General features: G+C 44.2%; 1 protein-coding gene across 1 annotated transcript; it reads left to right on the plus strand.

Moving 5' to 3' along the window:
• Window positions 1–19,756: 19,756 nt before the first annotated feature.
• LOC147959175 (uncharacterized) lies at window positions 19,757–20,389 on the plus strand. Its single transcript, XM_087532532.1, has one exon. The coding sequence runs from the start codon at window positions 19,757–19,759 to the stop codon at window positions 20,387–20,389; it is 633 nt and encodes a 210-aa protein (XP_087388658.1).
• Window positions 20,390–72,089: the final 51,700 nt, after the last annotated feature.

Genomic DNA, 72,089 nt, shown 5'->3' on the forward strand with positions numbered 1-72,089 from the left:
CTATTTTTTGGAGAATTATAGTCAGTGACGCATATGGAAGGCTTGTGGGCCTACTAAGGCGTACAGAAGGCTTTGTAAACTTATAGTCAAGACACGATTCAAGAAGAAGTGGTCGTTGGATGTCCATCCAATGGCTGTAGTGCTTCTTCAATCTCTGATATTCTTGCTTCAGCCGCCCAAACCACCGCCGGCGGTACCGCCTGCTACAGCCTCCCATGGCCGGCTGTGCTGCCGCGCAGGCTTCACCGGCCCACTCTACTCCCAAACACCGTCCAGGCCATTCCTCTACTCACCAACACCTCATGTTGTTCACCGGCGACGGAAGCCGCACACCGCAGCCGAACCAGTAAACCCACATACACCCCTCAGCGTGGGCATTCACTATTGTGTCTTCGTCGGCTCCGGGTCATTCCCTTCGTAATACTCGCCATCGTTCATTGTGTTGGTTCTCTCGGCATGGCGTGGTCAACTTTGTCAACAAACAACAGCCATCGGATGAGGCATGTACGTGGATTGGCTGACAGTAGGGACCCACATGGCACATGGCCGCACGCAGCAAGTTCCCCCGTATTATGCGAAAACAAATAATTTCTCCCCCTGGCAGGTTTGACCCACCAGCTACATCTTCGCACGCAAGGAAGTGCTTCCTTTATTACACGGAAATAAAAAGGTTCCTCTCCCTAACAGCTGGAACCCACCAGCTTTATTATGATCCTTTTCGTAAAAATATAGATTGTACCAAAGATGCTAAATTGTTTTCTTTTTATTCTAACTTGAAAAAGAAGAAATAAAAAAACGAGAAAACATCTTCGCACACAAAGGAAGTGCCACCTTATCTATTATATATAATAAGTACTCTACGGGCTAACCAGGAAATAGAGAATAGAGAATTAGTTAGAAATTACCACAAAAATTAGAAATATCTAACCATTTATTTTATTGACTCATAATCTATAGCCGTTCGATATATGTAAAGGAGAATTACCCACCTTTGCCATTACATAGTTTATTTTCCTTTGCATGTACGTGTTCGTGCAACACAAGTTCAGTTTCAAGTTAAAAAAATACACATCCACGACACACCCTCATAATCTAGCAGGTCACACACTCTTGTGATTCCTGGGATATAGCTCTGGCCCAGTGGCTTTAAGCTACCCTTTCTGGGGATCCAATTATCATGATGCACCCTGATCTTCGACCCATCACCAATTCTCCATATGAGCCCATCTAGCAGCAGGTTTCTTCCATGCAGAATGCTTCTGTACGTGTACGAGCAGCCCCTCGGGCACGTTGCATTTAGGATGGAGTTGTCAGGGTAATACCTTGCTTTAAGAACCCTGGCACACAGAGAGGTTGGAACTTGCATCAGTCGCCACGCCTGCCTAGCAAGCATAGTTTGATTAAATGCCTCTGGGTCACGAAACCCGAGTCCCCCTTCATGTTTTATCGTACACATCTTATCCCAAGAAATCCAATGCACCTGCTTCTGACCATTTACTTTGCCCCACCAGAAGTTAGAGGAGATCGATGACAGGTTCCCGCACATTTTCTTTGTGAGTTGGAAGCAGCTCATGGCAAAAGTGGGTGTTGATTGGAGGCCTGACTTCACTAGCAGCTCCCTCGCAGTATTAGATAAGCCTTGTCCTTTCCATCCGGAAACTTTCCCTCGTGCACTCTCCTTGACAAACTTGAAAGTCCCATCCTTTGATCTCCCCACCACCGTAGGGAGCCCCAAGTATCTCTCGCTTAGGGCCTCTTCTGCAATGTCCAGTGCTTGCTTGAGTTCATCCTTTGTGCTCGCCGGTGTACCCTTTCCAAAGAAAATTGCAGATTTCTGTAGGTTCACTTTTTGACCCGAGGCCAGCTCATACTCCTACAGAATTGCCCGCAAAGACTCAAAGTTTTCCCGAGATCCTTCAACAAAAACTACGCTGTCATCCGCAAACAGAAGATGTGTCACTGTTGGCCCACTGCTTCCAAATGACAACCCCTTAATCTTCCTCTCCTCCTGCGCTTTCTTGAGCAAGGCCAAAAACCCTTCGACACAAAACAGAAACAAGTAAGGGGAGAGGGGATCCCCCTGCTTGAGGCCCCTGGATGGGTGAAAGCGGTGGGAGAGTCCACCATTCAACTTAACTGCAAACGTAGCTGATTTCACACATCTCATTACCATATCGGTCCACTGACCGGAGAAACCAAATTTCAACAGCATTTGCTCAAGGAACTCCCACTCGACCCTGTCATATGCCTTAATCATGTCCAGCTTGACCGCACACACTGGTTTCTTCCGTTTCCTCTTCCTAATCGCATGTACACACTCATATGCAACCAGTACGTTATCCGTTATGAGCCTCCCGGGCACAAAAGCGCTCTGTTCCTCTGAAATCAAGAAAGGCAGGATCACTCTAAGGTGGTTGGCCAGTGCCTTCGCCACGATCTTATAAAGCACATTACAGAGACTGATAGGACGAAACTGTGTAAGCAACTCCAGTGAGTGTACTTTTGGTATCATCACTAAAACTATGTCATTAAAGCCGCTCGGAGGTGTTTTCCCCGCCAAGAAATCTCGTACTGCGTCACACACATCATCTTTAACCAACTCCCAGTGGCGTTGGTAAAACATGGCCGGTAGCCCATCCGGTCCCGGCGCCTTTGTTGGCCCCATTTGGAACAGGGCGGTCCTAATCTCCTCATTAGTGAAAGGTGCCTCAAGCTCTGCATTCATCTCATCTGAGACCAGGATAACAATGTTTTGCAGAACTACTCGCCATTACGTGATCCCTCGGCAGTAAATAAGTGCTCATAGAAGTTTGCAGCCATCGTCTTCATGCCTTCATCATTTGTGCACCTCGTCCCATCCTCCCTCCTTAAGGCTTTGACAGTATTCTTTCTTTTACGGTGCGAAGCTCTGTTTTGGAAATACTTTGTGTTCTGATCCCCCTCGGTCAACCAATCAACCCTTGATCTCTGCTTGTGGTAGATATCTTCGCGCTCATACATCTCATGTAATTGGTCTTCAATATCCTTCACTTCCTGCCGGTACCCCGATCGCGCCGCCCTCTCTTTTGCCTCCTCTAGCTATCCCTTGAGATGAACTATTTGCTTCCTAATGGAGCCAAAAACTTCTCAGCTCCACACCTGCATGGCCTGCGACGTTTCCTTCAGCACATTGCATGCCGCCTCCAGCTTCCTTTCCTCCCGATTGGTTGCATGGGCCGCGCCCCATGTAGCGGCCACCATCTCCTCATATTTCTCATGTCTGGCCCATGCAGCCTCGTACATAAACGGTCACTGTCCCTTTGCATGCGCCCCGACCAGTGTCATTGACGCTTTAATAATCGGTGCCTGGTGATCAGACTCTTCCGTCATAACGTGTTGGACCTCGATCCCCGGGAAACAATGCACGAAGTCTGCGTTGCAAGTAGCTCGGTCCAGTCGTACTTGTATGTTCTCATCAGCGTCTCGTTTGTTATCCCATGTGTATGGGTATCCCGAGAAGCCGAGGTCGGCCAGTCCGCAGTCAGACAAGCAGTCCTCGAACTGTGCTATCTGGTTCAGACTCCTCGGGTTGCCACCTTGCTGCTCATGTTGTCGAAGGACCTCGTTAAAATCCCCGGCGCAAAGCGATGGTAGATTATCTTGCTTTCTAAGATAGCGTAGAACCTCCCAGGTTTTTGTTCGTTTGTAAACGCATGGATCCCCGTAGATTCCAGTGAATCTGAACAGGGCACCGCCATCCACTATCTGTGCGTCTATGAGGTACTAGCTCCACGGACGAACCGTAAGTTCTACGTGATCCCTCCACTAGAGAGCCAGACCACCACTCTTTCCTTTGCAGTCCACCGCCACACCATTGTTGAAACCCAACCTCCATTTTAACCTCTCCATCGCCCCTGCTCTTTTCTTCGTTTCTGATAAAAACACCACCGCTGGGTTGTATGACCTAATCAGGTCCCGTAGCTCACCCACTGCCGAGTCCAACCCCAATCCTTGGCAGTTCCAGGCTACGATGATCATTATTCTCTGCGGCCCTACTCCCTGGCAGGGTCCGCCGTTCCACCATCATGTTCAGTAATATGGTCAAAGATAGAAGCCGTCTTCTGTCTGGTATCTCGAATGAAATTGTCATTGCCTTCCTTCTTCTCACCTCCTTCCTTTGCTACCCACATCTTCCTAGGTTGTCTCTTCTTTGAATTGGGAGTGGTTAGTGGACTGGAATCCCGCTCCCTATACTCCCCATGATCATGCCGAGGCCTTCTGACATAGTATCCTCTTTTCCTCTCTACAGGGTAATGGGGTTTATACCCATGTCCTCCATTTGCACCCTTGGGTACAGCATCGCTGTCATATTGAGCCCTCCTCTCATACTACGCACGCTCGTACTCCCTCTGTCTCTGTTGCATCCTGAGTTGCTCCCTCAGATACCTCTCCTTCCTCCTTTCTATCTCATGTCTGAGATCCCTTTCTTGCGGCCACTCGCCCTTATACCGATCTTTTTTTGGGTTGTTTACTTCCTCCCTGTCCAACTTCTGCTTCCCACCAGTGCGGGAGCTCTCCGGTCTATCAAACTCTGTGTTCAGATTGTGCTTTGTAGGTAAATCTCTCCCCCGCTCAGATGACTCCTCTCTGGTATTTCCTTCAGACTGTGATCTCATGAAGCTGCCTCTACTTTTTGATTTCCCCCCCTTCATCTCGGTTTTGGAGCCAGTGCTCCTCCCCGGCGAAGCTCTCAGCCATCCCCCCATTATATCGATTTGTCAACTAGAGGATTACAATGCCAATTCACATGTGCTATCCTCCCACACTCGAAACAAAAGTGTGGAATATTTTCATAGTGAAAGTCAAACCATGTTCGTGTCTTGTCTTCCGGAGATGCCTTAAGGAAGAAACCATGGACCAGGGGCTCAAAGATGGAGATTCTAGCCCTAACTCGCTGTTGGTTCCCCCTAGCCATACCATCTGAATCCACATCGACCTTGATGACCTCCCCCAGCCAATTGCCTAGCGCTCTGCCAAACACATCTGATCTCTTCCCTGGTGGTAGATCTGTCACTCTCACCCAAACATCCAACTTATCGAAAATCATCTCTGATGGTCTCATGTTGCTCTCATAATCCTTTAGGACCAACACATTAAAATCGAGCTGCCATGGTCCATTTGACATTGCATGTCTCCAATCTCCCTCGCTGCCAAAGTGGACTGCGAAGATGTTATCTCCCATGTCCCAGAATCTTGCCTCGTGATGAAGACCCCATGCCCTCTGCATAGTTTTATCTAGTACGGTTTTGTTAAACGGGAGTGGCGAGAACACCTTCCCCACCACCGACCACTTAGCGTTCTTGGGCATGATCTGATCTGATTCCTCAAAGACAAATCCTTCTGCTTCCTTGTCCAACAGCGCCATCCCTCCCAATCTCACCGAGAGGCTCGCAGTTGGATCCGGCGTCTTGCATGTGATCGGAGACTTAGATGAGTCCCCACTGATCTACCGGGGAAGCTTTGACACCGGAGTCCCTGCAGATTTCTCTTTCGTCTTCCCCGCCATAGTTCTGCGCCATGTTGGAGAAGATTCCACTGGTCTGCGTCGAGGGGGGAGCAGTCGCCGCCTCAACACCACCGTATACACACCACCCCCGCCGCCGAAACCCTAACCCTAGTGTTGGGAGGAGATCACCAAGCAATCGCCTCGACAGTCGCCCCCTAGCGTTTCGCTAAGTGGTGGACCCCATGTTTTCTCAACACAAGTTTAGTTTCTGTTAAGGCGAACGCTAGCAATCATTCGATGATGGGACTAGAATCGTTTGATCTTCATAAACCAGGTGGACCCATACCATACACACCAAAATCACAAACAATCTCTCAATTTTTTTAACTGTCCCACGTAAAAAAGAAGCCACAGCCATCCCACAATAAAAAAACAGGTGTACCCATACCCTGCGCACCAAAATCTTCAAAAAATATCTTGCTCCATTCCTTCCCAAGAACCAAATCTTCTGTTGGCCACATGAAGAACAACAATTGCAGCTCTGATGTGATGCGATTATTTATCAGGTGGCTCCTCCCACCATAATTTCAAAGGTGCTCCGGTTGCAGAGGCGTAGATCGGCAGCAATGAAGAAACTTGTGGGTCTCCATATGGAAGATGTGCTGAATCCCCTTAGGGTGCCGAATCTGGGTCGTCACCGTCGGATTCAGGATTCCCCACTCCCAGCAGCCAACAGAGATGTTAAATCGAGCAACCCCACCTCCAACAAATTTGGAACAAAGCCATGTTAATGGTAGAGAAGGTATATGCATCCTGGGTACAACAAATTTTTATTATTGATTCTGTGTGTGATGGATTGAACAGGAAAAATTATTTACTCTGAACCTAGGATCGGTCGTTAGAAATTTGATATCTATAAAGAAATAATCAAGTGTTCGATAGCACCAATCTCCAATACTAAGTGAGGGTTTTGATTATAGGTGACAACATACACAACAAATAGCTTGTAGCACAAAATTGTTAGCAACTACACCACTGTCAAATGCATTGTGCGCGATCTAATGCATGAGCAGAAAAACATGAAAAGGGGCAAAGAAATTTGGCAATCATGTCACATGATGTTGTATGTTAGTCACCTACCCAACAGTGAAAAAGCTACATATAAGATTTCTAAATCAATGTGTGGATTTGTGTGTGTCAAAGTGTAGAGTGTTCATTCCTATATTAGGATTGCATTAGCGAATCTGCATGATATCTCTGAAATAGACAATATGTGAATCAATTGTGTGCCAAAGTTCAGACGCTATATTCAAAAATTTGGTCTACACAGGCAATAATTCCCAATCCGGTCTATGAAAAATAAGACTGTTAATTTATCTGTGTGTCCTACTTTAGATTGTACATTCATATCTTATGTTTTCAAAAGCAAGTGTACATGATATCTTTCAAAAGAAATGAGATCAAAATTATAGCATGCTCCTCTACTACAATTTGGGGTTGTGAAATGGTTTTCATCGGACCAAACTACATTAAGAAGTAAAGGGCACTGCAATATGGTATCCACTTGGAGTTTGTAGGTCAGATGATGGTTCACATAATATTTTGCTTGAGTATCCCATTAACTATGTCTAAGAAGAAGAAAAATATGTCTAAGAAAAGTACCTCATCAATCATGTAGAGATGGCTTTGGCCGGATGCTACTAAAAGATGCTCAATATTTGTGACTTCCCGTGATGATTGGAACTTAAGATCCTCTTTATAATTAAAGATTTCGGCACAAAGTTGATCTCCTTTACTTCTACAACAAAAATTAATATTATAGGGTGAAAGTAATAAAAATAATGAATCTTCATAAACTTAACCATTAATCTGTAATCAGTAGTGGACCCACCATTTGGGATGAGCAGGGCAGAGCAAACAACTCCCCTATCCAAAGACCAGTGGGCACATCGACAATGATCTTTGTGGTCGCCTGTTGCCCCAAAAACACAAATTATGGGTCTTCTATGGTCTGTAATAATATGACAATATCATCCACTTTATCTTCATATTTGCATTATCTATTGTGCAGGAATAAGCAATGAAAAGAAAACGTGGGCAACATAGCAAAGAATTTGAGAAACCTGCCAACATGGTTAAAACAAAACAAACATGCAATCTAACAAGGTGATCTGTTATTAATCATGAATCTTTTATGTTGTATCACAATAATGTTACAACTAAAAGTCAACAAATCCAATTAGCCACAAGAAGTTTCTAATTGATATTAGCTTGGACAAGAAAACAATATTTGAAATCCAGACAATCAGCCAAAAAATGGCAAGATTGGAAAGGAGAATGAAACTGCAAGACAAGAAAAATAGACAGTCTTCGGTCATACATGGGGATGCCCTACACTACGTAACTACATGAAAACAACAGCCTTTGATCCATGTGAAGTAAGGTCTTCATGAAGTTTATCCTTATGTGTATTATCATCCATTTGGTTCTAAAATTTACCAGTAATGATGCACAACTGATAGTATAGTATACATGAAGCAACATTATGTACCTTGCTTATGCTTTGCACATCAATTATGCTATCTATGTACTCAAATCTTTCAAAGCATAAAAATATTCCTTCATTTACTCAGTGGATTTGATGTAGTAAAATTATATCTCACAAATTTTAGCGTACACAAGTGGTTATAAACTCCAGCGGCTCATGCATTTCTATATCTTCAAGTGGGGATAATTTAAATTGCTTTATTAAATCACACAAAACATTACATTTGGTTCTGCCTGAGCTATGAAGTATCATTTTAAAAAAGCATTGTCACACACATGCACTCTGTCTAAACCAATGTTGAGGAAAAAATGTTCCATTGCCATTAGGAATAATGTCCTATACAAATGTTGAAATGCACATTAAGCACTAATCGGTATGAAAAAAAGGAGGGTTGCAGAACAATCGACAAAAGAGGAGCACTAATCGGTAAGACTGGTGAGACTATAAGGTAAGCAACAAGAAGATATAATCAACTTAAAAATTTGGACATTCGTGAACCCCATACTTCTGTTATGTACATGTACATGAATAAAGGTTAGAAAAAGTGTACTACATCAATATCAAGCAGAAAGAAACAAACACCAGATATGTAAGTTCTCTTAACTTTTTAAAGTATCAAAAATATGAGACATTACTAATATTAAACTGATGCAAAATTCAGAAACTTGAATAGTATATTGAAAAGGATTGATATGGAAATTTGGAACTTTGAAAAACCATGCTGAAGTGTGAACAATGTGGTGCAATTTTCTGGTACGAAGAAAGAACTTCAGGTAGAGTAAAAAGCATGCCATCTTTCGGAATATGATGCCAACAGGAAAGGTTGTTTTCCCACCATTCAGAGAGGATCCGACTTACCTTGCAAAATTTCCAAGGAAAGGCAGCAAAAGGAGGTAAAACCACAAATATCATATTTTTACAAATCCATGTTCGCTTCACAATGGGAGGAAAAGTAGACAAAGAAATAACAATAGCCCTGGGACCCATGTTTTTGAATGAATGGGCAAAACTACCACATAATAGATTAAAAGGTACTCTACTACCTGAAGGTAAAGACAAACCATGTTGCACATAGTTGTACATCTGTCACACTGAAACTGAGGTAAGGAACATGATTAATGCATCAACATCTAAAGATAAAAGGGAGTTAATAGATCCTCACATTGTCGACGGCCTTAAAAATATGCTGGATAGAGATACTAATATACTTGCAAAAATATTCAGAATGGCAAGGGACAGATTCAAGGAAGGTGACTATCACAACGTGAGACTAAAATATAATTTATGCTTTATATGATCTGATAGTATTTCATTATACTCCCTCCGTCCCATAATGTAAGACGATTTTTACTCTAGTGTAGAGTCAGAAAATGTCTTACATTATGGGACGGAGGGAGTAGGTCATAGTGCAGATAAAAAAGTTAGGCTTGATAAGAAATTCTCCTTTTCATTAGGTGTATGCAAAATATGATGCATGGTGTTGTTTAGGCAATGGAACCTTTCTACATGTATGTTTACTGCTTTGTCTTTATTATCTTCCATAAAAGTATTGTAACACCATATCGAGTGCAAACCTTTTGCTCCCAAACTTCAAATAGCTAAATACTTCATAACTAAATAAATAAACCTCCTTTAAATTTGAGACTATCGTGATTTTTTGAATACATGTAAATGTTCATCCCAACACCTGATTATGTTTTTTTATAATTGCATGTTCACATAAAAGAATAACATGCTGAGCTAAAATATTTAGACAGTAGATAAAAATGATGAATTCATTTGACATTCTCTTATCATACAAATAAAAATATTTCATAATCAAAATTTGAATTTACAAAGTACGCATCTACGTGCACTTTTTCCTAGAACTTTAAAATATGTTTTCATTCATTTCTATTTAGTCAAGCTCAAATACATTGGTTCAATCACACAAACATAGGAAATGATTACGAAAAAATAAATATGTGACAGAGTGAGGAAATGGAAAAAAGGGGACCTGCAGGTCAAACTTCGAAGAATGTTGCTGATGTGCAGGATGTGTTTGGCCGGCGCTCTAGGGGCAGAAAATGTCTCCATCATCCTCATACTAAAGATGAATCATAGCTGGCTGCAGGAGACGAAATCCACGCCTATATCACATGCACGAACGCCGACAGTAACAACACTGTGCAGATGGATGATCTCGCCTCCTCCCTTGCGCAGTTCCACCTTGGGCCCTGCTAGCTCTCCATTGCCGTTTACTAGCCTAGGAGACCGAGGAGGCGTATGAGGACACAAACCAGCCGCCGGACGCACCAGCGAATCGAGCTGCGGGGGTGGCTGTAGGTGAGGACGAGCAAGCTCAAGGCGCCGAATCAAGGGAGCAAGCTGATGGGAGCAATCTAGCGTCAGTAATTTTGGAGGTGAGCGGAGAGAATAAGGAAGAGAGAAAGGTGATCTTGCAGCAACAACAACATGTGACTGTGTGAAAGTGTGAACGGGACCATCGGAGGTGTGGGGCGTGCATAGGCTATCTATGGATATAAATCCCAAGGTACTATGCTGGAATGTGCAGGGACTGAACAACCCTGCGAAGAGGAAAGCGGTGAGGGAGTTTATCACTTCGGCTAGGGTGAATCTTGTGTGTTTACAAGAAACAAAACTTGATGTAGTTGATCGTTTCCTCGTGATGCAATGTATTGGACCATCACTAGATGGCTTTGATTACCTTCCGGCTAGTGATACTCGCGGTGGAATCATATTGGCTTGGGACACCACGATCATGCAGGTGGACAACATAAGCCGAGATAATAACTTCATGACAGGACTAGTGCACAACAAGGATGGCTCGTCTTGGTGGATTTCGGTGGTTTATGGACCGCAAGGTGATGAACTTAAATTGTAGTTTCTTGAGGATTTGCAACACCGCGGGGCCACCTGTCCAGGGCCATGGATGGTGCTTGGTGACTTTAATATGATCATTAATGTCGCGGAGAAAAACAATAGTAATTTGAATCATCGCATCATGAGAAAATTCAGGGAGTTCACAGATGAAAATGAGCTTAAAGAACTTTACATGCATGGAAGGAGGTTTACTTGTACCAACGAGAGGGATGTGTTGGGGAACGTAGCATAAATTCAAAATTTTCCTACGTGTCACCAAGATCTATATATGGAGTCATCTAGCAACGAGGGAGGAGTGGATCTACATACCCTTGTAGATCGCGCGCGGAAGCGTTCAAGAGAACGGGGTTGATGGAGTCGTACTCGTCGTGATCCAAATCACCGATGATCCTAGCGCCGAACGGACGGCACCTCCGCGTTCAACACACGTACGGAGCAGCGACGTCTCCTCCTTCTTGATCCAGCAAGGGGGAAGGAGAGGTTGATGGAGATCCAGCAGCACGACGGCGTGGTGGCGGAAGTAGCGGGATTCCAACAGGGCTTCGCCAAGCGCTGCGGGAGGAGGGAGATGTGTCATGGGAGGGAGAGGGAGGTGCCAGGGCTTAGGTCTAGTTGCCCTCCCTTCCCCCCACTATATATAGGGCCAAGGGAGAGGGGGGGGCGCAGCCATGGCCCTTCCTCCAAGGAAGGGTGCGGCCAAGGGAGGAGTCCATCCCCCCCAAGGCACCTAGGAGGTGCCTTCCCCCTTTAGGACTCTTCCTTTCTTGCTCTCTTGGCGCATGGGCCTCTTGGGGCTGGTGCCCTTGGCCCATGTAGGCCAAGGCGCACACCCCTACAGCCCATGTGGCCCCCCGAGGCAGGTGGCCCCACCCGTTGGACCCCCGAGACCCTTCCGGTGGTCCCGGTACAATACCGGTGACCCCGAAACTTGTCCCGATGGCCGAAATAGCACTTCCTATATATAATTCTTTACCTCCGGACCATTCCGGAACTCCTCGTGACGTCCGGGATCTCATCCGGGACTCCGAACAACTTTCGGGTTACCGCATACTAATATCTCTATAACCCTAGCGTCACCGAACCTTAAGTGTGTAGACCCTACGGGTTCGGGAGACATGCAGACATGACCGAGATGTTCTCCGGTCAATAACGAACAGCGGGATCTGGATACCCCTATTGGCTCCCACATGTTCCACGATGATCTCATCGGATGAACCACGATGATGAGGATTCAATCAATCCCGTATACAATTCCCTTTGTCTAGCGGTACGATACTTGTCCGAGATTCGATCGTCGGTATCCCGATACCTTGTTCAATCTCGTTACCGGCAAGTCTCTTTACTCGTTCCGTAACACATCATCCTGTGATCAACTCCTTGATCACATTTTGCACATTATGATGATGTCCTACCGAGTGGGCCCAGAGATACCTCTCCGTTTACACGGAGTGACAAATCCCAGTCTCGATTCGTGCCAACCCAATAGACACTTTCGGAGATACCTGTAGTGTACCTTTATAGCCACCTAGTTACGTTGTGACGTTTGGGACACCCAAAGCACTCCTACGGTATCCGAGAGTTGCACAATCTCATGGTCTAAGGAAATGATACTTGACATTCGAAAAGCTTTAGCATACGAACTACATGATCTTGTGCTAGGCTTAGGATTGGGTCTTTGTCCATCACATCATTCTCCTAATGATGTGATCCCGTTATCAATGACATCCAATGTCCATGGTCAGGAAACCGTAACCATCTATTGATCAACGAGCTAGTCAACTAGAGGCTTACTAGGGACATGGTGTTGTCTATGTATCCACACATGTATGTGAGTTTCCTATCAATACAATTCTAGCATGGATAATAAACGATTATCATGAACAAGGAAATATAATAATAACCAATTTATTATTGCCTCTAGGGCATATTTCCAACAGTCTCCCACTTGCACTAGAGTCAATAATCCTGTTCACATCGATATGTGATTAACACTCAAGGTCACATCCCCATGTGACTAACACCCAAAGAGTTTACTAGAGTCAATAATCTAGTTCACATTACCATGTGATTAACACTCGATGAGTTCTGGGTTTGAACATGTTATGCTTGTGAGAGATGTTATAGTCAACGGGTCTGAATCTTTCAGATCCGTATGTACTTCGCAAATCTCTATGTCATCTTGTAGATGCAGCTACTACGCTATATTTGGAGCCATTTCAAATAACTGTTCTACTTGGAGCTATTCTAAATTGTTGCTCCATTATATGTATCCGATATCTCTACTCAGAGCTATCCGGATAGGTGTTAAGCTTGCATCGACGTAACTCTTTACGTCAAACTCTTTATCACCTCCATAACCGAGAAACATATCCTTATTCCTCTAAGGATAATTTAGACCGCTATCTGGTGATCTACTCCTAGATTACCTTTGTACCCTCTTGCCAGATATGTGGCCAGGCACACATCAGGTGCGGTACTCAGCATGGCATACCGTATAGAGCCTATGACAAAAGCATAGGGGATGACCTTCGTCCTTCCTCTTTCTTCTGCCGTGGTCGAGCTTAAGTCTTAACTTCATACCTTACAACTCAGGCAAGAACTCCTTCTTTGACTGGTCCATCTTGAACACCTTCAAGATCATGTCAAGGTATGTGCTCATTTGAAAGTACCATTAAGCGTTTTTGATCTATCCTTATAGATCTTGATGCTCAATGTTCAAGTAGCTTAATCCAGGCTTTCCATTGAAAAACACTTTCCAAATAACCCTATATGCTTTCCAGAAATTCTACGTCATTTCTGATCAACAATATGTCAACAACATATATTCATCAGAAATTCTATAGTGCTCCCACTCACTTCTTTGGAAATACAAGTTTCTCATAAACTTTGTATACACCCAAAATCTTTGATCATCTCATCAAAGCATATATTCCAACTCCGAGATGCTTACTCCAGTCCTTAGAAGGATTGCTGGAGCTTTGCATACTTATTAGCATCTTTCAGGATTGACAAAAACTTTCCGGTTGTATCACATACAACCTTTCCTCAAGAAAATCATCGAGGAAACAATGTTTTGATATCCTATCTGCAAGATTTCATAAATAATGCAGTAATTGCTAACATAATTCCAACAGACTCTTAGCATCGCTACGAGTGAGAAAGTCTCATCATAGTCAACTCCTTGAACTTGTCGGAAAACATCTTAACGACAAGTCGAGCTTTCTTAATGGTGATACCTACCATCATTGTCCGTCTTCCTTTTAAAATCCATATCTACCTAACAGCCTTATGACCATCAAGTAGTTCTCCTAAAGTCTACACTTTGTTTTCATATATGGATCCTCTCTCGGATTATATGGTCTCGAGCCATTTTGGAATCCAGGCCCACCATCGCTTCTCCATAGCTCGTAGGTTCATTGTTGTCTAGCAACATGACTTCCAAGACAGGACTACGTACCACTCTGAAGTAGTACGCATCCTTGTCATCCCACGAGGTTTGGTAGTGACTTGATCTAAAGTTTCATGATCACTATCATAAGCTTCCACTTCAATTGGTGTAGGTGCCACAGGAACAACTCCTGTGCCCTGCCACACACTAGTTGAAGAGACGGTTCAATAACCTCATCAAGTCTCCACCATCCTCCCACTCAATTCTTTCGAGAGAAACTTTTCCTCGAGAAAGGACCCGATTCTAGAAACAATCCCTCATTGCTTTCAGATCAGAGACAGGAGGTATACCCAACTGTTTTGGGTGTCCTATGAAGATGCATTTATCCGCTTTGGGTTCGAGCTTATCAGCCTGAAAGTTTTTCACATAAGCGTCACAGCCCCAAACCTTTAAGAAATGACAGCTTAGGTTTCTCTAAACCATAGTTCATATGGTGTCATCTCATCGGAATTACGTGGTGCCCTATTTAAAGTGAATGTGGTTGTCTTTAATGCCTAACCCATAAACTAACGTGGTAATTCGATAAGAGACATCATGGTATGCATCATATCCAAGAGGGTGCAGTTATGATGTTCGGACACACCATCACACTATGGTGTTCCAGGCTGTATTAGTTGTGAAACAATTTCCACAATGTCTTAATTTTGTGCCAAACTCGTAATTCAGATATTCATCTCTATGATCATATCATAGATCCTCTTGTCACGACGATCTTTCAACTTCACCCTAAAAATTACTTGAACCTTTCAATAATTCAGACTCGTGATTCATCAAGTAAATATACTCAACATCTACTCAAATCATCTGTGAAGTAAGAACATAACGATATCCACTACATGCCTCAGCACTCATTGGACTGCACACATCAAAATGTATTAATTCCAACAAGTTGCTTTCTAGTTCCATTTTACTGAAAACGAGGCTTTCAGTCATCTTGCCCATGTGGTATGATTTGCATGTCTCAATTGATTCAAAATCAAGTGAGTCCAAACGGTCCATTTGCATGGAGTTTCTTCATGCATATACACCAATAGACATGGTTCGCATGTCTCAAACTTTTCAAAAACGAGTGAGCCCAAAGATCCATCAACATGGAGCTTCTTCATGCGTTTTATACCGATATGACTTACGTGGTAGTGCCACAAGTAGGTGGTACTATCATTACTATCTTATATCTTTTGGCATGAACATGTGTATCACTACGATCGAGATTCAACAAACCATTCATTTTAGGTGTAAGACCATTGAAGGTATTATTCAAGTAAATAGAGTAACCATTATTCTCCTTAAATGAATAACCGTATTGCGATAGACATAATCCAATCATGTCTATGCTCAGCGCAAACACCAATCTCGATGGTAGAGGGAGTGTGCGATGCTTTATTACATCAAGCTTGGAAAAACTTCCAACACATATTGCCAGCTCACCTTTAGCTAGTCTCCGTTTACTCCGCAGCCTTTTATTTCGAGTTTACTAACATTTAGCAACCGAACCGGTATCTAATACCATGGTGCTACTAGGAGTACTAGTAAAGTACACATTAACACAATGTATATCCAATATACTTCTATCGACTTTGCCAGCCTTCTCATCTACCAAGTATCTAGGGTAATTCTGCTCCAGTGGCTGTTCCCCTTATTACAGAAGCACTTAGTCTCGGGTTTGGGTTCAACCTTGGGTTTCTTCACTAGAGCAGCAGCTGATTTGCCGTTTCATGAAGCATCCCTTTTTGCCCTTGCCCTCCTTGAAACTAGTGGTTTCACAAACCATCAACAATTGATGCTCCTTCTTGATTTCTACTTTTGTGGTGTCAAACATCACGAATATCTCAAGGATCATCATATATGTCCCCGATACATTATAGTTCATCACAAAGCTCTAGCAGCTTGGTGGTAATGACTTCGGAGAACCATCACTATTTCATCTGGAAGATCAACTCCCACTCGATTCAAGCGATTGTTGTACTCAGACAATCTGAGCACAAGTTCAACAATTGAGCTTTTCTCCCTTAGTTTGCAGGCTAAGAAAATTGTCGGTGGTCTTATACCTCTTGACGTGGGCACGAGCCTGAAATCCCAATTTCAGCCCTCGAAACATCTCATATGTTTTGCGATGTTTCAAAACGTCTTTGGTGCCTCAATTCTAAACCATTTAGCATTACGCACTGAACTATCATGTAGTCATCAAAACGTGTATGTCAGATGTTCGAAACATCCACAGACGACGTTCGAGGTTCAGCACACTGAGCGGTGCATTAAGGACATAAGCCTTCTATGAAGCAATGAGGACAAACCTTAGTTTACGGACCTAGTCCGCATATTACTACTATCAACTTTCAACTAAATTTTCTCTAGGAACATATCTAAACAGTAGAACTGAAGCGCGAGCTACGACATAATTTGCGAAGACCTTTTGACTATGTTCAGGATAATTAAGTTCATCTTGTGAACTCCCACTCAGATAGACATCCCTCTAGTCATCTAAGTGATTACATGATCCGAGTCAACTAGGCCGTGTCCGATCATCACGTGAGACGGACTAGTCATCATCGGTGAACATCTTCATGTTGATTGTATCTACCATACGACTCGTGCTCGACCTTTCGGTCTCTTGTGTTCCGAGGCCATGTCTGTACATGCTAGGCTCGTCAAGTCAACCTAAGTGTTTCGCGTGTGTAAATCTGTCTTACACCCGTTGTATGTGAACGTTAGAATCTAACACCCGATCATCACGTGGTGCTTCGAAACAACGAACTGTCGCAATGGTGCACAGTTAGGGGGAACACTTTCTTGAAATTATTATGAGGGATCATCTTATTTACTACCGTCGTTCTAAGTAAACAAGATGCATAAACATGATAAACATCACATGCAATCAAATAGTGACATGATATGGCCATCATCACTTTGCTCCGCTTGATCTCCATCTTCGGGGCTCCATGATCATCATCGTCACCGGCATGACACCATGATCTCCATCATCATGATCTCTATCATCGTGTCTTCATGAAGTTGTCTCGTCAACTATTACTTCTACTACTACATCTAACGGTTAGCAATAAAGTAAAGTAATTACATGACATTTATTTTGACACGCAGGTCATAAATAAATTAAGACAACTCCTATGGCTCCTGCGGGTTGTCATACTCATCGACATGCAAGTCATGATTCCTATTACAAGAACATGATCAATCTCATACATCACATATATCATTCATCACATCCTTTTGGCCATATCACATCACATAGCATACCCTGCAAAAACAAGTTAGACGTCCTCTAATTGTTGTTTGCATGTTTTACGTGGCTGCTATGGGTTTCTAGCAAGAACGTTTCTTACCTACGCAAAAACCACAATGTGATATGCCAATTGCTATTTACCCTTCATAAGGACCCTTTTCATCGAATCCGATCCGACTAAAGTGGGAGAGACAGACACCCGCTAGCCACCTTATGCAACTAGTGCATGTCAGTCGGTGGAACCAGTCTCACGTAAGAGTACGTGTAAGGTCGGTCTGGGCCGCTTCATCCCACAATGCCACCGAATCAAGATTGGACTAGTAACGGTAAGCATATTGAACAAAATCAACGCCCACAACTACTTTGTGTTCTACTCGTGCATAGAAACTACGCATAAACCTAGCTCATGATGGCACTGTTGGGGAACGTAGCATAAATTCAAAATTTTCCTACGTGTCACCAAGTCTATCTATGGAGTCATCTAGCAACGAGGGAGGAGTGGATCTACATACCCTTGTAGATCGCGCGCGGAAGCGTTCAAGAGAACGGGGTTGATGGAGTCGTAGTCGTCGTGATCCAAATCACCGATGATCCTAGCGCCGAACGGATGGCACCTTCGCGTTCAACACACGTACGGAGAAGCGACATCTCCTCCTTCTTGATCCAGCAAGGGGGAAGGAGAGGTTGATGGAGATCCAGTAGCACGACGGCGTGGTGGTGGAAGTAGCGGGATTCCAACAGGGCTTCGCCAAGCGCTGCGGAGGAGGGAGATGTGTCATGGGAGGGAGAGGGAGGCGCCAGGGCTTAGGTCTGGTTGCCCTACCTTCCCCCCACTATATATAGGGCCAAGGGAGAGGGGGGGGCGCAGCCTTGGCCCTTCCTCCAAGGAAGGGTGCGGCCAAGGGAGGAGTCCATCCCCCCCAAGGCACCTAGGAGGTGCCTTCCCCCTTTAGGACTCTTCCTTTCTTGCTCTCTTGGCGCATGGGCCTCTTGGGGCTGGTGCCCATGGCCCATGTAGGCCAAGGCGCACACCCCTACAGCCCATGTGGCCCCCCGAGGCAGGTGGCCCCACCCGGTGGACCCCCGGGACCCTTCCGGTGGTCCCGGTACAATACCGGTGACCCCGAAACTTGTCCCGATGGCCGAAATAGCACTTCCTATATATAATTATTTACCTCCGGACCATTCCGGAACTCCTCGTGACGTCCGGGATCTCATCCGGGACTCCGAACAACTTTCAGGTTACCGCATACTAATATCTCTATAACCCTAGCGTCACCGAACCTTAAGTGTGTAGACCCTACGGGTTCGGGAGACATGCAGACATGACCGAGACGTTCTCCGGTCAATAACCAATAGCGGGATCTGGATACCCATATTGGCTCCCACATGTTCCACGATGATCTCATCGGATGAACCACGATGTTGAGGATTCAATCAATCTCGTATACAATTCCCTTTGTCTAGCGGTACGATACTTGCCAGAGATTCGATCGTCGGTATCCCGATACCTTGTTCAATCTTGTTACCGGCAAGTCTCTTTACTCGTTCCGTAACACATCATCCCATGATCAACTCCTTGATCACATTGTGCACATTATGATGATGTCCTACCGAGTGGGCCCTGAGATACCTCTCCGTTTACACGGAGTGACAAATCCCAGTCTCGATTCGTGCCAACCCAACAGACACTTTCGGAGATACCTGTAGTGTACCTTTATAGCCACCCAGTTATGTTGTGACGTTTGGCACACCCAAAGCACTCCTACGGTATCCGGGAGTTGCACAATCTCATGGTCTAAGGAAACGATACTAGACATTGGAAAAGCTTTAGCATACAAACTACATGATCTTGTGCTAGGCTTAGGATTGGGTCTTTGTCCATCACAACATTCTCCTAATGATGTGATCCCGTTATCAATGACATCCAATGTCCATGGTCAGGAAACCGTAACCATCTATTGATCAACGAGCTAGTCAACTAGAGGCTTACTAGGGACATGGTGTTGTCTATGTATCCACACATGTATCTGAGTTTCCTATCAATACAATTCTAGCATGGATAATAAACGATTATCATGAACAAGGAAATATAATAATAACCAATTTATTATTGCCTCTAGGGCATATTTCCAAGAGGATGACCCGGTGATGACAAAGATTGATCAAGTGCTGGCAATTGTGGACTGGGAGCTCATGTTCACGGACAACCTGCTCCAAGCTCTGTCAACTAACGTGTCAGACCATGCACCATTGCACATGTCTACCTCTGCCCCTTTTTGCCAGCACAAGAGGTTTAGATTTGAGTTATACTGGACCAAGCTTGACGGATTCGAGCAAGCTGTGAAGGACGCATGTGTTTGTGATGATAGAATTGATGATCCGTACAAGCGGCTGGATGCACTACTCAGAAACACGGCCACGACATTGCAAGCATGGGGAGATAGAAAGACGGGCAACATCAAGCTAAAGATGGCAGTGGCAAATTATGTGATACTCAGGTTTGACTGCGCACAAGAGTATAGAAGTCTGTCGCAGGAGGAACTCTGGTTGAGAAGAACGCTCAAGCTATCCTTGCTGGGCTTGGCATCATTGCAGCGCACCATAGAGAGGCAAAGATCGCGGTTAAGGTGGATCAAGGAAGTAGACGCCAATATGAAGCTTTTCCAGGCAGTTGCTAATGGTCGACGGTCCAAGAACTTCATCGCGCACGTCAAGCTCCAAGGTGAAATTATCTCTGAACAGGACAGGAAAGGGGAAATCTTCACGGAAGCCTATCGCTAGCTCATGGGACACGCCACTGCGAGACAAGCAGGAGTTAATCTGGAATTTCTGAACATGGACTCCCATGACCTTGGGGAGCTTGAGGAGATCTTCACGGAGGACGAAGTGTGGAATGCCATCAAAGAGATGCCAGCTGATCGCGCGCCTGGACCGGATGGTTTTATCGGGCCTTTCTACCAGCATGCATGGCACATTATTAAGCATGATATCATGGTTGTCATGTACAAGCTGTACATTGGGGAAGGCAGAGGATTTGGGAAGCTAAACAGGGCTCACATAATTTTGATTCCCAAAGATTAGATGCAGAGGAAGTGGGTGACTTTTGGCCGATAAGTCTGACCCACAGCGCAGCTAAATTATTTGCAAAAGTCTTGGCAATCTGGGAAAGGAGAAGAATGAAATAAATTGTTGAAGCCAACCAATCTGTGTTTATTTTGGGACGAGCACTGCATGACAATTTTCTCTTAGTCAGGCAAGTTGCGAGGAGGATCCATGGGAGAAAGGAGAAAGGTGTATTTTTGAAACTCGACATCTTGCACGCATTTGACTCTCTCAGTTGGCCTTTCCTGTTCGACGTCTTGCATGCTAAAAGATTTGGTCCAAAGTGGCTAAGGTGGATTGCAATTCTGCAGAGTACTGCTTCCACCAAAGTAGTGGTAAACAGAATACCTGGTTCGAGTTTCTGTGATGCACAAGGATTGCGGCAAGGTGACCCAGTCTCGCCACTTCTATTTGTGATTGCTATGGACGTCTTGACCAAAATTTTCATCAAAGGAGAGGAAGCTGGGGCCATCATCTCATTCAGGGGGATAGCAGCGTTGCAAAGACTTTCCATATATGCTGACGATGTCGCTCTGTTCGTAAGACCCACTGCGCAGGATCTTGGCTTTGTGACTGAGGCTCCCCGAGCTTTTGGTGAAGCATCTGGGCTACGAGTGAACTATGCTAAGTCCTCAGCAATACTCATCAGAGGAGACGATCTAGACAGGGACCGGGTGGCGGCTATACTGAACTGCAGCTTGACTGAATTTCCCTGTAAATATCTTGGTCTCCAGCTTGCCATCCGACAGTTAAATCGTGCGGAATGGCAACCAATCCTGGACTCGGCATGCAAGCTAGTGCCTGCATGGCAGCAAGGGCTGATTCAACGGCCGGGTAGGCTGATTCTGGTGAAGTCGGTTCTTGCGGCTAAATCCATCCACCACTTTCTGGTGATTGATGCCCCTGCTTGGGTGTTCGAGGAGCTTGATCGAAGCATGCGCGCATTCTTCTGGGCTGGGAAGGATAAAACGAATGGTGGACAGTGTCTTGTGGCATGGAACCATATCTGCCGGCCTCTGAGCATGGGAGGGCTGGGGGTTAAAAATTTGCAGCTGCAGGCACTCGCTTTACGAGTGCGCTGGGAGTGGTTACGCCGGACTGATTATTCCAGACCTTGGAGAGGTATCCCTATGACTGAAGATGAGGAAGCCAGGAAGGTGTTTGACAGCATGGTGCACATTGAGACAGGTGACGGCACAAATGTTCTGTTCTGGAGAGATTGGTGGATCCATGGGTTTGCCGCTGCGGACATTGCCCCTATCATCGTTACATCAGTGGATAGAGTGAAAATAGACGCACAGTTCAGCAAGCTATGGATGCTAACAGATGGACTCAGGATGTGAGAGGAGATCTTTCTTTCACTACGCATATGCAGCTTCTGCACCTGAATCAAGCCATTCACACGGTCCAACAGCATGCAGGTGTCCCAGATATTTTCTCTTGGCCTGCGGACCCTTTAGGATTGTACACGGCCAAATCAACTTATCAATGGCTGTGTGCCGGGGGTGTCATCTCACCTTTTGCGGCTTGTATCTCGAAGAGCTGGGCAACACTAAAGTGTAAGATTTTTGCTTGGTTGGCGGTTCAACATCACTTGTGGACCTCAGACAGGAGAGCAAGGCATGGGCTCCAAGATCACTCGACACCTTGCTATACGTGCTTGCAAAGGGAGGATAATGTTGAGCACATACTAATCCAATGCGTGTATGCTAGAGAAGTGTGGGAAGGATGCCTCTCTGCCCTTCACCTGGACATCCCTCGGCCAAGCACACAAGACATTTATCTCCAATGGTGGTTGTCGAGTAGGAAGCATTACCAAAAGGCATAGAAAAGAGGGTTTGATACTTTGGTAATTTTGGTGGCATGGAACCTATGGAAGCAGCGCAATGCAAGGGTCTTCAATCGGGCAAATCAAGTGCTGCTGGCAAGTGACCTTATTCACAAAATCTTGCAAGAGATCGAGGAGTGGAGGAGAGCCAGAGTAGGAGTGGTAGGGTTGCATAGATTTGTGAGAGAGTAGCCTAGTGCACTTGGTAGTTTGGTAGTTGGGCGTGGGTGTGTGTTTGGGGTATGTTCGCATGGCCTCAAGCTTCTTGTAAATATTTTTGCTCTCTTCTATAAAGATAAGGTACGCCTTTGGCGTACTCTCGAAAAAAAATATGAACAGGAAAGAGGATATTTTTAGGGTGCTCTGCTCAGGAAATAAGATGCGTGGTCGCTATGTCCATGTGCGCGAGCCTGTTTGGCTAACTCCCATAATATTCCAGCAGCAAAAAAAGAAAACCTTTTTCAAAAACAATAAAATAATTATACTCATAAGCTGAGAAGACTACATAATAGGGAAAGCAAAGGAATTAGCATGACAGGACCCATGAAACCAATGACGGTTTGTACATGTATAGTACGTACGATGCTTTTTTCTAATGAAAATACTCTGGACCATTATTCTTTTCTAGAAAATGGGCTACCTAAGAGCAAACTATGCTAACGTGTTCTTTTTCAAAGCAAAACGTGAGTTTTATGCGACTAAAATAGGATTGCGAGCTTTAAGGCAAACTCTCAAGCACAATTTCATGGACATGTACAGTATATATAAACACACTCTTAACTTTGTATAGAAAATTAAAATAAAACTGATTACAGTACAAAAATCACTATATCGAGGAAAAATTTACCAAACTAGCTGGCACATCATTAGCAAATCTATCCATTCCTACACGAAACAATGAGAACTATTAAAAAAAATTTACAAAAAAAACAATTCGACATAATAAAGACGTGATTTTTTTTTACAAATATGATTTTAACAATGGAACTGTTCATAAAAATAATTAGTACATCATGCATAATTTACACATAAATGGTGAAGGGATAACACATAAATTATATATCAATAAAAGCGAACATAACAAAGATAAAACTATGTTCACAAGTTTTATATTTCAAAATGGCATCACATTTGATTTCAGTTTGTTTATACAAATGAAATCATATGTTCTTATCAATCATATTTCAAATTTCTAGCCCGCGCATCGAGCGGGCCACTTTGCTAGTTACACGAAAAAATTGATTCCCCCTGCTAGCTCAGACCCACTAGATTTAGAGGCTGACTTGTGGGCCTACTAAGTTAACATGTACGCAGGGCTTTGTCAACTTAGTCAATAAACGATTCTAGCTGCACTGACCGTTGGATGTTAATCCAACGACCAATCTACATCTTCAACCTCTGGTCTTGTTGCTCCAGCTGCCCAAACCTGCGCCCGCCGTACCGCCTGCTCCAGCCTCCCATGGTCGGCTGTGCTGCCGTGCAGGCCTCACCGCCCGACCATACTACTACTGGACAGGCCTTCCCTCTACTCACCCACACCCCCTATTATTCTCCGGAGACGGCAGTCTCAAACCGCAGTCGAAGCAGTCAACCTTCGTACGCCCCTCCACGTGGGCATCCACTGCTACGTATTCCCAGCTCCGGGTCGTTCCCTTCCTAGGTCGCGCCGTCGTCCACCACCTTGGTGCTCTCTGGCGGTACGACATTGTCAACATGGTCAATGAACGACAGCCATCAGAAGAGGACTATAAGTGGAGAGGCTGACATCTGGGTTCATGGCCGCACGCAAGGAAGTGCCTCCTTATTACGCGCAAAATAATGATTCCTCCACCTGACACCTCGGACCTACCGGAAGGGCCTTTGTATTTTGCGAAAAAAATGTTCCCCTGACTCCTGGGACCCACCGGCTTTATCTTTGCACGGAAAGGAACTACTTTCTTACCCCCTGACAGCTGGGACCCACCAGGTTGAAGCGAAGGTAGTGTTATATGTCCGACCACGAACGTGTACGTACATAGCGGTCGATTGGTGTCTGCAGCGACATACTGTGGCCAAGTAAGGAGCAACACGTGTTGAAGTAGAGGCATCGATGTAGCATGTCTCGCAGTCCCGTCTATATCGTGTACACGTACGTACGGCCACACTGCAAGATAGTAAATACGGATACGTACATACATACGGGCGGGGTCCCTAATGCGTACAGCGACTAATGCTGTTCATCGTAAGCCAACCGGCTAGGTCGGAATGAAGAAACCACATCGTGTTCATGGGGAGGCAACGGAATCCTTCGTGTTCATCGGGAGGCAACGGAATACGTCATGTTCATCGGGAGCCAACTGGCTTGGACAGAACAGCCAAAACGAGGTCTGGCGTACCGCAAAACAGAGGAAACAGGCCTTCTGTTCGACCACGTACGGGCAAAATGGGGTCTTCTTCATCGAGAAGGGTCTGGTTTACCGCAAAACGGAGGAAACAGACTTTTGTTCAACCGTGTACGGTCGAGACGGGGTCCTGTTGATCGGGAGGGGTGTGGCGTACCGCAAAACGGAGGAAACGAACTTGTGTTGGAGCGCCTATGGTCGAAACGGGGGTCCTGTTCATCCGGAGGGGTGTGGTGTATCGCAAAACGGGACACCATGGGCTACTGTTCATCCACCGTCGACTTCCTCCAACCTACACCTGCTACTGTTCATCCACCGTCGACTTCCTCCAGCCTCCACCAGCTACTGTTCATCCATGGGGTCCTGTTCATGTAGCCTCCACCGGCTACTGTTCATCCAGCCCTCCACGGGGTCCTGTTCATCCAGCCTCCACCAGCAACAATTCACCCAGCCCTCCACGGGGTCCTGTTCAATCATCCCCTCCACGTACGGGGTCGCTCCATCGGCTACTATTCATCCACCCCTACGCCCCCTCGATCGGGGTCTTGTTCATCCAGCGGCAACGACCTCTACTACCACGAGATCCTGTTCATCCAACCCCCACTGGGAACTTTTCATCAAGAGGCAGCTTCGTTCAACTTCAGTTAGCAGCAGTAGCAAAGGAATCACTCGGGTTCAGTTAACAACAAGGGATCTATCGGGGTTCAGTAACGTAGCTAGCGCAATCACTCGGATTTAGTTAGAGCCCAATGCCTCACTCGTATTCAGTTAGAGCGCAACGCCTCGCACACACGTGCGTACGTGTACGAGAGAAATGCGCAAACCTCCATGCATTGCTCAACCCCGATCACCCACCGTAACCAAGAACTCCCCGATATTTTCCTCGCCCTCGCTTCTACCATGATTTTTTCCATCATGGACGGCCCAAAGAATGTCATGCAGGTGCGTCTCCGGCCCTCCCAGGACGAAAAGCCCATTTGTTTTGATGATTTTTTTCATAGAAGTAGGAGCCCACCACATCTATGATGATACCGGTTTTTTTGACAATTATCGTCATAGAAGTGTCATAAGCATGACAAAAAAAAATTGTTTGGCCCAAAATGTCACGGATGTGTTTTTTTGTAGTGTTTATGCCATGTTATAGGTCATTTGGGGGCTTCCTGCTCTATGAGCATAGCTTCCTAACCCTCTTGATCGAATTTTATGCCATGTTATAGGTCATTTGGGGGCTTCCTACTCTATGAGCATAGCTTCATAACCCTCTTGATCGACTTTTATGCCATGTTATAGGTCATTTGGGGGCTTCCTGCTCTATGAGCATAGCTTTATGACCCTCTTGTTCGGCTTTCATGCCATAGGTCGCTTGGGGGCTTCCTACTCTATGAGTATAGCTTCATAACCCACTTTGACCCGCTTTTATGCCATGATCGAGTTAAACCTGCCTGTTTGCAACTTGCTACTCCACCAGGTGATCCGCCGAACTCTTGACAGTCAATCTTTTATATAAGACCCTGAACTAGTCAAGGTTAAAACGGCGGCTTATGTCACGTGAGAGCCGGCTTACAGTGAGCTAGGATAAACCCACCTGTCTACTGCAGTCTCTCCGCTATGTGGCTTGTTCGTACTCTTAATAGTTAATCTTTTCAATAAGACCCTGAACTAGTTAAGGTTTAAGCGATGGATTTATGTCACGTGAGACACGGCTTATGGGATAAAAGGCTTTCATGCCAAGCTTCTTTGAAGCAAAAAATTGAGTTTTTTTTCAAAAACCAATCTATTTTGGTCGTGCCTTGCAATCCGGCTTAATAAATATTTGATTTATGCATACTCTATTTTTTTTTGTAGAAACCATTTACAGGTGAGAAGTTGCAGGGTCATACTGATCCAGGTTATATTGCTCCATATTGAGTTTATTGCAGTTATAAGTCGCCAAAGGGATCTTTTCACGGACTAGAGATGATTATAAGTCGCCCTGGTTGTTGAGTTATCTAACTCACCCTGGAGTATGATTATAAGCCGCCAGTTGAAGGATTAACGGCTCTTTGACGGATTACATAAGCCATCAAAGTCTTTTGGTAATATTGCAAGCAGAGCTGTGTATGATAAGATCACCGAAGATTCAAGTTTTTGAAGCATACATTAATACGAACATGCATGAAGGCATGGCAGAGAAGATAATTGTTTTTCAGCTACCAATTATAAGGCTACACCTGAGCCTATGATTTTTTTCACTTAAATGTTTTTTCACCCCTCTAAGCCGGCCTCTGTCTCGTCCAGGTTAGAACTAGACAGGTCCACGTGTTCATGGCGCCTTGAGCTTGGGCCCCCAGGTCATCCTGTGCCAGTTCTTCGTCGATGGCCATCTACAGATTGCTCGAGGTCTAGTCGATGCCGGTTAAAGCTTCAAATTTTGCGTCATCGTTAAGTATAACAGAAGGATCAACATTAGGAGCAAATATAAGCTTACGCCTTGGCGGAATAAGGTCTATAACATCATGGGATGGCGGCTTAATCTTAGCATTATTGCTATCATAAGCCGGTTGGTACTTGTTCAGATTCAGCTCCTGCACAAGTTTACACGCCAAGGGCCGCATCTCTCTGTTGCATCTGTTGAAGTCCTCCTCTTCAAAGATTAACCCGTAAACATTGAACTCTGGACACCCGGCAGCCATTTCTTCTGGGTCTAGCTCTGATTGCCAAGCTTTGGCCCAACTTAGAGGAATAATGGCTCCTGCATGGGTGCTACCTCTTGAGCATGCGTTGGTTTTCCCTTGAAGAGGAAAGGATGATGTAGAAAAGTAGCATAAGTATTTCCCTTAGTTTTTGATAACCAAGGTATCAATCCAGTAGGAGACTACACGCAAGTCGCCTAGTACCTGCACAAACAATCAAGAACCTTGCAACCAACGCGATAAAGGGGTTGTCAATCCCTTTACGACCACTTGCAAAAGTGAGATCTGATAAAGATAATAAGATAAATATTTTTGGTATTTTTGTTGTAGATTGGAAAATAAAGATTGCAAAATAAATAGTAGGCTAGAATTATAGATCGGAAACTTATATGATGTAAAGTAGACCCAAGGGCCATAGGTTTCACTAGTGGCTTCTCTCATGATAGCATGTATTATGGTGGTGAACAAATTAATGCCGAGCAATTGATAGAAAAGCGCATAGTTATGATAATATCTAAGGCAATGATCATGAATATAGGCATCACGTCCATGTCAAGTAGACCGAAACGATTCTGCATCTACTACTATTACTCCACACATCGACCGCTATCCAGCATGCATCTAGAGTATTAAGTTCATAAGAACAAAGTAACACATTAAGCAAGATGACATGATGTAAAGGGATAAACTCAAGAAATATGATATAAACCCCATCTTTTTATGCTCGATGACAACAATACAATATGTGCCTTGCTGCCCCAGCTGTCAACGGGAAAGGAAACCACAAGATTGAACCTAAAGCTAAGCACTTCTCCCATTGCAAGAAAGATCAATCTAGTAGGCTAAACTAAACCGATAATTCGAAGAGACTTGCAAAGATATCAAATCATGCATATAAGAATTCAGAGAAGAACCAAATAATACTCATAGATAATCAAATTCATAAACCCATAATTCATCGGATCTCGCAAACACACCGCAAAAGAGTATTACATCGAATAGATCTCCAAGAACATCGAGGAGAACTTTGTATTGGGAACCAAAGAGAGAGAAGAAGCCATCTAGCTAATAACTATGGACCCGAAGGTCTGTGGTAAACTACTCACACCTCATCGGCGAGGCTATGGCGTTGATGAAGAATCCCTCCGTGATCGAATCCCCCTCCGGCAGATCGTCGGAAAAGGCCCCAGATGGGATCTCACGGGTACAGAAGGTTGCGGCGATGGAAAAGTGGTTTATTGGCTCTCCTGGATGTTTTTCGGGTACATGGGTATATATATGCGAATGAAGCACGTCGGTGGAGCTCCGTGGGGCCCACGAGGGTGGGGGCGCGCCTACCCCCTGTTGGGGACATGACTATTAGGTATGAAGCCCAAGAGCATATTAACAATGGCGGTTCATAGGTAGGCTTAGTAGAAGTCCCAAACCCGAAGGCGGCTTAAGGCCCACGGATATAAACCGCCATGTAAGTAAACTTGTATTGTAAGGTATGTAAGAAAGGTCACCGAGCTGGATACGTTGTATGAGCCGACCGGGACTCTGTAGGCCATAGAGCGTCAACCCGTGTATATAAGGGGACGACCTAGTGGCGGCTTAGGAGAAGAAACAAGAGATCGAGAGCCAGGTTAAGCGTATTCACTCCCTCCTCATCGAAACCCTAGAAATACCACCTCAAACTGGATTAGGCTTTTACCGTCACCGTAAGGGGCCGAACCAGTATAAACTCCTCGTGTCCTTTGTCCTGATTAACCCCTTTAAGCTAAACTCATTGCGATGGCTCCACGACTAAGTCCTCACACTAGGACATCTATCGTGACAATTCCACGACAGTTGGCGCCCACCGTGGGGCTATCGCATGATGGTTTCAAGTTCTTAGAGGGCAACTTCGAAGGGATCAAGGAATCACCGTGGGGCGGATAACCAAGAGTCGCCGCGGCAAGCTCTACATCGACGACGGAGGCTGGGGCCCCGAGGCCGTCTCAATTGAGTATGGGTACCGGGTCCCCTTCGGCGGAATTCACGTCTTCATAGGCAAGATCGGCGAACCAGGCCCTGAGCCAGACATCTGCACCAACATCATCGAGACGGCTCAGCGCGCGAGACCCGCCCGGGTTCGGCCCGCCATGAATCGTGCCTTCGTGGGATTTATCCATGGAACGGAATCTATGGATAAATCGGCATTTGGTGGTGAGACTGTCGTTTACTCTGATTGAGAGTCATCCACCGGTGAGACCGAGTCATTGTATCAGCTGCAAGATGGCCGGCATGGGGGCTGTTCCGATGGCGATAGTATTCCGGACCCCTATGAGCCGTCGAACCGGGTTGCAATCTTCATGGCCGGTACACAGCCCGTGCAGCACTCATCGACTGCAGCAAAGCTGATTTCCGGGTCAACATCGGCAGTGGCTGCCGGAGCAGGAGGCCCTGAGCGCCAGCCGGCTCACGTTTTAACCGACTTACTGGATAAGCTGACAGCGCTGTTAATAGCGGTGGTTAACCCGGTGGATCAAGATCAGCATAATGCAGCGGTCACAAAACTGCGTGATGAGATAGCACAGGCCAAGGAGGAGCTAAACGCAGAAAACGCTAGGATGCCCGAGGAGTGGGCTGCTTTGGATGCTTAGGCACAGCGGATTCACTCACAGTCTTACCGGCTCATGCTAGATCAGAACACTTCAAACGAGGTCATGAGGAGGAGGCATCAGACTCGCCTGCCGTCGGTTTATGAGGCAAGAAATCTCTTTAACACGCCACGAGCAGGAACCAATAACCAGGTAGTGGTAAACCGGGTCGAAGCACCTGGGACGGCTATGCCGGTTCAGCCACGCACGACGGACCCGCCTTGTCAGAACAATAACCCGCCGCAGCACATGCCGACGCCACCGGGTCATTATTCTAACCCTTTGGATAACATGATCGCTGCGGTGTCACGATTGGCGGCTCTCTCGGTAGATGGTGAGTCATCAACGGCGGTTGAAACACGGAGGGCTAGAGAGCTTCTTCAGATAGCACTGACTCAGCAGCAGGCTTATTCTTACCGTTGTGACAGGATTCACTCCACCCCTCGCCCGAGTCGGAGTTACAGTAGACATATTGATGAGTCGGTTGTGTCAAGCAGTGGACGGAACCATGACCCGCCTCATGGACATAACCTGACAGGCGGAGGTGCTGATGCTTAGAACATAGTGGATCAAGGAAGAGCACGTCGAGAGGTCGAGCTGGCGGCACAGTATGCGGCCCGTTAACCTACTCCGATTCGTCCAACCACTTCTGTGTAGCCAGGTGTGACCTTTAGAAATTTGCACGTGCCATGCTTAGTACCGGATCTACGTAATTAGCATCTGCCCAAGGATTTCAAGGGTCCTCGCAAGGTGCCTAACTATACAGCCGATTTAAGTCCCGAGGCATGGATTGAGAGTTATGAGATGGTCATGGAATTGCTAGATGTTAGCGAGGCTGCATGTGCTAAATATTTCCCCCTGATGTTGGAGGGAACGGCCCGCACTTGGTCGAAGGGGCTCCTTGCCAATTCCATCGGGTCATGGGCCGAGTTAAAGGCCCGATTCATCCAGAACTTCAAGGATAAATGTAAGCAGCCCATGTCAATTGTGGATTTAGCCTCCTGTGTCCAAGAAGAAGGTGAGTCGACAACCCATTGGGTGCGCCGGGTCTCAACAATCCTGCACTCGTCGAATCGCATCAATGCCGACTCAGCGGTGTTGATGTTGGAGAACAATTGTCATTTCACGCCCCTAAAGCAGAAATTAGGGCGGCTTAAACGCCACTACAATGACATGGGGACACTCACGGCGGCTCTGGTTAAGTATGCCAACTGTGATAGTACCAAGGACCCCGAGTCTGATGACGAAAAGCCGGGGAAGGGAAAGAAGAGTAGCAACACCAAGGGGCAGCAGCATAACCCGGCGAACCAGGGAGGCAACAGTAAGCGTAAAGCTGATAAAAGTTTTGACTTTGTGGCTAACATCAATGCACAGAATAATGGTCAGCGTCGTACGGACCGGAGGATCCAGTGTCAATCTTGAACATATGTTAAATCAGCCGTGCCCAAGACATGGTACGCGAGAAAGACCATCCGGGCACCTCTGGAAGGATTGTTACATTATGAAGGAGTACAAGAATTCCAATCTTTTTCAAGACAATCATGGGCCAGGTGGTGGTTCAGGATCCGGCTCTCACGGACCGGGTTATGGCGGTGGCGTCTCTAACTCTCGATTCGAAGGAAATCAAGGTAATCATGGCAACCAGGGTGGTTACAATTCGCACAGTAATCAGGGGAGTCAATAGCAGCAACAGTCTGGTTATTAGAGCAACCGAAACAGTTGAATAGTGGACAGTATCATGTCTTCACCACTAGCTTATGTAAGCGTGACCAGAAGCTTCATAAGAGGGCAGTTGATACATCTCCAACGTATCTATAATTTTTGATTGCTCCATGCTATATCATCTACTGTTTTGGACATTATTGGGCTTTATTATCCACTTTTATATTATTTTTGGGACTAACCTATTAACCGGAGGCCCAGCCCAGAATTGTTGTTTTTTGCCTGTTTTAGGGTTTCGAAGAAAAGGAATATCAAACAGAATGAAACCTTCAGGAACGTGATTTTCTCACCGAATACAACTCAGGAGACTTGGACCCTACGTCAAGCCAATTAACAGGAGGCCACGAGGTAGGGGGCGCGGCTGCCCCCCCCCAGGCGCGCCCTCCACACTCATGGGGCCCCCTTTGCTACACCGACATACTTCTTCCTCCTATATATACCCACGTACCCCTGAACGATCAGATACGGAGCCAAAAACCTAATTCCACCGCCGCAACTTTCTGTATCCACGAGATCCCATCTTGGGGCCTGTTCCGGAGCTCCGCCGGAGGGGGCATCGATCACGGAGGGCTTCTACATCATCATCCAAGCCCCTCCGATGAAGTGTGAGTAGTTTACTTCAGACCTACGGGTCCATAGTTAGTAGCTAGATGGCTTCTTCTCTCTTTTTGGATCTCAATACAATGTTCTCCCCCTCTCTCGTGGAGATCTATTCGATGTAATCTTGTTTTTGCGGTGTGTTTGTTGAGACCGATGAATTGTGGGTTTATGGTCCAGTCTATCTATGAATAATATTTGAATCTTCTCTGAATTCTTTTATGTATGATTGGTTATCTTTGCAAGTCTCTTCGAATTATCAGTTTGGTTTGGCCTACTAGATTGGTTTTTCTTGCCATGGGAGAAGTGCTTAGATTTGGGTTCGATCTTACGGTGTCCTTTCCCAGTGACAGAAGGGGAAACAAGGCACGTATTCTATTGTTGCCATCGAGGATAACAAGATGGGGTTTTCTTCATATTGCATGAAACTATCCCTCTACATCATGTCATCTTGCTTAAGGCGTTACTCTGTTTTTAACTTAATACTCTAGATGCATGCTGGATAGCGGTCGATGAGTGGAGTAATAGTAGTAGATGCAGGCAAGAGTCGGTCTACTTGTCTCGGACGTGATGCCTATATACATGATCATACCTAGATATTCTCATAACTATGCTCAATTCTGTCAATTGCTCAACAGTAATTTGTTCACCCACCGTATAATACTTATGCTCTTGAGAGAAGCCACTAGTGAAACCTATGGCCCCTGGGTCTCTTTCTCATCATATCAATCTTCATCACTTTATTATTGCTTTACTTTTTACATTGCCTTTTAATTTTCACTTTGCATCTCTATACCAAAAATACCAAAAATATTATTTATCATCTCTATCAGATCTCACTTTCGTAAGTGACCGTGAAGGGATTGACAACCCCTAAGCGCGTTGGTTGCGTTGAGCTATTGTTTTTGTGTAGGTACGAGGGACTCGCGCGTAGCCTCCTACTGGATTGATACCTTGGTTCTCGAAAACTGAGGGAAATACTTACGCTACTTTACTGCATCATCCTCTCCTCTTCGGGGAAATCCAACGCAGTGCTCAAGAAGTAGCAAGAAGAATTTCTGGCGCTGTTGCCGGGGAGTTTGCGCAAAAGTCAACATACCAAGTACCCATCACAATCCCTATCTCCCGCATTACATTATTTGCCATTTGCCTCTCGTTTTCCTATCCCCCACTTCACCCTTGTTGTTTTATTCGCCCTCTCTCTCTATCCTCCCTCTCTTTCTCTATTTGCATCTTTTTTCCCATTTGCCTTTTGTTTGCTCATGTGTTGGATTGCTTGTTTGTCGCAATGGCTCATGATAATACCAAATTGTGTGACTTCACCAATACCAACAATAATGATTTCCTTAGCACTCCGATTGCTCCTCTTACCGATGCTGAATCTTGTGAAATTAATACTGCTTTGCTGAATCTTGTCATGAGAGATCCGTTCTCCGGCCTTCCTAGTGAAGACGCCGCTACCCATCTTAATAGCTTTGTTGATTTGTGTGACATGCAAAAGAAGAAAGATGTCGATAATGATATTGTTAAATTTAAGCTATTTCCTTTTTCGCTTAGAGATCGTGCTAAAGCTTGGTTTTCATCTTTGCCTAAAAATAGTATTGATTCATGGAACAAGTGCAAAGATGCTTTTATCTCTAAGTATTTTCCTCCCGCTAAGATCATCTATGAATTTTAAGCAACTTGATCATGAACATGTTGCACAAGCTTGGGAGAGAATGAAATTAATGATACGTAATTGCCCTACTCATGGTTTGAATTTGTGGATGATTATACAAAAAATTTATGCCGGATTGAATTTTGCTTCTAGAAATCTTTTGGATTTGGCCGTGGGAGGCACTTTTATGGAAATCACCTTAGGAGAAGCTACTAAACTCCTAGATAATATTATGGTTAATTATTCTCAATGGCATACTGAAAGATCTACTAATAAAAAGGTGCATGCGATAGAAGAAATTAATGTTTTGAGTGGAAAGATGGATGAACTTATGAAATTATTTGCTAATAAGAGTGTTTCTTCTGATCCTAATGATATGCCCTTGTCTACTTTGATTGAGAATAATAATGAATCTATGGATGTGAATTTTGTTGGTAGGAACAATTTTGGTAACAACGCGTATAGAGGAAATTTAAATCCTAGGCCTTATCCTAGTAATCCCTCTAATAATTATGGTAATTCCTACAACAATTCTTATGGAAATTATAATAAGATGCCCTCTGATTTCGAATCTAATATTAAAGAATTTATTTCTTCGCAAAAGAATTTTAATGCTATGATTGAAGAAAAATTGCTTAAGATTGATGATTTGGCTAGGAACATTGATAGAATTTCTCTTGATGTTGATTCTTTAAAGATTAGATCTATTCCTCCTAAGCATGATATCAATGAGTCTCTCAAAGCCATGCGAATTTCCATTGATGAGTGCAAGGAAAGAACCGCAAGGACGCGTGCTATGAAAGATGCCTTTATTAAAGCGTGTTCTTCTAGTTCCTATGAAAATAATGATGAAGATCTAAAAGTTATTGATGTGTCCCCTATTAAATCTTTGTTTTGCAATATTAATCTTGATAATGATGGGACTGAATATGATCCACCTTTACCTAGAAGGCGTTCTAAAAATTCGAAGTATTTAGATCTTGATGGTGAAATTGATAAAAGTGGGATTAAAAGAAATAAAACCCTAGATGATGCTAAACCCACTAAATGTTTTCAAGGAATTTAATTGTGAAAATTTCTCTTTGATTGATTGTATTTCCTTGTTGCAATCCGTGCTAAATTCTCCTCATGCTTATAGTCAAAATAAAGCCTTTACCGAACATATCGTTGATGCCTTGATGCAATCTTATGAAGAACAATTTGAGTTGAAAGTTTCTATCCCTAGAAAACTTTATGATGAGTGGGAACCTACTATTAAAATTAAAATTAAATATTATGAGTTTTATGCTTTGTGTGATTTGGGTGCTAGTTTCTCTACTATTCCCAAAACTTTGTGTGATTTGCTAGATTTCCGTGATTTTGATGATTGCTCTCTAAACTTGCATCTTGCGGATTCCACTATTAAGAAACCTATGGGAAGAATTAATGATGTTCTTATTATTGCAAATAGGAATTATGTTCCCGTAGATTTTATCGTTCTTGATATAGATTGCAATTTGATAGAATACTCTATGTGCTTCACTTATATCTTTTGAGCTCTATAGTTTTACTCTAGTGCTTCACTTATATCTTTAGAGTTTTATAATTTTGCTCTAGTGCTTCACTTATATCTTTTAGAGTACGGTGGTGGATTTATTTTATAGAAATTATTGATCTCTCATGCTTCACTTAGATTATTTTCAGAGTCTTAATAGCATGGTAATTTGCTTAAAATCCTAATATGCTTGGTATGCAAGATTAATAATAAAACTTTCTTATGAGTGTGTTGAATACTAAGAGAAGTTTGATGCTTGATGATTGTTTTGAGACATGGAGGTAATAATATCAAAGTCGTGCTAGTTGAGTAGTTTTGAAATTAAGAAATGCTTGTGTTGAGGTTTGCAAGTCCCGTAGCATGCACGTATGGTAAACGTTATGCACCAAATTTGAAACATGAGGTGTTATTTGATTGTCATCCTTATGAGTGGCGGTCGGGGACGAGCGATGGTCTTTTCCTACCAATCTATCCCCCTAGGATCATGCTTGTAGTACCGAGGTTTTTGATGACTTGTAGATTTTTTGCAATTAGTATGTGAGTTCTTTATGACTAATGTTGAGTCCATGGATTATACGCACTCTCACCCTTCCATCCTTGCTAGCCTCTTCGGTACCATGCATTGCCCTTTCTAACATTGAGAGTTGGCCCAAACTTCGCCGGTGCATCCAAACCCTGTGATATGATACGCTCTTTCACACATAAACCTCCTTATATCTTCCTCAAAACAGCCACCATACCTTCCTATTATGGCATTTCCATAGCCATTCCTAGATATATTGCCATGCAACTTTCCATCATTTCGTTCATCATGAAACATTCATCATTGTCATATTTCTTAGCATGATCATGTAGTTGACATACTATTTGTGGCAAAGCCACTGTTCATAATTCTTTCATACATGTCACTCTTGGTTCATTGCATATCCCGGTACACCGCCGGAGGCATTCATATAGAGTCATCTTTGTTCTAGTATCGAGTTGTAATCATTGAGTTGTAAATAAATAGAAGTGTGATGATCATCATTATTAGAGCATTGTCCCAAGTGAGGAATAAATAAAAAAAGAGAAAGGCCATAAAAAAGAGAAGGCCCAAAAAAAAGAGAAAGTCCATAAAAAAGAGAAGGCCCAAAAAAATGAGAGAAAAAGAGAGAAGGGGCAATGTTACTATCCTTTTACCACACTTGTGCTTCAAAGTAGCACCATGATCTTCATAGTAGAGAGTCTCTCATGTAATCACTTTCATATACTAGTGGGAATTTTTCATTATAGAACTTGGCTTGTATATTCCAACAATGGGCCTCCTCAAGTGCCCTAGGTCTTCGTGAGCAAGCAAGTTGGATGCACACCCACTAGTTTCTTTTGTTGAGCTTTCATACATTTATAGCTCCAGTGCATCCGTTGCATGGAAATCCCTACTCCTTGCATTAACATCAATCGGTGGGCATCTCCATAGCCCATTGATTAGCCTCGTTGATGTGAGACTTCCTCCTTTTTGTCTTCTCCACATAACCTATCATTATATTCTATTCCACCTATAGTGCTATGTCCATGGCTCGCGCTCATATATTGCGTGAAAGTTTATAGGTTTGAGATTACTAAAGTATGAAACAATTGCTTGGCTTGTCATCGGGGTTGTGCATGATGATAGCATTCTTGTGTGACGAAAATGAAACATGACTAAACCATATGATTTTGTAGGGATGAACTTTCTTTGGCCATGTTATTTTGAGAAGACATAATTGCTTAGTTAGTATCCTTGAAGTATTATCATTTTTCTGTCAATATGAACTTCTGTCTTGAATCTTTCGGATCTGAATATTCATACCACAATTAAGAAGAATTACACTAAAATCATGCCAAGTAGCACTCCACATAAAAAATTCTGTTTTTATCATTTACCTACTCGAGGACGAGCAAGAATTAAGCTTGGGGATGCTTGATACGTCTCCAACGTATCTATAATTTTTGATTGCTCCATGCTGTATTATCTACTATTTTGGACATTATTGGGCTTTATTATCCACTTTTACATTATTTTTGGGACTAACCTACTAACCGGAGGCCCAGCCCAGAATTGTTGTTTTTTGCCTGTTTTAGGGTTTCGAAGAAAAGGAATATCAAACGGAGTCCAAACGGAATGAAACCTTCGGGAACGTGATTTTCTCACCGAATACAACTCAGGAGACTTGGACCCTACGTCAAGCCAATTAATAGGAGGCCACGAGGTAGGGGGCGCGCCTGCCCCCCCCCCCCGGGCGTGCCCTCCACACTCATGGGCCCCCTGTTGCTCCACCGACGTACTTCTTCCTCCTATATATACCCACGTACCCCCGAACGATCAGATACGGAGCCAAAAACCTAATTCCACCGCCGCAACTTTCTGTATCCACGTGATCCCATCTTGGGGCCTGTTCCGGAGCTCCGCCGGAGGGGGCATCGATCACGGAGGACTTCTACATCATCATCCAAGCCCCTCCGATGAAGTGTGAGTATTTTACTTTAGACCTACGAGTACATAGTTAGTAGCTAGATGGCTTCTTCTATCTTTTTGGATCTCAATACAATGTTCTCCCCCTCTCTCATGGAGATCTATTCGATGTAATCTTCTTTTTGTGGTGTGTTTGTTGAGACCGATAAATTGTGGGTTTATGATCCAGTCTATCTATGAATAATATTTGAATCTTCTCTAAATTCTTTTATGTATGATTGGTTATCTTTGCATGTCTCTTTGAATTATCAGTTTGGTTTGGCCTACTAGATTGGTTTTTCTTGCCATGGGAGAAGTGCTTAGCTTTGGGTTCGATCTTGCAGTGTCCTTTCCCAGTGACAGAAGGGGCAGCAAGGCACGTATTCTATTGTTGCCATCGAGGATAACAAGATGGGGTTTTCTTCATATTGCATGAAACTATCCCTCTACATCATGTCATCTTGCTTAAGGCGCTACTCTATTTTTAACTTAATACTCTAGATGCATGCTGGATAGCGGTCGATGGGTGGAGTAATAGTAGTAGATGCAGGCAGGAGTTGGTCTACTTGTCTCGGACGTGATGCCTATATACATGATCATACCGAGATATTCTCATAACTATGCTCAATTATGTCAATTGCTCAACAGTAATTTGTTCACCCACTGTAGAATACTTATGCTCTTGAGAGAAGCCACTAGTGAAACCTATGCCCCCCGGGTCTCTTTCTCATCATATCAATCTTCATCACTTTATTATTGCTTTGCTTTTTACTTTGCCTTTACTTTTCACTTTGCATCTCTATACCAAAAATACCAAAAATATTATTTATCATCTCTATCAGATCTCACTTTCGTAAGTGACCGTGAAGGGATTGACAACCCCTAAGCGCGTTGGTTGTGTTGAGCTATTGTTTTTGTGTAGGTATGAGGGACTCGCGCGTAGCCTCCTGCTGGATTGATACCTTGGTTCTGAAAAACTGAGGGAAATACTTATGCTACTTTGCTGCATCATCCTCTCCTCTTCGGGGAAATCCAACGCAGTGCTCAAGAGGTAGCAGCAGTCAATGTTGTTGAGCCGGCAGTTCCCCATTACTTACGCTGGTCCAAGCAGCCCATTGTGTGGAGTCAGGAAGATCACCTGCCCCGGGTTGATAATCTGGGTCACTTGGCTTTGGTGGTCGCACCTGAGGTCGGAGGGTATAAGTTCACCAAGGTACTCATGGACGGAGGGAGCAGCATCAATATCCTTTATTATGAAACTTTTCTTCGCATGGGGTTGACTGATAAAAATCTTAAGCCATCAAACACTGTTTTCCATGGCGTGGTACCTGGTAAGTCAGCCTGCCCAGTTGGTAAGATAGCTCCGGAAGTTGTTTTTGGAGATAATCATGACTCTAGGTCGGAGACATTGACCTTTGAAGTAGTCAAGATCCATAGCCCATATCATGCTCTGTTTGGGCGGCCAGCTTATGCCAAGTTCATGACGCGGCCTTGTTATGTGTATCTGCAGCTCAAGATGCCGGGTTACAAGGGAACCATAACGGTGCATGGGAGCCGGAAGATAGCCTTGGAGTGTGAGGAAGGAGACACTGCTTATGCTGAGTCTGTTTGTGCAACTGAGGAGTTGAAATTTTATAAGGATAATGTTGACCCAGCGGACATGACGTCTCTAAATAAGCCAACCACAGAGTAGGATCCTTCACTAAAATTTAAGTCGGCCAATGACACTAAGATGGTTGATTTCATTCCTGGCGATTCGTCGAAGCAGTTCAGTTTCAATGCCAATATGGATCCGAAATAGGAAAGCGCGTTCATCGAGTTCATCCATGAGCACCAGGACATCTTTGCATGGAAGCCTCCAGACATGCTGGATGTACAGAGAGAACTTGCTGAGCACACTCTTAATATTGATCCAAAATTTAAGTCGGTTAAGCAGTTTCTTCGTCGGTTTAACAAGGAGAGGCGGAAGGCCATTGGAGAGGATGTGGCCCGGCTCTTGGCAGCTGGGTTTATCGTCGAAGTTTTCCATCCTGAGTGGTTGGCTAACCCGGTGCTGGTACTTAAGAAGAATGACACTTGGCGTATGTGTGTGGACTACACGGATTTAAACAAGGCTTGTCCGGCTGATCCTTTTTTCTCTTCCTCGTATTGATCAGATTATCGATGCTATGGCGGGTTGTGAGCGTTTAAGTTTTTTGGATGCTTATTCTGGTTATCATCATATCAAGATGGCAGTTGAGGACCAGGAGAAGACAGCTTTCATAACTCCCTTTGGAGCCTTCCGCTATGTGTCTATGCCTTTTGGGCTTAAGAGTGCCCAGGCGACTTATCAGAGATGTGTGCAGAATTGCCTTCATGATCAAATTGGGCGCAATGTTCGTGCTTATGTGGATGATATTGTGGTGAAATCCAGAGAGAAAGAGACATTGATAGATGATCTAAAGGAAACCTTTGATAATCTCCGGGTTTATAAAATGATGCTTAACCCATCCAAGTGTGTCTTTGGTGTGCCGACAGGCAAACTCTTGGGTTTTTTGGTGTCTAACAGGGGCATTGAAGCTAATCCGGAGAAGATCAAGGCCATCACCTCTCTGGCTAAACCGGCGTGTATCAATGATGTGCAACGTTTGGCGGGTCATATTGCGGCATTAAGCTGGTTCATAAGCTGGTTGGGTGAGAAGGCTATCCCTCCGTATCAAATGATGAAAAAGATAGATAATTTTGTCTGCAGTGATGCTGCTAATACAACATTTGAGGACTTAAAGAAGCAGCTGGCTGGGCCACCTATTCTGGCTGCTCCTGTTGATAAATATCCATTGTTATTGTATGTGGCTGTCAATTCCCGGGCTGTCAGCGTGGCTATTGTGGTGGAACGGAAGGAGACATGCAAGGAATATCCGGTTCAACGGCCGGTTTATTATATCAGTGAGGTGCTTATTGAGTCCAAGTAGAGATACCCACATTGGCAGAAGCTTGTGTATGGGGTTTTCATGGCAAGCCGAAAGCTTAAGCAGTATTTTCAGGGTCATCCCATCACTGTGGTTACCTCTGCTCCTTTGGGAGATATCATCCAAAACAGGAAAGCAACTGGCCGGGTTGCTAAGTGGGCCATTGAGCTTGGATCTCACGGGTTAAAATATGTGCCTCGTACGGCTATCAAGTCTCAAGCGCTTGTGGATTTCATCAATGATTGGACAGAGTTGCCGGCATCGAAGGAAAAGCCGGATAACACATTGGACTATTCACTTTGATGGATCTAGACAGCTGGAGGGCTGGAGTTATCTTGACTTCCCCATGAGGTGATAAATTTTGTTATGTTCTCCGTTTAATGTTGCCTTGCACTAACAATGCAGCTAAATATGAGGCCTTACTCCACGGTCTTTGGATGGCTAAGGAGATGAACTTAAGCAGGCTTAGGTGCTTTGGTTAGTCAGATTTGGTAGCTCAACAAGTCTCTGGCACTTGGGATTCTAAGGATCCACGCATGGCGGCTTATCGAAGAGAACTGGATTTCATTGCTGGTCACTTCAAAGGTTATAAGTTGAGCATGTGGATCGGAGAAAAAATGAAGTGGCTGATGCCTTAAGCCGGTTGGGTTCTCAATGTAAACCGGTGCCGCCTAATGTTTTTCTTGATGTTTTGCATAACCCATCGATCAAGTTACCCACAGAGGAGGATTTGGCTATTCCAGACTCGGAGGCTCAGTTGATGGCAAATCTTCATGTAATTCCTGATTGGACAATCCCTTATTTGGCTTATATGACCCAGGGTGAGTTACCTGAGGATGAAACCTTAGCCAGGCAGATAACCCGATGGTCTAAGTCAATGACAATTGTTAATGGAAAGCTACATCATCACGGTGTCACAGGGGCGTTTCAACGTTGTGTTTCTCCAGAAGAGGGATGTGAGATCCTCCGTGAGATTCATGAAAGAGACTGTGGTGATCATGCCGGTTGAAAATCTCTTGTGGCCAAAGCTTTTCGTCATGGGTTTTATTGGCTAACACCTCATGCTGATGCAGAGGACTTGCTCAGCAGGTGTGATGGATGTCAGAAATTTTCACGACTAGCTCATGTGCCGGCTCAAGAATTGAGGATGATTCCAATTACTTGGCCGTTTGCAGTTTGGGGGCTTGATATGGTTGGACCTTTCAAAAGATCCAAGGATAAGAAGACCCACCTTTTGGTGGCGGTTGATAAGTTCACTAAGTGGGTAGAGATAGAGCCAGTCAGTAAGTGTGATGCAGCAATAGCGGTTCAATTCATGAAGAAGGTGATCTTCCATTTTGGTTTTCCAGACAACATCATAACAAAGAATGGCACTAATATCTCTAAGGGTGTTATGGAAGAATTTTTTCAACATCGGTGCCTCACCCCCAATCTAATGGTCAAGCTGAGAGAGCCAATCAAGAGATCTTGAAAGGCATCAAGCCCCGGCTTATGGTTCCCCTACAGAGGACGCCGGGTTGTTGGGTGGAGGAGTTACCTTCCGTGTTATGGAGCATTAATACCACCCCTAACATATTTACAGGATACACACCTTTCTTCATGGTTTATGGAGCAGAAGCGGTTCTCCATAGTGACATCCGTCATGACTCACCTCGTGTGGCAGATTATGTTGAAGCTGACAATGAAAAAGCACATCAGGAAGCACTTGACATGTTGGATGAGGAGCGTGACATTGCGGCGGCTCGTTCGGCGATTTACTAGCAAGATCCGCGTCGTTATCACAGCCATCAGGTTAAAACCAGAACTTTCCAAGAAGGCGATCTGGTGCTCCAGCTTATCCAGGATCAGACTGATATGCACAAGTTATCCCCACCTTGGGAAGGACCCTTTGTGGTCAGCAAGAATCTCAACAACGGGACATATTACCTTATTGATGTTCAAGACCACAAGGACTCGCGCACGTCGGAGGAAGAGACCCTCCGGCCGTGGAATATTGCTCATCTTTGGCCTTACTACACTTGAGCCACTGGCTCTTCTAATGTACATATTTTGACAATGTATATATTATGCTCAATATAATAAAGTCGGCATCCCTGTTAAAGCAGGGCCTCTGTCATTTTTTCTCTTTAAATAACGACTTTTTGGTCACTTGGGGGCTTCTGCTTTATACAGCAAAGTTATGATTACCCTTTGATCCGGCTTATAGTCCACACATAAAAAAACTTGGGGGCTTGCCACCCAGGTTAAAGGGACCAAAGAGAGTTTGTTGCAATAGCACAACTCAAACATAGGTGCCCCTTGAGCACAGCTCAAAATATTTCTTGGGGGCTCTTTTGTTCTAAAGAACAAAGAGTTTTTATAACCTTTGTAATAGGCTTAAAAGCCAGGCTTGGAAGCCAGGTGTATTCACCTAAAACCCTGGGTTATCCTGCCTTTTTAAGTAAGCCACTCCGCCCAGGTAATCCTGGAATGACCCGCCAAACGTTTGACAACTCAATCTTATGCAGACACTGAACTTGTCAAAGTTAAACCGATGATTGGTTATGAGAGGTCCATCTTATAACGTTTGTATATAGGTTTAACTCAGTGGCCTGGCAGCCCATGAAAAGCCTCGTTTTTCGGCCTGGCAGCCCATGAAAAGCCTCGTTTTTCATTGGTTTTTTATTCGAGATATTCTTTCTTTTTGAGGTTTATTTGATAAGGCTTATAAAGTTTTATGATTATAATTCACCGGTGTTTATTAACCCGGCCTGGGTTTTGACTATAAGTCGCCAGTACGAGATAATATCCGGTGTTTATTAACCCGGCCTGGCTTTTGACTACAAGTTGCCAGTATGAGATGAGATAATATCCCGTGTTTATTAACCCGGCCCGACTTTCTTTATAAACCGGCAATCTCTGATAATTACCAGTGCTCAAAAATTTGGGTTATCACCGTTACCGCACTGGCTTGGTAAACCAACAGTGTGATCAAATATCACAGGTATGACATATTTTCAATCATATATGGTTATTATTCAGTTCAGCCTTGGATATAAACTGTGATAGTTTCCTATGGTTTATATCGGGCATTATAACCCGTCCAACGGTAAACCGCCATGACACTTTTCACCTGTTGTATGCAGGAACAGATTCAAAATTTCTAATATCATAAAAGCATACATGGCATATCTTAACATGGCGGATGATCAGTGTCATGCACAACAAAATATGCATGATGGCATAGCAGAATAAGAGTTTAAAGCTAGCCTATTACAAGGCGCTTGGTGCCCAAAAGGATAATTGTTTTTCAGTCTTGCAGAAAGTAGATGATAAACCGGCCCCGGGTCATGAATCTTGGCCTCGCTAGCTTGAAGGTTGCGATTCTTCCCTTGCCGGTTCGTCTTCCTACTCCACCGTCTGGAAGTTGGGTTTGTACCATTCAAAGCCACGCAAGGTGAAAAATTCATCTTCATCGTCAATCAGATCAGACGGGTCAATATCAGGGGCGAAAGTGTTCTTACGAATCGGCGGAATTAAATCCATCACTTTATACGAAGGATTCTGCATCTCCGGATTATCTGCATCGTAAGACGGCTAGTACTTGGTGAGACTGGTCTCTTCAGCGATGATTGTTGCATGCGGATGAATCTCTTTGACACAGGCGGCAAAGTCTTGCTGGTCAAAATAGGTTCCATCTTCCTTCAGACTAGGATACCCACTAGTTACATCTGCCGGGTCTAGTTTGGGTACCCATGCTTTGGCACGGCTCAAGGCTGTTACAGCTCCCGCTCTAGCACAAGACCATTTGATTTCTTGAAACCTGGTGGGTAAGATGGACAATTTCTTCAAAACATCACTTAACAGATTTGGTCCTTGATTCGTTGGGGAGATAGTAGCGAGAGTCCGCTGAGCTCTAGTGTATAATTGCTCAACAAGTGTATAAACCGCCTTGAGCTTTACCAGTGTGTCTCGGCTAAGGTTGCTGCTCCTGGGACCCGAAAAACTTCAAAGATTGGTTAAGTGGCATCTTACAGTATGACAACAAATACTTACTTTGGATAAATAATAAGGTGACTTACCGAAGATAGCAGAAACCATCTAAGACACACGGTTCTTTAAACCGGTGAGTTCAGTGCTAACTTCCTCAAGAGCCGCCTCTGCTTTCTCAGCACGCTGAATCAGCGCAGTCTTTTCCTTAGCCCAAGCCTCTTTATCCGTAGTAAAGCTGGTCTTCAATTTTTCGGCTTTAGACACACTAAACTGGAATTTTGATTCAGCCTTTTTGGTCTTAGTTTCCTGAGCCGCCAGCCGGATCTTGGCCTCGTTCAGTTGAGTTTCCAATTCAGTGGTAGCAGCCTGCATACAACACAAGTTTGTCAAGTTTCATGGCGGATTACAACAATATATGTCCCAAGTGCTTTGCAAGCAACTACACTTGGCACTTGGGGGCTAATTTCTGTCAACGCAATTTTTCAACGAAAATGGCTTTTCTAAAAGTCCCAAGGGCTTTGCAGGCAACAACACTTGGCACTTGGGGGCTAATGCATATTGCTTGTCTTTTCTTAAAGATGAGCCGCGTGAGCTGTCAACAGTCTCAGCCGACTCATGGGGGCTATACAGTTCAGTTCTGTTCTTTTACAGTGATCAATAGGACCGGCTCATTCATACTGATTAAACCGGCCCTTGGGGACTATACATGCAAAACTGTGATACTATCAGCATCCGGTTTAGTTGTAAACCGGACTTGGAGGGAGTCTAGGACAGAGGCTTGTAAGATTTTTAAGTCTACAGATTATTCAATCTTATCATAATCAAAAGACTTGGGGGCTGGCAGGATATATAAGTTATATAAGCCGGAGAACGTACCTCGTACTTCTTGTGCATCTGTTTGACCATCTCAATTTCTAAGTCACGACTGGAGTGTACTTGACTGAGATAACCAGATAATACTTCACTATTACTCAATTGAGCATAGTGGGAGACATCGAACCTCACTTTTCCGTCTTTCCATGACTTCTTGTTTGGCAGAATGTCTCGCTAGTACAGTTGGATTCCCAAGTTCAGTAAATCCGGTGCCAGTGATTAAAACATCATCACCATGAGTCTCTGGCGGGTTAACTGAGCTTGACGGTTCAGTAGTTGATGGATCGATAGTGGTTTCATCAACAGATGGCTCAGGTATCTCAGATTGAGCATTGGGAGCAGGATATTCTGGTTGTTCAGGGTGTTCTGGTACAAAGGTTGGCTCATCTAGTTCAGCAGCTTTCAGATCTTCGGTCGGCTTTGTCACCTTCGCTTTCTTGTTGGGCTTTGCTTGACCGCTAAAAGTAATTTGGACAAGTTAGCATACTTATGAAGATATAGAGGTACAGAAGAGAGATAATTATTCTTACCCAGGGGCAGTCTTGAAAGCCGGCAGTTGAGTCTGCGATGAGTCGCTAGAAGAAGAACGAGAAATCTCCTGCAAAAATGGAATCAAAGGAGTTGAGTGGTTAACGAAGAAACCCGCCGGTAAATAAAAGAGTTAAGGTTAAAAAGAACCTCATTTTGGCATTTTCGAGGAGTGTTTGGTAAACCGGAGGATAAATCTTCACCTCCGCTGGTCTGGGTCTGGCGACGGCTCTCATGTTGCTGTCGTTTCAAAAGAAAATGAGGATCTAAATAAGCCAAGGGGTGTGAAAACCTTACTCTCAGGGTTACCCACCAAAGTTTCTGCCTTGGTAAAGGTTCTAAGTCGGAGGAAGTAATAGTTACCTCTTGTTTGACTGCTTGGCTGGTGCCCGTGTCACCCTGGCAAAAGTCAGTGTCAATAAGGTGGTTGAAAAGCATGCCAAGAGACTCGAGGGCTACCTCCGACTCAGAGATATCGTCCAGCTTAAGCAGATCAGAGGCGCTTGGTTTCTTCCTAGATCTCTTGCTAGTCTTTTTGGCGGCTTTCGTGGTAGCCCTAGCCTTTCTGGCAGCTTCGTGATCATATTTTGCTTTCCAGAATTCAGATTTAGTAAGTGATGAAGTAAGGAAAAAGAAATCAAAAGACTTACCTCTGGCGCTGGGTTAGGCTTGTAGAAAGGATTCAAACCCACTTTGCTATAGTCTTCAAATTTGCTATTTACAAGTGTGGTTGCCATCTGAACAATGTCCTCTTCAGTCAAACGCAGAGAGCTATGACATCAGGGATCGTCTGTTCCTCCAGTATATGTACACATCAAGCTGGATCGACGGCTTAAGGGTATGATCCACCATGTGACCAGTAGTTGATTAAGTCGACTCCGATTAAACCGTTTCCTAGCAAGGCTTGAACTTTTCTGATTGTAGGGACAAGTTTCTTGCGTTCAGCGGTGGTAAGTTTATCAGGGAGTTGATAACTTGAGTCGAGACACTCAACACGATAATCTGGCAACGGATTTTCATCAAACGGTGAGATATCTTTTCAGTAGAACCATGTTTGATTCCAGTCCTTGGGATGGCTTGGCAGAGCTACTTGAGGGAAGATGGCATCTCGTCTGCGTTGAATTGAAATCCTGCCAAGTTCCAAGCTGGGCCCATTTGTGAACTCATTCTGCCGGTTCAGGTAGAAGTATTCCCAGAAAATTTCAACACTAGGCTCTTCTTGAAGGTATACCTCACAGAAAACTTGAAAGTTACAGCTGTTTGATATAGAGTTGGGTCCAATGTCTTGCGGATGGAGTTTGAAGAAGTGCAGAACATCCCTAAAGAATTTAGAACCGGGCGAAGAGAAGCCCCGGTTCATATGATCAGTAAATACGATAACTTCAACGTCCTTTGGCTGAGGTCTCTCTTCGCCCGGGTCAGGAGCACGGTAATACATGACACTCTTATCTGGCAAATATCCAACGGTGACAAAATCCTTCAAGGTGCTTTCAGTGACGGTGGAGGGAACCCAGTTACAGGTCATAATTGTCTTGGGCGGCATGGTGAAAGGACAACCTAAAGACAAGAAATAATTTGTCGGCTCAAATTAATTGGTGGGATACAAGTCAACAATTGCAGTGCATGTTCAGAATGGCGGCTTAAGTAAGGGCTAATGATATAAGAAGTAACGATAAGCCGGCAGAATAAGCCACCATGACTAAAGGCATTCAAGATCTACCAAGAGTAAAATTTGCTAAGTATTAGGACAAACAGGTTCCATAGATTGAGGCTATAAATTTGGATCTATCGCTGATAAGAAAAGGGAATAGATTCGGAACCTACAGAGGTGATAGTGGAAAAGTAGAGGTGCCCTAGAGGAAGATCTGTCGTGATGAGGATATATTCTAGTATCAGAAATGGGCGCTAAAACTACTAACGTGCAAGATTTATGTGGTTTTCGGATCTAATCCATGGATCTAAACAAAAAGAAAGAAGGGCGGCGACGAACACCGACAAAACCTAATGACAGATCTATGGTGACAGAAAAGATGGCTTACTGATGCTGTTAGGGCAGCGGAGTGGCACCGCTGTTTTCTGGTCTGTTTAGGGTGATGTAGCGGCCGGAGTTGAGGTCGGAGAAGAAGGTTGACGGCGGTGGAGCTCGTGCGGGTCAGTGCGTCGCAAGGAGGAAGAAAGTGAGAAGGAGAAAGAGAAGAATGAAAGGTGACTCTATGGTTATATTTATATACTTGGAAGTACAAACGGCAGGCGCGAGAATCAAGGAAGAATAAAATGGATATATGAAGGCACGGGCGCCTCGATTTTCGGTGGGTCAGTAAAGAAAGAGATTTATTAAGATTTGGATTCTATGTAGAATTAATTGCAGATGACGTCATGGTGGGTTATCACAACTTTTGGACACGACGTCATGGCGGGTTACAATCTTTCACAATAAGAGGAGGAAGGATTTTTCTAAGTGTTGAAGATTGACATGAACAAGTTCAAATCAACCTGGGGCCTAATGTTGGGGATATGACTATGAGGTATGACCCGCCCAGGAGGGGCCGGGTCATCCCGATGTAGATTCATCTCTATGAAGCCCAAGAGCATATTAACAATGGTAGTTCATAGGTAGGCTTAGTAGAAGGCCCAAACCCGAAGGCGGCTTAAGGCCCACGGATATAAACTGCCATGTATGTAAACTTGTATTGTAAGGTATGTAAGAAAGGTCACCGAGCCGGATATGTTGTATGAGCCGGCCGGGACTCTGTAGGCCATAGGGTGTCAACCTATGTATATAAGGGGACGACCCAGCGGCGGCTTAGGTCAAGAAACAAGAGATCGAGAGCGAGGTTAAGCATATTTGCTCCCTGCTCATCAAAGCCCTAGCAATACCACCTCAAACTGGATTAGGCTTTTACCTTCACCGTAAGGGGCTGAACTAGTATAAACTCCTTGTGTCCTTTGTCCTGATTAACCCCTTTAAGCTAACCTCATTGCGATGGCTCCACGACTAAGTCCTCACACTAGGACATCTGCTATGACAATTCCACGACACCCCCTGGGCGTCCCCTGCCTCGTGGAAGCTTCACGGACTTCCAGACTTGTACTCCAAGTCTCCTAGGTTGCATTTGTTCCAAGAAAGATCCTCGTGAAGGTTTCGTTCCGTTTGGATTCTGTTTGATATTCCTTTTTTGTGAAACACTGAAATAGGCAAAAAAAATAGCAATTTGCACTGGTCCTCCGGTTAATAGGTTAGTCCAAAAAATAATATTAAAGTGCATATTAAATCCCATTAAACATCCAAAACAGATAATATAATAGCATGGAACAATAAAAAATTATAGATATGTTGGAGACGTATCAGCATCCCCAAGCTTAATTCCTGCTCGTCCTCGAGTAGGTAAATGATAAAAACAGAATTTTTGATGTGGAATGCTTCCTAACATAATTTTCAATGTAATTTTCTTTATTGTGGCATGAATGTTCAGATCCGAAAGAATCAAGACAAAATTTTAATATTGACATAAAAACAGTAATACTTCAAGCATACTAACCAAGCAATTATGTCTTCCCAAAATAACATGGCCAAAGAAAGCTATCCCTACAAAATCATATAGTCTGGCTATGCTCTATCTTCATCACACAAAATATTTAAATCATGCACAACCCCGATGACAAGCCAAGAAATTGTTTCATACTTTTGATGTTCTCAATATTTTTCAATGTTCACGCAATACGTGAGCGTGAGCCATGGATATAGCACTATAGGTGGAATAGAATGGTGGTTGTGGAGAAGACAAAATGGAGAAGATAGTCTCACATCAACTAGGCATATCAATGGGCTATGGAGATGCCCATCAATGGATATCAATGTGAGTGAGTAGGGATTGCCATGCAACGGATGCACTAGAGCTATAAATGTATGAAAGCTCAACAAAAGAAACTAAGTGGGTGTGCATCCAACTTGCTTGCTCACGAAGACCTAGGGCATTTTGAGGAAGCCCATCATTGGAATATACAAGCCAAGTTCTATAATGAAAAATTCCCACTAGTATATGAAAGTGACAACATAAGAGACTTTCTATCATGAAGATCATGGTGCTACTTTGAAGCACAAGTGTGGAAAAGGGATAGTAGCATTTCCCCTTCTCTCTTTTTCTCTCGTTTTTTTATTTGGGCCTTTTATTTTTATTTTATTTTTTAGGCCTCTTTTTTCTTTATTTTTCGTCCGGAGTCTTATCCCGACTTGTGGGGGAATCATAGTCTCCATCATACTTTCCTCACTGGGAAATGCTCTAATAATGATGATCATCACACTTTTATTTACTTACAACTCAAGAATTACAACTCGATACTTAGAACAAAATATGACTCTATGTGAATGCCTCCGGCGGTGTACCGGGATGTGCAATGAATCAAGAGTGACATGTATGAAAAATTATGAACGGTGGCTTTGCTATAAATACGATGTCAACTACATGATCCTGCAAAGCAATATGACAATGATGGAGCGTGTCATAATAAGCGAAACGGTGAAAAGTTGCATGGCAATATATCTCGAAATGGCTATGGAAATGCCATAATAGGTAGGTATGGTGGCTGTTTTGAGGAAGGTAAATGGTGGGCTTATGGTACCGGCGAAAGTTGCTCGGTACTAGAGAGGCTAGCAATGGTGGAAGGGTGAAAGTGCATATAATCCATGGACTCAACATTAGTCATAAAGAACTCACATACTTATTGCAAAAATCTATTAGTTATTGAAAGGGTGATGCCTTCCAGGGTATCCCCAAGCTTAGGCTTTTGGTTGTCCTTGAATTTTACCTTGGGGTGCCTTGGGCATCCCCAAGCTTAGGCTCTTGTCACTCATTGTTCCAAAATCCATCAAATCTTTACCCAAAAACTTGAAAACTTCACAACACAAAACTCAACAGAAAATCTCATGAGCTCCGTTAGTATAAGAAAACAAACCACCACTTTAAGGTACTGTAATGAACTCATTCTTTATTTATATTGGTGTTAAACCTACTATATTCCAACTTCTCTATGGTTCATACCCGCCGATACTAGCCATAGATGCATCAAAATAAGCAAACAACACGCGAAAAACAGAATCTGTCAAAAACAGAACATTCTGTAGTAATCTGGAGGTTTCGAATACTTTTGTAACTCCAAAAATTATGAAATATTAGGAAGTCCTAAATAATTTGTATATTGATCTACTGAAGTTGGAATTGGTATTTTATCGCTCTTTGGTAAAAAATGAAAATTATTCTCGTGTGCGCATACTTTCTGTTTTTATCAGCAAGATCAAATAACAGTCACCCAAGAAGATCCTAAAGGCTTTACTTGGTACAAACACTAATTAAAACATAAAAACACAATCATAACATAGGATAGATGATTTATTTATCACTAAACAGGAACAAAAAGCAAGGAACAGAAATAAAATTGGGTTGCCTCCCAACAAGCGCTATTGTTTAACGCCCCTAGCTGAAACAAGAATAGATCTAGGTATTATCATGATAATGATAAGGCAAATCGCGAAAACTCATCTCATACTCCCTACGTTCAGCAGAAAGTTTTCTTTGTGGCAAGCAAAAGTAATCAAAATGGCTAAATTTAATGGGACAAAAGTCCCCAAGATCAAGCTTGGGAGGTATTGGTTTCTCCTTTGGCCCCTCATATTGCACAACCAATTCATCATTATAAGCATTTTTTTGGCCAAAAGTCACGATCCATTGTTCAAGGGAAAAACCTAACCCATTGTCCTGGATAGCAAAGTTATCACTATGTTCATAAATCCTATCAACTAGAACATCGATAGGAACCTTTTTTCTAAGGTTTTCATTAAAAGCAACATGATCTAAAGATCGTAAGCGCATTATGTCTTCTTGATAAAAAAGGATTGCTTCTATGGGAGGAAAACTGGCATCTACCCTGTAATGCGCAAAAATTTTGATGGCCTCTTTTATTGTAAATCACAACCCATGAGCTAAAAAGATGGTAGCTGCTCTCTTAACAGAAGAATGCACAATATTGGAAAATTCTAGAAAAATCCTCTGTATACAAGGATGCATGTGGATAAATTGTCTTTCGAGTTCAACCACGAGCAAAGATATAACATCCGCAAGACTACTAGTTTTATGAAGAATAGACCCACCCATAGTGGGTAAAGCACTGGTGCAAGTAAAGAAATCTTGAATAACTCCTTTTCCAATAATAATACCACTACCAATCCGAAACTTTGTAGTGTGTAAAATAGTAGGTTCTTCATGTAGATAATCAAAAGCATCAACATTTCCCCCATCATTAGTACTACCCTTTTCAATGATAACCTCCCCAATTTCAGACATGATGGCAACAAACCGCACTAGGAATGAACACACAAGAGGCAAGCGAAAAGAGACGAAAGGAAAAGGGCGAAATAAAACGGCAAAGGTGAAGTGGGGGAGAGGAAAATGAGAGGAAAATGGCAAATAATGTAATGCGAGGGATAAGAGTTTGTGAAGGGTACTTGGTATGTATTGACTTGAGCATAGACCTCCCCGGCAACGGTGCCACAAATCCTTCTTGCTACCTCTTGAGCATGCGTTGGCTTTCCCTTGAACAGGAAAGGGTGATGCAGCAAAGTAGCGTAAGTATTTCCCTCAGTTTTTGAGAACCAAGGTATCAATCCAGTAGGAGACTACATGCAAGTCACCTAGTACCTGCACAAACAATCAAGAACCTTGCAACCAACGCGATAAAGGGGTTGTCAATCCCTTCACAGCCACTTGCAAAGGTGAGATCTGATAAAGATAATAAGATAAATATTATTGGTATTTTTGTTGTATAGATTTGAAAATAAAGATTGCAAAATAAATAGTAGACTAGAATTATAGATCGGAAACTTATATGATGTAAAGTAGACCCGGGGGCCATAGGTTTCACTAGTGGCTTCTCTCATGATAGCATGTATTACGGTGGGTGAACAAATTACTGCCAAGCAATTGATAGAAAAGCGCATAGTTATGATGATATCTAAGGAAATGATCATGAATATAGGCATCACGTCAGTGTCAAGTAGACCTAAACGATTGTGCATCTACTACTATTACTCCACACATCGACCGCTATCCAGCATGCATCTAGAGTATTAACTTCATAAGAACGGAGTAATACATTAAGCAAGATGACATGATGTAGAGGGATAAACTCAAGCAATATGATATAAACCCCATCTTTTTATCCTCGATGGCAACAATACAATACGTGCCTTGCTGCCCCTGGTGTCATTGGGAAAGGACGTCATAAGATTGAACCCAATGCTAAGCACTTCTCCCATTGCAAGAAAGATCAATCTAGTAGGCCAAACTAAACTGATTATTCGAAGAGACTTGCAAAGATATCAAATCAAGCATATAAGAATTCAGAGAAGAACCAAATAATATTCATAGATAATCAAATTCATAAACCCACAATTCATCGGATATCGGCAAACACACCGCAAAAGAGTATTACATCGAATAGATCTCCAAGAACATCGAGGAGAACTTTGTATTGAGAACCAAAGAGAGAGAAGAAGCCATCTAGCTAATAACTATGGACCAGAAGGTCTGTGGTAAACTACTCACACATCATCGAAGAGGCTATGGCGTTGATGAAGAAGCACTCTGTGATCGAATCCCCCTCCGGCAGATTGCCGGAAAAGGCCCCAGATGGGATCTCATGGGTACAGCAGGTTGCGGTGGTGGAAAAGTGGTTTCGTGGCTCTCCTGAATGTTTGTAGGGTACATGGATATATTTAGGTGAAAGAAGTACGTTGGTGGAGCTCCGTGGGGCCCATGAGGGTGGGGGCGCGTCCCCTACCTCGTGGAAGCTTCACAGACTTCTAGACTTGTACTCCAAGTCTCCTGGGTTGCGTTTGTTCCAAGAAAGATCCTCGCGAAGGTTTCGATCCGTTTGGATTCTGTTTGATATTCCTTTTCTGCGAAACACTGAGATAGGCAAAAAAAACAATTTGCACTGGGCCTCCGGTTAATAGGTTAGTCCCAAAAATAATATAAAAGTGCACATTAAAGCCCATTAAACATCCAAAACAGATAATATAATAGCATGGAATAAAAAAAATTATAGATACGTTGGAGACGTATCAACGGGCGGCTGATAATTTAAGCTCTTCAACTTGACTTGGCACTATTGAAAGATGATCCAGCATAGTCTTGAGGAGGGTTGGAGGTTTTTTACCACTTGATAAGGCCATAAGACTGCGCAGAGTTCCAGCGTGTAATTGCTCAGACAATGAATAAACCGCCTTCAACTTTAGCAGCATGTTTTGACCAAGACTGGAGCTTCTGTGGCCTGTTAAGTTTTTTGCACAAGAGTCGCCAGGCGCATTAGAGATTATATATTATGAGTCGCCAGGAGGGTTAAATAAATATCAAAATATATGACGAATTGCATATAAAATTACCAAAGATGGTGGCTATCATTTGAGAGATATGTTGCTTTAAGCCGGATAACTCTTCAGTTACCGGTTTAAAATGAGCCTCAGCATCTTCTTCTCTCTTTAGAAGATTAGCCTTCTCAGTTTCCAAGGTGTCTCTTTCTTCATTAAATTTGGATTTGGTCTTCTCAATATCTTCTCATGATGTTTTCAGGCTTAATTCAGCCTTGACGCGTTCACTTTTCTGCATCTCAAGATTTTTCTTCAACTCGGTGATGTTTGACTAGCCCACACTCAACACTTCTTGCAAAGGGTGGCACACAATGTTAAGATGGTTAAGTTCATAGTCAACAATGGTATTCATGTCCCAAGCACATTGCAAGCAACACACTTGGCACTTGGGGGATAATGTAGGCCATTTCAATTTATAAGACCGGGTTCATCTTCTTAAGATAAGTCGGCCCTTGGGGGCTACAGATTTGGTTCTCACAAGTTATTATAAGACCCGGTTCATTTTCTTAAGATAAGCCAGCCCTTGGGGGCTATAGATTTGGTTCTCGCAAGTTAATATAAGACCCGGTTCATCTTCTTAAGATAAGCCAACCCTTGGGGGCTATAGATTTGGTTCTTAGCAAGTTATTATAAGACCCGGTTTATCTTCTTAAGATAAGCCGACCCTTGGGGGCTACGAATTTGGTTCTTAGCAATGATTATAAGACCCAGGTCATTCTATCAAGATAACCCGGCCCTTGGGGGCTATATTTTGGAAAAATTTCACAAGTCTCAAGCATACTCAATATCATCCCTATACTTAAGACTTGGGGGCTATTATGGATATATATGTATGCAAGGCTAAAAAGGGGTTTGACGTATTCGTACCTCATATTTTTGCTTCATCAACTAGACTAACCCGGTCTCCATGTCCCGGCTTGTGTGAAGGCGGCTTAAATAGCCCACATACACCTCACCTGCATTGAATGAGGAGTAACTCTCCAGGTACAATATTTCCTTGCCCTTCTCCATTGAGGGTATTTCTTCCTTAGTGAAGTGCTTGGTTAGCACTCTGGAGACCTCGAGCGCCTTAAAGCCTGACCCGGTAATAGTAATGTCGTCAACATCAGCAGAAGCATGGCTCTTATCAGTTGACTTGGCAGGAGTGGGCGGCTTAGGACTTGGCGGGTCATGACTGGCGGAAGGGTTAATCTCAATGTCCATTGGCTCAAGGACTGCAATGTCAATTTGTGGTGTCGGATCATTTTGTTGATTAACAGGCTCTTTGGGGTCTTGGATAGGGGCCTCGGGGATTTCCGTTGTTTGCTTCTTTGGCTTAGAAACTTCGGGAGCTATGGAAGAATTGCCCACCTTCTGGTTCTTGCCAGTCTTGGCCTTGGCCCTATGAAAAAAATAGCAAAGCTTATGAGTATATCACCACAAGTCCTTTATTAACAAATGAAAGTACTTACCCCTGGACAACAATGAAGGCAGGCATCTGGGTTCCACTTGAGTCGCCAGATGACGGTGTCGTTCCCTGATAGTTTGAATCAGAAGGACTAAGAGGCCGATGCATGAGACCGGCCTTTGGAAGGGATAGAGTCGGACTATGAGGCACCTCATCACGAGTCTTGCGAGGAGCCGGCGTGTTGGATAAGCTGGCCAAAAGATCTTCAGAGCCGCCGCTCTGGGTCAAGCACTTGGACTCATGCTGCTATGTCTTCAAAATAAAATTGGGGTCCAAATGAGCAAGATGATGAGAAAATCTTACTTTCCGGATGACCCGCCGTGTTTTCTTTCTTGGCAAAGGTTCTAAGTCGGAGGAGACATGAATTACCTCTGCTGCATCGGCGTGGCTCATGTCCACTTCGTCCTGATAGGAATTAGCATCAATAAGTTGAATAGAGAAAAGGCCAAGGGAGTCAAGTTCTACCTCCGACTCATCTAGCTCAAAGAGCTCCTGTGCTGGTGGTTTTTTGCGGCGACTCATGCCACGAGACTTCACTGACCTAGTGAGGGAATCATGGACTAAGGGGTCCTCGAGGCGACGACCCATTGCACATGGGCCGGACTGGTGGAGCCGTATAGTGACAGGAGATCTATGCAGCCGTGGTGTGCCCTCCAAGTCAAGAAGGCACATGATCTCTTTAAACCCTTATTGTAATCTAACTTCGGTAACCCTAACTGTACCGATGTATATATAAACCGAGGGTTTTTAGTCTTAGGGCTAGAGCTACATTCAACGCCTCATCTCCTTAGGGTTTAGCTCATGCTGATCTTGAGGTAGATCTAATCTGTAAACTACATCATACATCCAATATAATCAAGCAGGGTGCAGGGTATTACCTCTTCGAGAGGGCCCGAACCTGGGTAAACACTGTATTTGTCGTCCCTTGTTCCCCATCGATCCCAGATCCATAGCTCGGGACCCCCTACCCTGAGGTCCGCCGGTTTTGACACCGACATTGGTGCTGTCAATTATAGTTCCGATGTAGCGTCTCCAAAAGGATCCATGGCTCGCCTGATCATAGGAGAGGGCATCAGATCTGGGGACTTCTTCGTCACCGGACATCTCTTTGCGTTTGGCAGTATCATACTACACACAGACCCAACTGGTTGTCTGGGTCAGGTCGACACCTTCGCCCCCGGACATCGGATTCGATTTGGTGGTCTGGAATATGTTGCAGACACACGGGGCGATCTGGTTTTCACCTGATTCACTTCCCCCTCCGCACCCTCGCCACGCCCGCTCCGGAGTTCCTTTCCGATGCGATCGGCCAATTGGCCTCGACAGCTTCAAGCCAGGAGAGCTCCGCTTCGAGCAGGGGCCAGACTCCGCTTCCGTCCGGACACGTCATGATTGTGGAAGACCTATCCTCGACATTCGAGGTAGAATCAGGAGACAGAGGCCAAGAGTCAATCTCGGCCGAACCTTCCTTTCACAACGCTCGCCTGGCCTTGAGCCCTTACAACGAAGTGGCAGCTAACGGCCAGGGGTCACCCCTAGCCCAAAGCAGCTCGATCTCGAACCCCGATGGGGAACCCATAAGCAAGGACCAAGTGCGGCCCACTTATGAGTATGACCTCCCCCATGACTTAGACGCTCGAGGAGGCCATACCAGGTCCATCTACGGACCCAGAGAAGACCCACGCTTACTGGGAATGATGCTACGATCGGCTAAACCGAAACAATGGAATCCGGGAGCAGCAAAAGGCTTGGAGGGCAGAAGACCTACAACGCTATGTAGCCCGAGTTCGGGGCATCGCATGCTACTTCTTGAGCTTGCGTTGGTTTTCCCTTGAAGAAGAAAGGGTGATGCAGCAAAATAGAGATAAGTATTTCCCTCAGTTAGAGAACCAAGATATCAGTTCAGTAGGAGACAACGCACAAATCACCAATACCTGTACAAACAATCAAACACCTGCACCCAACGCGATAAAGGGTTGTCAACCCCTTCATGGTCACTTGCAAAAGTGAGATCTCATAGAGATAGATAAAACTAAACAAAAGATAAAGTAAATATTTTTGGGATTTTTGGTTTATAGATCAGAAAGTAAAAGATTGCAAAATAGTAGATCGAAAACTTATATGATGGAAAATAGACCGAAGGGCCATAGGTTTCACTAGAGGTTTCTCTCAAGATAGCAAATAATCTGGTGGCTGAACAAATTACTGTTGAACAATTGATAGAAAAGCGCAAAGTTATGACGATATCCAAGGCAATGATTATGAAATATAGGCATCACATCCGTGTCAAGTAGACCGACTGCTGCCTGCATCTACAACTATTACTCCACACATCGACCGACTCCTGTCTACATCTAGAGTATTGAGTTCATGAAGAACACAGTAACGCTTTAAGTAAGATGACATGATGTAGAGGAATAAGCTCAAGCAATATGATGTAAACCCCATATTTTTATCCTCGATGGCAACAATACAACACGTGCCTCACTGCCCCTACTGTCATGGGGAGAGGACACCTCAAGATTGAACCCAAGGCTAAGAACTTCTCCCATTGCAAGAAGAACCAATCTAGTTGGCCAAACTAAACTGATAGTTCGAAGAGGATTACAAAGATATCAAATCATGCATAAAAGAATTCTGAGAAGATTCAAATAATATTCATAGATAAGCTGATCATAAATCCACAATTCAACGGATCTCGACAAACACATCGCAAAAGAAGATTACATCGGATAGATCTCCAAGAACATCGAGGAGAACACGGTATTGATAATCAGAGAGAGAGAAGCCATCTAGCTACTAGCTATGGACCCGTAGGTCTGAGGTAAACTACTCACGCTTCATCGGAGGGGCAATAGAGTTGATGTAGATGCCCTCCGTGATCGAATCCCCCTCTGGCAGGATGCCGGAAAAGGCCCCAAGATGGGATCTCATGGGAACAGAAGGTTGCGGCAATGGAAAAGTGTTTTCGTGGATTCTTCTGGTGGTTTGGGAATATGTGTGAATATATAGGAGGAAGATCTAGGTCAGGGGGTCACTAAGGGGCCCACAATGTAGGGTTGTAAGCGGTTTTCAGCAAGGTATTCTCTGCAAGCACTGAAATTATCGGTAACAGATAGTTGTGTGATAAGATAAATTGTAATGAGCAACAAGTAATGAAAGTAAATAAGGTGCAGCAAGATGGCACAATCCTTTTTGTAGCAAAGGACAAGCCTGGACAAACTCTTATATGAAGGAAAGCGCTCCCGAGGACACATGGTGTCGTGGAATTGTCACGGCAGATGTCCTCATGGAAGGACTTAGTCGTGGAGCCATCACTATAGATTAGCTTGAAGGGGTTAAACCGGGCAAGGGGACATGAGAGTTTTATACTAGTTCGGCCCCTTCGATGAAGGTAAAAGCCTACGTCTAGTTGTGATTGGTATTGTTGGGGTTTCGAAGACCAGGGAGCGAATCCGCTTTGTCTGGCTTCGAGTTGTTGTTTTCTGTCCCTGAACCGCCGTCGGGTCACCCCTTTATATATTCAGGAGGATCCCGGCTGGTCTACAGAGTCCCGAGGCTGGCTCATACAAGTGTCCACCTCGGTCTCTTCTTTCTTATCTTACAATGCAAGTTTATACAATCATGGCGGTTTACTATCATGGGCCCTAAACCGCCTGCGGGTTCTGGGCCTCTAAGCTTCATACGTAAAGCGCCATCTTTTGGGTTTCCATGGGCTTCAGTATAACTGAAGGTGAACCGGCCCCTCCTGGGCAGTTTACCCTAAGTGGTTATATCCTCAACATTAGGCCCCAGATTGATTTGAACCTGTTCATGTCAGTCTTCAATCCTTGAACTTCTGGCAATTTTTGTAAACCGCCATATTGTCTTCTCCCTATGAACTTTGATTAATCGCCACGACGTCATCTTCTGTTACTGTAGTAAATCATTGTGACGTCATTCCTGTATAAAAAAGTTTTATAAAGATTCCCTTCTCTTTAATTAATTCCCGAAGATCGAGGCGACAGCTGCATCCTCTTTTGCCGCTTTTGATTCCTCGATTTTCGCGCCTGCCGTTTTATCTCACTTCCTTATAAATAAGACCGAGGTGCCTTCCATTTTCCCCCTTTCCAAACCACATCGTCTTCCTCCTCGCGACCTGGAGACCTCAAGTATCGCCGCCACCGCCGTTGTTGATCTTCTAGTCCGCACCGACTCAGGCCGCTGCATCGACCTGATTCTGACCAGAAATCGACGGCGAACCTCCGCAGCTCATCCACATCCGTGAGTTCTTCTCCTTCCCCTTCTCAGATCTGCATTGGAACTTTGTTTGAGTTCGTCGGCGGTCATCACCGCCCGATGCAAAACCGTTGTTAGTTTTCATCTCCAATGCCCTGTTTAGATTGTAAAAACAATGTAGAACTGCTGCGGCAACTGTTTGTGCTTATCTTGCATAAAAATAGATCTTATTTCCATTGTTTGGAAGCCCTCTTTGAATGTATGAACTTCTCTGCACTGTTTTAGGTCTAGAAATTTTTCCTTCCAGAGCGATCGTTTTATCCAAAATAATAATTGCAACTTGTGAAACCTGTTTGTTCCACACTTCACAAATTTCCAGCTTGGGGTTCTGCCTCAAAAAGGCGGTTTAACCTTTAGTGTTGATAATCCGTTGTATGTCATTAGCCCTCTCTTAAACCGCCATCTAGACTTTGAACAACCATGCCCGGTTCACTTCATACGTATACCTTGAATTGCCGGTTTAACATTTTGACAAACACATACGAACCTCCAATCTTAAACCGTCCATTTTCCTTTTACAGACTTTGTAAGATGACGAAGCAATTTGCTGCTTGCAACTGGGTTCCGTCTCGGATCACAGAAACGCAAATCAATGAATATATCACCACTGGCGCTTTGGCTTCAAAAAATGTCCTCCGTTGGCGAGTTCCTGGCCCTGAGTGCCCCCCTGCACCTCAAGATGGAGAAGTGATTGTATTCTTGCAACATTTAGCTCGAGGTTTCAGTCCTCCCAGATCAAAAAATTTCCGGGATGTTCTTGCCAGGCTCCAACTTCATCCTCAAGATATTGGACCAAATTCTGTGTCCAACATATGCAATTTCCAAGTATTCTGCGAGGTTTATCTACAAGGAGAACCAACTGTCGATATCTTTCTAGATCTCTTTCACTTAAACCGCCGGACGGAATTTTCTGATGGACCAAATACTGAACTTGGCGGTGTGTCAATCCAAAAAAGGAAAGAGGTTGATTTTCCTCACACCAAACTTCACAGCCATCCAAAAGACTGGAACCAAACCTAGTTCTATTGTCAGAATACCGCCCCTGCTGAAGAGAATCCCTTGCCGGGCTACCGTATGCATTGACTCAGTAATAATCACCCTTTACCTCAGAGATTGCCTGCCAAAGATCGACAAGCTTATGCACCTCAACTCGCCAAACTTCGGGCTCTTCTTGCCAACGGTTTAACTGATGTTGATCTCGTCCGTTGCTGGATTCCATGGTGCATTCTTCCTTTAAGCCGCCGGCCCAGATTGATGTTCGAATACACCGGCAAAACCAATGATCCTCAACGGTTTAATTCAATAGCACTGACGGACGATGAAGTCAATGAAAGTGTAAAGAAAATACTCGACGAACCGCTTGCCGTATGTACTCAAATTGGTCTGCGTCCTTTTTACGCCTCCAACAAACCGCCCGGGGTAAATATTTTAACCTTGTACTTTTCCTTATCCTTCTCCGCTTTGACACTGCTATAATAATACCTTCGTGCAATCCCATAGGCCAGTAGCTCTTTTTGGAAAAAGAAAACTCAAGACAAAGTAGCTAAGGCTCCTCGTAGTAAGACCAAGGTCATCAAGAAAGCTACCAAAAAGAAAACTGCTGAGTCTTCAGAACCACCAGAAGATGTTGATGACTCGGCTGAAGAGGTAAAGTTTGATATCCCTTGACTTCTATCCATATATTTTACTGACAATGATTATTTCCAGGATGATGCGGAGGCCAGCCATGCAGATCATGATGAGGTAATTTGTCTTTCTTCTGACTCGGAACTTGTGTCGGTTCAACGATTTCGCCGTGCAGTTCGAAAAGTGAAATGCTCTCACCCTGTTGCTCATTTGGATCAAAAACTTTCTTTGAAGACACATCAAACCGAAGGGCGTCGCACAACCCGGCACAGTGGTTAACAGGTCACTTCTTCCAGTTTACCTCATACCCCAAACCGGAAACGTCGTCCAGAGGTTGCTTGTTCTTCTGAAAAACGTTATCTTTTGAAAGGTTTCTTCCGATGCCCTCTCAATTCATCTGATTCAAATTATCAGGCATCTTCTAATTCGTCTAGCGGTTCATCAACCACTCAGCTGCTTCCCCTGAAAACCGTCCCTGGGTAAATATGTAGTCTTCCCTTCTCTTTCATAACTTAGTTGACCATGCTAATCTTTGTTTTAATATTAGTGCTCAAGCTCGTTTGAGTAAGAAGGCCAAGACCAGCGCCCCTACCGGTGAAGTTGAGCCGGAGAAAACTCCTGAGGATGTTGATAAAAATCTCGATAATCTCATGGATGATTTTACTCTGCCAGAGCCAACTATCAATGTTAATCCGTCGGAAGCTGATCCGGCCATGTATGAGGATACCTTAAGTCCACATGCTATGCCTGCAAGTCCGGCTGCTGATCCACTGAAGTCAAGTGCTAATCCGCCAAGCCCAGCCAAAGACGATGACGTTATTGTTACTGGCACTGCTTATACCGCTCCGGGTGATCCAGTTGTCTTGGCAAAACATACCGCCAAGGATGAGTTTATTTCAATGGGCAAGAGGAAGATCGAAACTGATATGTCAAAATATGCTAATCTTTCTGCCCAGGATCTTCATTCCGGTTTCTTGAACCGGCTTTATACAAGTCGAGATACTGAGGTTGACTTGGTAAATCTGATGAAGGAACGTTATGAGGTAAACATTTTCCTCCTTATCTTTGTATTTTCACTACCTTGTATCCTGTAGCCCCCAAGGGTCGGTTTAAATTTGTAAAAACAAACCGGGACTTTGAATTTCCAAACTGCACATTGTTGACTTATAAGTTTTTTTGAACAAACACACATTAGCCCCCAAGTGCCAGGATTGAAACTTGTATGAATCCTTGGGACTTTGAATAAGCAGTAAGAAAGAATTAATCCGCATTAGCCCCCAAGTGCCAGGATTGAAACTTGTATGAATCCTGGGACTTTGAATAAGCAGTAAGAAAGAATTAATCCGCATTAGCCCCCAAGTGCCAAGTGTAGAACCAGTTGTATGCTTGGGACTTTTGATAAAATATTGAAATGCTCCTCTTGATTTTGGCAGGCTAACATAAACCATCAACGGACGCAGATTGCTGATCTTCAAGAAATTATCAAATCTCAGCAAGAAGAATCTTCCAAAGCTAAAGATGAACTTCGAGCCGCTTTAACTTCCATAGAACGACTGAAAGAAGAATTCAAGACGGAACATGCCAACTGGGACACTGAAAAGGGGACATTGCTAAAACAGGCTGAAGACGCCGAATCTGCACTTAAACCGGTAGCAGTAGAACTTTCTGGGTTAAAGTGCCAAGTAAACGCCATGACCTCCGCAGTATTTGGTAAGTACTCCTTAGCAAATTATTTGAAATACCCATCTCGTAAGGTGCCAGTTGAAATATGAAATTCTTAAACCGTTGCAGGGAGCCGCATTACTCATCTGGGCTCAGATGTACGGATGAAGCTGAAAGCAGCGTATACTCTTCTGGAACAACTTTACACGGTGCTCAACGGGTTATCTGTGCAGCCTCCTATGACAAACCGGCCCCAACACTGATCAAGGATACTCTGACAAGGCTATCCATGGTACCAGCACAGCTAGAAGAGGTGAAGCGATCTGCTGCCAGGGCCGGCGCTTTGTTGGCACTTACCCGAGCCAAAGCATGGATAGATGACTTGGATCCGGTTGACCTTGCCAAAGGCTTTCCAAGCACACAAGAAAACGGGGTAGATTTTGATGATGCAGCCCTTAAAAGAGTGACACGGGAGATGCGTCCTCTGGCGAGTCAGCTGGCAAAAGATGCTAACTTGACGGTTCACCAATCTTATTATGATGCCAACAACAAACAGGTTAACCCTGTCATTCCGGAGGTGCAAAATCTTATTCCAGGAATCCGTAAGCACACTTATGCCCCTGACATTGATCCGTCAGAACTTATCAATGAAGAAGCTATCTTTCAGGCCTTAACCCGGATTGACTGGACCACCACAAACTTCCAGCCGCTAGGTGGGGAAGAGGAGGCTGAACCGACGCCAGATGACCCATCAACTTCGCATCAACATGGTAATGAGACTTGATCCGGCAATTAGAGTGATGCTCCAGAAACCTTGTTCTGCTGGAAACACCATATTTTGGGCCTTCAAGCACTTTGTAATAAGCTAGTGGAAATACTTTGATCCGTTGCCCTCGTGCAGCGGGATATACTTTGCGTTGATTTTTCATGAGAATTTCAGTACTGGCTTATGTATTTTTACAATATTATGCAGTCCCTGTGCCTGCATAAGGAAAATCTGTCCAGGCGGTTTACCACCGGACGGGTCAAAATACCCAACACAACTTGGTAAGCAATACAGTTGCAGCAACAATAAATCATACCTGTGATATAAAACATTGTTGTTGGTTTACCAATTGTGAAGTGAAGAAAAGGTGAAAACCCAACTTCCACCATGCCATGTTGGCATATATGATATAAAACCGGGTTGTGATGAACACCGGCCGATTGCTGGAGACAAAGTGTCAAAGCCAGACCGGTTTTGAGGGATGCCGGATTACCTTTAATTGTATACTTTAATAGAAGATCCATAAGCCATGCCGGGTTAAGAAACTCCGGTTTAACATAGACCGCACGAAAAACAAAAACTTGGCAGAAAAAAGCAAACAAAAAACCATAGTCAAGGCTTTTGGAGGGCTGCCAGGCCCAAATCGGGGCTTTTCATGGGCTGCCAGGCCACTGAGTTAAACCATTTTGGCGAAGCCTTTTAAGATGGCCCTCCAACTAACCAATCATCATTTTAACTTTGACAAGTTCAAGGTCTTAATGAGAGTAACTGTCAAACGTTCGACGGGTCGTGCCGGGATTACCTGGATAGGAGTGGCTTACTTGATGAAGGCAGGCTAACCCGGGGTTTTAGGTGAATACACCAGGCTTCCAAGCCAAGGGTCGATACCCAGCTACAAGGGTCCTTTCAAACTCTTTGGTATTTGACGCAAAGAGCCCCCAAGTAACTTTGTGAGCTGTGCTCAATGGGTGCCTATGTTTGAGTTGTGCGTAGCAACAAGACTCTCTTTGGCCCCTTGGGTGTGAAGCTCCCAAGCTTTGTTGTGGCATGATAGCTACATCAGGAGGGTAGTAATGCTATGTTCTCTTTGGTGAATACACCTATGTTTGAACAGGAAGCCCCCATGTTAACAGATATTTGAAGAAAAAAACGGCGGAGGCCCTGCTTGATAGCAAGGATGCCGGTTTATTATATTAATCATAATATATACATTGTTGAAATATGTACATATGAAAAGCCTGTGGCTTCAAGTGTAATAAGGCCGTAGGAGAGCTATGTTCCACGGCCGCCGGGTCTCCTGCTCAGAGCTACGTGAGTCTTCTCGAACGTCAATGAGGTAGTATGATCCGTTGTGCAGATTTTTGCTGAACACAAAAGGCCCTTCCCAAGGTGGGGATAACTTATGCATATCAGTCTGGTCTTGAATGAGCCGAAGTACCAAATCGCCCTCTTGAAAGGTTCTTGTCTTAACCCGGCGGCTGTGATAACGCCGCACGTCTTGCTGATAAACCGCCGACCGAGCCAAAGCCATGTCTCGCTTCTCATCTAACAGGTCCAGTGCCTCTTGGCGTGCTTGCTCGTTATCCGCTTCAACATAATTCGCGACCCGGGGCGAGTCGTGGCGAATATCACTTGGGAGGACAGCCTCAGCCCCATAGACCAGGAAAAAGGGTGTGTATCCCGTAGATCGGTTTGGGGTGGTATTTATGCTCCATAACACTGATGGTAATTCCTCCACCCAACAACACGGCGTCCGCTTCAAAGGGACCATGAGCCGAGGCTTGATACCCTTCAGGATGTCTTGATTCGCCCTCTCAGCTTGACCATTGGACTGGGGATGAGCCACGGACGCTACATCAAGCCGGATGTGCTCTCGTTGGCAGAACTCCTCCATCTCACCTTTAGAAAGGTTCGTACCATTATCTGTGATGATGCTATGTGGAGAGCTGAAACAGAAATAATCTTTTTGAGAAATTGAACCATCGTGGCTGCATCACATTTATTGATGAGCTCTGCTTCAACCCATTTGGTGAACTTGTCAACCGCCACCAACAGGTGGGTCTTCTTGTCCTTAGAACGCTTAAAGGGTCCAACCATATCAAGCCCCCAAGTAGCAAACAGCCAAGTGATGGGGATCATGCGTAACTCCTGAGCAGGAACATGAGCACGACGTGAAAATTTCTGACAAGCGTCACACCGCTTTACCAAGTCTTCCGCATCAGAATGAGCTGTCAACCAGTAGAACCCGTGTCGGAAAGCCTTAGCAACCAAGGACTTTGAGCTGGCATGGTGACCGCAATCCCCTTCATGGATTTCCCATAGGATCTCTTGTCCTTCTTCAGGAGAAACACAACATTGGAATACGCCTGAAACGCTAGAACGGTGCAACTCGCCATTGTGAATAACCATAGACTTGGACCGCCGGACTATCTGCTTGGCAAAAAGTTCGTCTTCTGGTAATTCGCCCCGGTTCAGATACGCCAAATATGGAACTGTCCAATCCGGAGTGGCATGTAAAACGGCTACCAACTGGGCCTCCGGATCAGGAACAGCTAAATCCTCCTCTGTAGGCAACTTTACAGATGGGTTATGCAAGATATCTAGAAAGGTATTAGGTGGTACCGGTTTACGCTGAGATCCCAGTCGGCTTAGAGCATCTGCTGCTTCATTCTTGCGCCGGTCGATGTGCTCCACCTGATAACCCTTAAAGTGACCTGCTACAATATCCACCTCGCGCCTATAAGCCGCCATGAGAGGGTCTTTAGAATCGCAGGTACCAGAAACTTGCTGAGCCACCAGATCAGAATCTCCAAAGCATCGAACCCGACTTAAGTTCATTTCGTTAGCTACACGAAGACCGTGGAGCAAAGCCTCATACTCTGCTGCATTGTTAGTACAAGGAAACATTAAGCGGAGAACATAACAAATCGTATCTCCTTGAGGGGAAGTGAGGACAACTCCAGCCCCCGAGCCTTCCAGCTGCCAGGATCCATCAAAGTGAATGGTCCAGTATGTATTATCCGGTTTGTCTTCTGGTGCCTGTAACTCGGTCCAATCATTGATGAAGTCCACAAGTGCCTGAGATTTGATGGCTGTTTAGGGTGTATACTTCAAACTATGGGGACGAGCTCGATCGCCCACTTCGCAACCCGGCCAGTTGCCTCTCTATTCTGGATTATATCACCCAAGGGAGCAGAACTAACCACTGTAATAGGATGGCCTTGAAAATATTGCTTGAGTTTCCTACTTGCCATGAAAACTCCATACACTAGCTTCTGCAATGCGGATATCTTTGCTTTGATTCGATCAGTAGTTCACTGATATAATAAACTGGTCGTTGAACCGGATATTCTTTCCCAGCCTCCTTACGCTCAACCACAATCGCCACACTAACCGCTCGGGCATTGGCAGCCACGTACAACAGTAGAGGTTCAATATCAACTGGAGCAGCGAGGACTGGCGGTTCAGCTAGCTGCCGCTTCAACTCCTCGAATGCCGCATCAGCGGCGTCACTCCAGACGAATTTTTCTGTTTTCTTCAACATCTGATACAGGGGAATTGCCTTCTCTCCCAAACGGCTGATAAATCGGCTGAGGGCTGCAATCTGGCCCGCCAGGCACAGAACATCATTGATACATGCTGGTTTAGCCAAGGATGTGATTGCTTTGATCTTTTCCGGATTTGCCTCAATACCTCTATTAGACACAAGAAAGCCCAAGCGTTTGCCTGCCAGAACACCAAAAACACATTTGTCCGGGTTGAGCATCATTTTGTAAACCCGAAGATTGTCAAACGTCTCCTTGAGATCATTTATCAGGGTTTCCTGCTTCCTGGATTTCACTACAATGTCATCCACATAGGCATGAACATTACGGCTGATCTTCTTGTGAACACAATTGTGCACACAACGCTGGTAGGTTGCTTGGGCACCCTTGAGCCCAAAGGGCATAGAAACATAGCAGAAGGCTCCAAAGGGAGTGATGAAGGCTGTTTTCTCCTGGTCCTTAACTGCCATTTTAATCTGATGATAACCTGAATAAGCATCCAGAAAACTCAGGCGCTCACAACCCGCCGTTGCATCAATGATGTGATCGATACGTGGGAGAGCGAAAGGATCTGCCGGGCAAGCTTTGTTCAAATCAGTGTAGTCCACACACATATGCCAAGTGCCATTTTTCTTAAGAACAAGCACCGGATTAGCCAACCATTCAGGATGAAACACTTCGACAATAAATCCAGCTGCCAGCAGTCGGGCTACCTCTTCGCCGATGGCCTTGCGTCTTTCTTTGTTAAAGCGGCGAAGGTACTGCTTGACCGGTTTAAACTTAGGATCAATATTTAGCGTGTGCTCAGCGAGTTCCCTCGGTACACCTGGCATGTCAGAAGGTTTCCATGCTAGTTTTCATCACGCTCATATGATTCGCGTTCGGTACTTTGATAATTTGATATGTGGGTGGACCGGTGCTTGGGTACTGCCCTTACTTGGACAAGCATCCCACTTATGATTAACCCCCATTGCAAGCATCCACAACTACAATAGAATTATTAAGGTAAACCTAACCATATCATGAAACATATGGATCCAAATCAGCCCCTTACAAAGCAACGCATAAGCTAGGGTTTAAGCTTCTGTCACTCTAGCAACCCATCATCTACTTATTACTTCCCAATGCCTCCCTCTAGGCCCAAACAATGGTGAAGTGTCATGTAGTCGACGTTCACATGACACCACTAGAGGGATGACAACATATATCTCATCAAAATATCGAATGAATACCAAATTCGGATGACTACTTATAGAAAGACTTCTCCCATGTCCTCAGGAACAAATGTAACTACTCACAAAGCATATTCATGTTCAAAATAAGACGGGTATTAATATGCATAATGGATCTGAACATATGATCTTCCACCAAGTAAACCAACTAGCATCAACTACAAGGAGTAATCAACACTACTAGCAACCCATAGGTACCAATCTGAGGTTTGGATACAAAGATTGGATACAAGAGATGAACTAGGATTTGATATGATATGGTGCCGGTGAAGATGTTGATGGTGATTGACCCCCTCCCGATGAGAGGATCATTGGTGATGACAATGGTGATGATTTCCCCCTCCCGGAGGGAAGTTTCCCCGGCAGAACAGCTCCGCCGGAGCCCTATATTGGTTCCGCCTTGTGGCGGCGGAGTTTCATCCCGTAAGCTTGCTTATGATTTTTTTCCTTGAAGAAAGACTCTATATAGCCAAAGATGGTCATCGGAGGGCCACCAGGGGGCCCACGAGGCAGGGGCGCGCCCAGGGGGGTAGGGCGCTCCCCCACCCTCTTGGACGGTGGATGCCCCCCCTCTGGTACTTCTTTCACCCAATATTTTTTATATATTCTGAAACATGCTCCCGTGAAGTTTCAGGACTTTTGGAGATGTGCAGAATAGGTCTCTAATATTTGCTCCTTTTCCAGCCTAGAATTCCAGCTGTCGGCATTCCCCTCTTCATGTAAACCTTGTAAAATAAGAGAGAATAGGCATAAGTATTGTGACATAATGTGTAATAACAGCCCATAATGCAATAAATGTTGATATAAAAGCATGATGCAAAATGGACGTATCAACTCCCCCAAGCTTAGACCTCGCTTGTCCTCAAGCGAAAGCCGGAATCAAAAAATAAGTCCACATATTTGGAGCTAGAGGTGTTGATAAAAATAAAATACGGACATGAGGGCATCATGATCATTCTTAGAACAACAACAACATATATATATATATATATTGTCATATGATCTCTTATGCTAAAGTGACAATTCAATCACAATTTCAACTCTCAACTCTTTATATGTGAGCTCATTACTCTCCATAAGATCCATATGATCTCTTTATTTTTTTATTTCTTCTCTTTTATTTTATTCCCTCAAGATCATAGCAAAATAATCAAGCCCTTGACTCAACACTACTCTTTATTATATATAGCTCACGGACTCGATTACGTAGGAAGACCATAAAGCAAAACTCACAACTCGGTCATACTAAAACTTCAGTCTACTAAGACATTATCAAAAAGGATCAAACTAAGAAAAACGGTAAAGATAAAAGTGATGGTGATACGATACCGGGGCACTCCATCAAGCTTGGCAGTTGCCAATGGGATTGCCCATACCCATGTGATTATGTCTCTTTTGCCGGTGAAGGAGATGGAGTTGTTGATGATGTAGGCTTGTCGTCCCTCTTCCAAGGCATAGTCTCACCATCATAGAAGGATGACCGAGTCTCCGGGATCCTTAAATCTGCAGCCAAACTCATCCTCTTGAATCTATTTTCATACTCACAGTTTTGATTTGCAGGTCATAGATCTGGGCTTGGAGGTGCTCGGTTTTCTCATGAAGCTTGAAGATGGCCTCCCCAATGTCCTTGGCGTCCAGCTTGTGGTTGTTGGTGAACTCCATCATCACTATGTGATTGGAGTTGAGTCCACGCTCCACCATCTCCTGACACTTGAAAACTTGTTGCTCCATTGCCTCGAGCCTTGTCTCCACGCTTCCGGTCCTCCTTGGTCCCTCAACATCGTGGATGTGCAACAACCCCTCACGCATCTCAATGGTTTGAGGGTGTTGCAGCACCTCCGCGGGGTAGGGGTTGATGACCTTCTCGAAGAACTTGTCCTTGGGGGAACTTGAAGACGACATGGTGACCTAGATCTGTCAGAAAAACAGCTCAAAACAATGACAAGAGATATTTGCGTGATACGGTGGTCAAAACCTTCGGGAGATTATATAGTGAATTTTTACCGACCAAAAGAAGTATCGTGCAAGAGAACGGAGTCCGGAGAGCACACGAGGTGCCCACGAGGCAGGGGGCACGCCCAGGGGGTAGGGCGCGCGCTCCACCCTCGTGGAAGCCCTTTGTCCTTTTCGGTCTGCTTCTTATTTTCCTATTTTCTTAAATATTCCAAAACGGAGGAAAGTTGCCATTAGAACTGTTTTGGAGTCGGTTTACTTACCGTACCATGTACCTATTCCTTTTCGGAGTCTGAAACGTTCCGAAAAGTGTCCCTTATGTGTTCCTTCGGGGTTACAGTTTCAATAATATTAGTTTCAACATTTATAGGATTACCTGAGATATAATGTTTGATTCTTTAACCGTTCACCACCTTTGGATTTGTGCATTCGAAGTTGTTGATTTTTATGGCACCGGAACGATAGACCTCCTCGATAACGTAAGGAGCTTCCCATTTAGAGAGAAGTTTGCCTGCAAAAAATCTTAAACGAGAATTGTATAGCAATACATAATCACCTACATTAAACTCACGCTTCTGTATCCTTTTGTCATGCCATCTTTTAACTTTTTATTTAAACAACTTGGCATTTTCATAAGCATGGGTT

This window comes from Triticum urartu, chromosome 7A (assembly GCF_056163025.1).
Source record: "Triticum urartu cultivar PI428250 chromosome 7A, HENAU_Tu73, whole genome shotgun sequence".
NCBI classification, from domain to species: domain Eukaryota; kingdom Viridiplantae; phylum Streptophyta; class Magnoliopsida; order Poales; family Poaceae; genus Triticum; species Triticum urartu.

Excerpts from the sequence above, each read along its gene's own strand:
- LOC147959175 (XM_087532532.1), top strand. The coding sequence starts at position 19,757 with ATGACAAAGATTGATCAAGTGCTGGCAATTGTGGACTGGGAGCTCATG.